General features: G+C 39.1%; 4 protein-coding genes across 6 annotated transcripts in view; 2 read left to right on the forward strand and 2 right to left on the reverse strand.

Annotated features, from left to right (window-relative positions):
- Positions 1-388: 388 nt before the first annotated feature.
- HSPE1 (heat shock protein family E (Hsp10) member 1) lies at positions 389-5530 on the reverse strand. 2 transcript variants are annotated; one of them, XM_014052756.2, is made up of 4 exons: positions 5372-5529; positions 2803-2967; positions 1637-1726; positions 389-594 (listed from the first exon to the last, which is right to left on the reverse strand). In XM_014052756.2, exons 1-4 carry the CDS (start codon positions 5372-5374, stop codon positions 544-546), a joined length of 309 nt encoding a protein of 102 aa, XP_013908231.1. In that variant the 5' UTR covers positions 5375-5529; the 3' UTR covers positions 389-543. The 2 variants fall into 2 exon arrangements, with proteins under 2 accessions (XP_013908231.1, XP_087563611.1); XM_087707485.1 differs by lacking the exon at positions 389-594 and adding an exon at positions 1114-1265 and having other exon boundaries at positions 5372-5530.
- Positions 5531-5959: 429 nt separating this feature from the next.
- Positions 5960-20150, forward strand: HSPD1 (heat shock protein family D (Hsp60) member 1). Its single transcript, XM_087707505.1, has 12 exons — positions 5960-6100; positions 8226-8401; positions 9744-9996; positions 10988-11070; positions 11291-11386; positions 11744-11837; positions 12901-13069; positions 15056-15155; positions 16985-17230; positions 18768-18942; positions 19278-19456; positions 19545-20150. The coding sequence occupies exons 2-12, from the start codon at positions 8228-8230 to the stop codon at positions 19692-19694; spliced, it is 1719 nt and encodes a 572-aa protein (XP_087563631.1). The 5' UTR covers positions 5960-6100; positions 8226-8227; the 3' UTR covers positions 19695-20150.
- Positions 20008-33927, reverse strand: COQ10B (coenzyme Q10B). Its single transcript, XM_087707517.1, has 5 exons — positions 33769-33927; positions 29124-29273; positions 27249-27441; positions 23445-23546; positions 20008-21697 (listed from the first exon to the last, which is right to left on the reverse strand). Exons 1-5 carry the CDS (start codon positions 33843-33845, stop codon positions 21530-21532), a joined length of 690 nt encoding a protein of 229 aa, XP_087563643.1. The 5' UTR covers positions 33846-33927; the 3' UTR covers positions 20008-21529.
- An 11848-nt stretch (positions 33928-45775) lies between these two features.
- SF3B1 (splicing factor 3b subunit 1) overlaps positions 45776-71377 on the forward strand; it is a 26238-nt gene continuing 636 nt past the window's right edge. Inside the window, exons 1-24 of one of the 2 annotated variants that reach the window (XM_087707529.1) lie at positions 45776-45895; positions 49839-50005; positions 50195-50296; positions 52986-53100; positions 54888-54967; positions 56165-56332; positions 56648-56885; positions 57638-57850; positions 58291-58412; positions 59378-59575; positions 59665-59766; positions 61276-61455; positions 62193-62279; positions 62539-62809; positions 63863-64008; positions 64094-64240; positions 64850-64975; positions 65416-65637; positions 66233-66415; positions 66510-66621; positions 66713-66833; positions 67708-67839; positions 69020-69292; positions 70275-70491. In XM_087707529.1, the coding sequence (XP_087563655.1) occupies positions 45868-45895; positions 49839-50005; positions 50195-50296; positions 52986-53100; positions 54888-54967; positions 56165-56332; positions 56648-56885; positions 57638-57850; positions 58291-58412; positions 59378-59575; positions 59665-59766; positions 61276-61455; positions 62193-62279; positions 62539-62809; positions 63863-64008; positions 64094-64240; positions 64850-64975; positions 65416-65637; positions 66233-66415; positions 66510-66621; positions 66713-66833; positions 67708-67839; positions 69020-69292; positions 70275-70491 (3750 nt within the window). In that variant the 5' untranslated portion in view covers positions 45776-45867. The other variant, XM_087707537.1, reaches the window with a different exon arrangement.

The raw sequence follows: 71377 nt of genomic DNA on the forward strand, positions 1-71377 counted from the left end.
AGAATAGCTGTGCTTCAAGTTCCCTCAAACATTGTCATCTTATGGGATCAAGGAAGGATGCCTTCCCTGTTGTTATCATTGTACTTGTGGATAGGACACACATACCCCAGTAATATGAATGCCCATTCTTCTGGTGTTCCAGAAGATCCTTAAGATCTGGCTTCCTCCCAGGCCCTACATGGAGCTGGGTATTTGTGAAGCTCCTATGGTATCATGTTTTATTATGATAGCTTTTAATCAGGGCCAACATTTTGTTTCAAGCTTTTAACTGTATAAGGTGTTTCTGTATAAGGTGCCCTGAGCTTTTGGGAATAGGTCATAATAAATTTAATAAATAAATGTAACAAGTGCTAAAGCAACACCATAATAAACATATTAGCAAGAAATATTTTCTCTATACAGATAAGTTTTATTTCAAGGTCACAATACTGTTTGAGAAATGTTGCATTTATTAAGAAAATAATTATTTACATGATGGAACAAAAGCATGTGAGCACTTTTTGTGGAATGACAACTTCATGATACTGCCATAGTATGAACTTCTCAGTCAATATATTTTCCAAGAATATCACCATCTCTAAATATGAAATAGTCCTGCAAATAGAGAATATAAATTAGCATTTACAAAAAACAAAAGGTTACTAGTTCAGAAGTCAAGGCAATTAAGTTGTTCCAGCAGAGATGGATTTACGAGCACTTAGTGAGATTAGTGCTCTGCAAACAGTGAGGCAAGGACATGTCCTTTACATTGTTATTTCTTTGAAAACTGGGGAGAGAAGTGATAATTGAAACTAATTTCCCTTAAAATGGCCTTCATCTGGAGTGAAATATTCCAATTTAAAGTCCTAGCTGCACTTTTACTGCATACAAAATACTTTAAATACTAAAGTAAACACAAATCTAGATTATACATGTCTCTTACTTTGTTTAGTGCTTTTTTCAGTTTTGCTTTCCTCTGCCTTTTGCAAAAAAGGTTCCTTCTATGAAGAATGGGGGTGAAAGTGGGGTGGTGCAAAAAGAGTTGCAGGGACTAGGTGGAGGGAGCAGGCCCAAAAATTGTGAGGACAAGGGAAGTAAAGCAAGGAGTGTTTAGGGCTGCATTAGGTCTCCCTCACCTTTAGTTCTGTGTTCCACTTTTATGCTGTTTAATGACCAAACAGGGAGACCAGGGGTGTGGAAGTCTTTAAGCAAGGCCATCTCACTTAGTGGCCATCACATGAAATTGGGCAGGTTCCATTATGATCTCCATTATGGAGACATGTTTTCTAAATCCAAAAATACTAGATTACAAGATGCATTCATGACCAGATCTACAAATAATAAATTTTACTTAAATACAGGATTGAGAAATGCATTCAAATTATGTTTACTCTAGACTTCATGTCTGAACAAAGCAGAAACTAAAAGTGCAATATTTTAATAAGGAAAAAGAACAAGCTTTTTAGAAATATGAATATTTTCAGCTAAGGACTAGTCAGATAAAAATAGGCACAACGTTGAACACAAAAGCTTGGAATGTCAGGTATTTGAAGACTTGCCATGCTAGCTCTAAAGAAGTGATGTCTATGCAAACGTAATTACTTTTTAAAAATGAACCTGTGGAACTGAAAGAATGAACATTTAATGTAAAACTAACCTTATCATCCAGTATAATTTTTGTACCCCCGTACTCAGGTAGTAGAACCTTCTCACCAACTTTTACACTAACTGGTTGAGGGTTTCCATCCTAAAGGGAAGAATGTGAATTGTAAACATTACAGTACACTAAGAACTATTTTGTGGTGAGAATACATTTTAAATTCAAAGTTGCAAAATCAAATGAAAAACAGTTCCGAGACATGGTTTCGTTTCTCATCTTGAGAGAGAAGTATATAAGTACTATAAACCAAACCTACCTCAGTGAATTTCATTTTGTATTATCAAACATTGGCAGTTTTAGATGTTGTAATTGCATCGAAGTAAACTTTTTTGCATTTGAATATTTCCCCCACAAGGCTTGCTGATATGTATTGAAGGGCAATTAATCAATGATGTTTCTATTAGGGATATGTGGAATGTCTATCTATGGAGCTTAAGTGTTCCAGGATAAGAAGGGGCAGGAAAAAAAGTGTTGTGAGGGGTTAGAGATGGTGAAAAAGGCATGAGCCCAAATGAATATGTCATATCTGAATTCAAGTTGATGACTAAGGAAAGGGTAAGAAAAGCAACAAGGAAAATGGGTGAATAGGCTGAGCACAGGACAGTGAAGCAGAAAAGGGGTGATATGCATTTGCTTCATATCACTTGCTCCTTAAAAATCAAAGTCCAGTCAAACCTCTGAAATGATGTGTATAATCCAAGTACATTCACCTTGCCAAATTCTTAGCTTGTATTCAATGAGCGCAAGAAACCAAGGATATAATTGAAAAAAATCCAGAGAAAAAGCTATTTAAATGACCTGTATGTCTTTTTAACCACCCCGTTTCATGATAAAGTGAGTTGTAATATTTACTAGATTTCTTAAAAAGGAACATATGTACTTGGAGCCCAGAGCACACTGAATCTGGCTAAACAATTAGAGAATGGTGATTTTTCAAATCACCATATTCTGTGGAATGAAGGGCCTTACAGATAAATTAGACAATCCATGTTCCTTTGGATCATCACCAAACAATTTTTTTTAGTTAAAAAAAGATATAGAATGACCAGCGGTGGATAAAACAGCAGCAGAAAAGCGATTCCTGACTAACTACAGGTATCCCCATTGAAGTCCTCTGAAAAGTTATGGAAAAAAGTAATTATAATTACTAAATTCCTATTTACCTTGCTTTTTGAACCCGATCCAACTGCCACAACAGTGGCTTGTAGCACCTTTCCTTGAGATTTTTCTGGAATCATGATTCCTCCTTTAGTTACTGTCTCAGCTGCACATCTTTCGACCAGTACTCGGTCAAAAAGAGGGAGAAATTTTTTAAATGCCTGTGCTGCCTGTTAAAAACAAAACCAGAAATCATCATGAAGCCATAGCAAAAATAATTTGTCACCTATAAGATTAATTTACAGCTTCTACAGCTTGTATGGAATATGAAATACATTAAGAGCTCTGGAAAAAAAAACATGCTGAAATTATAGTTAAACCAATCTGGCTTCCCCATTGACTATGCATATCAGAAGGTCGCAAAAGATCGCCAGATAAACTGGGACACTGTAACCATCATGAATATGAGCCAGTGGCTAAGCGGCTGAATTTTGATCATGTGACCATGAAGATGCTGCAATAGTCATTAAGTGTGAAGAAATGGTCATGTCATTTTTCAGTGCTTCGTAACTTTGTGTCACTAAGCAAATGAGTATCACTATGTATCTTATTCTCTCCCCCAACTTTTCTTTGTCTGATCTATACAATTCTCCAATCTTCTGTAGAGGGGAGGGAAGAACAGAGAAATTGATCTTTGGCCACTCCAATGACAAATGGAAAGAAATGTGAGTTAATAATAAAACATCTGAAGAAAATAATTAACTGCAAGAAAATTTAAGTTAACATTCAACAGTTTAAGCATAGTGAACTTTGGATGGGCATTTGGAAAGCTTGGCTACCATACCACCGGTATTTTAGTGTGATTTTTAAAAATTCTTTAGGTATTTTATTCAACTCAGTTAAATGCACCAAATGAGTTGGCTGCAGATTCATACTACCAGCTGTAAATTATCATGCAATAAATATATATATAGTTAAATATAAACCGATGTTATGCAATTTACTTGCACAAATAGTAAATGATTTCAAAAAGTAACCACTTGTTTTAGTTAAGTAAAAACAAAAGGAATCAAAAGGAAGCTAGTCAATTCATGTAGGATGTTTCTTTCAATACATTCTATCTGATTCTAGAGCTACCCAGATTATGGCATGGATGATGGCAGAAATTACTAGAAGATTCTTCCAGTGTACTCTAGAATCCTTTAGAGGCCACTGTTGCACCAGCAGAAGAAATCTGAGCACACACACACACACACCCATATAGAAAAATATGCATGGCATGCAAGTAACTGAAAACTGATATAATGCTTGTAATATATCTTTTTTCTATGGGTTTTTCAGCAAAGTCTGCAAAACAGACATTCACAAACAACAAACACTTCCAAATACATCCATGGGTGCCTTCAAGAGGGCTCAAAACAATTTATCAATCCTGTTTTGAAATAAGATTTATTTTCCACCAAAAGAGGTGAGAAAGGAAATTAAACATGAACAGGACGGCAGGAAGGGATTTTTCCCCCCACTAAAACATTTCCAGCCCAAAGATAATTAAATTCTATTTCCCATGGAAACCAATTTTAAGCAGCACTTTACACGTGTCTTTTAAAAAAAATAAAGTCTCTTTCCTCTGTTCCCCCCCCCCCATTCTCTCTGTGACCTTTATGTCTTTAAATGGGCGTTAACTATTACAGCTTCCCTTCACAAAGCATGGGAGCTGGCTCTACACATCAGATAAATTTCACACAGCAACCATCCTACATATAATATAATATAATATATATATATATAATATATATATATATATATATATATATATATATATATATATATATATATATATATATATATATATATATATATATATATATATATATATATATATATATATAATAATAATAATATAATATCGGTGGGATATTCATTTCAACAAGAACTGGCTGCAGATGCGCTATATGCAAACATGCGTATTTCAAAATCCAGCGTGAACAGAACAAAGCTTTTAGGATGATGCCTCGGTTTTAGCAAAAATATTAAATGAAAAGGAGGAAAAAATCCCAACTAGACTTATTCTTGAATGAATAATCCCATCGCAGAGGGCGTAGTAATGTTCTCAGGCGCAAAATAAATTTTGGCCAAATAACTTTTTAGAAGTTAAGTAACATCTCACTTCTGCCTGGTAACCCAGAGTTGATTTATGGCGAATGTTATTTATAGCGAATATTATTTATAGAGGGGTCTTAGTCATGTGCAACGCCACTCTCAAACAATAGAGGAGGAAGACAAAGACACGTGCAAAACCTTTCCTCCACATAATCTCCCAAATATTTCCGTATCTAAGTCTTTCCCGTTTCTGCATTATCGCTTGTTTTAACGCAAACCAAGAGTTCATCCAGCATCTCTTATAGGATCCAGCCAAAGGATCCCGAAGAACCAGAGGGCAGGAATAACCTTCCGGTGTCCTCTACCCTTAGGTTAGAAGTCTACAAGTGGGCAGAAGACAGGGTGGAGCTCATGGAGACCCCGCATCGTGCAAGGCCAGAAAAGGGTCTCAAGGTTCGTTCCCTTCCACTTCCCTCGCTTCTTTCCTCCACGGGTGGCGAGAGGTCGCGCGGCAGAAGCCCGTCAATCACTCACCATGCCGGCTGCTTCCAACGCTTCCCTTCCTGGGTTCCTGCCGCTGCCCTGGCGCGCGCTCCCCCTGCTCCTCGGCGGCGCAACCCCCACGTGAAAGGGTCAGGGAACGCGCATGCGCCTGCCACACCCACTCACGGGTGGGGGGAAACTGCTTCCCGTGCCATCACCAGGCGGGAGAAACGCTCGGCTTTCCCTTTCAAACGCCGCCTTTTTACATTTCTCCTCGTTCCCCCCCACAACGCGGTGTCAATCCCTTCACTGTTTCACTCCCGCGTTTGCCTCTCCCTGAATTCGGGTGTTTTTAACCACCCGAACGAGGCGAGGCATGCCCGGAAGTGATGTAACCCTGAGCACGACCTTTGGTGAGCATGGGCATTCCAGAAAATTCTGGAAGTACGGAGCCCGGGAACCTGTATAACCAATCAGTCACGAAGCCTTGGGAGGACTGGGCCAATCAGCGCAGGGAGGCTCCTGGAAGCTCCGCCCCCTTCCCTCGCGAATGAAGGCCGAGAGGGCGTGGCGCAATGGAGTGGGCGGGCCCGGCAGAGTTGCCGCTATCCTCGTTCCCGGGCGAACCTCCCGCGCCAGCCTTTCACGTGGGGGGAAAGGAGGTGGGGCAGTGCAAGGGAGGTGAGAGCGCCGCGCTTGCTTCCAGCCCCCGCGAGTGCTCGAGAGGAGCCACCTTCATTCGTGCTGCGGTATCTCGCCTGTTGCCTGCGCCCACCACAGGTAAAGCGGGGGACCCGAGCCAGGAGGAGGATGGAGGAGGACCGGGGAGGGCTGCGGGGAAACCCAATGGGAGAATCCGTGCAACTTTCACGTGTCCCTCTCCCGTTCGGACGGAATGACCCAGCGCCCTGCTTGCTTGCCTGCCAGTCATCCTCCTGCCCCTTTCGCCCACCCACCCCCTCCAACTTTGGTGCGCTTCCAAAAAATGGGATTTGTAGTCCGAGGCATCCAAAGGGCTTGCAAAAGGCCAAAGGCTGCGGAACAGCAGGACTGGCGGGGCGGCTTAGATTGCGGGTCAGGCTGATCAGGAGCGGGCGGGGGGGGGGGATCGTGAGTCTTGGTGCGTAGTCCCGCCGAATTCTCGGTTGCATTTCGATCAGCCTTGGCCCTTCCCCGACCGGCCCGCTGTCCGCAGGCGGCGTTTATAGACTCCCCTGGGGTTAGGTAACGGCTTCCAGCGGATCTACGCGGTGGTGGCAAGTCCTTTGCTGCTGGAGGGCGTCAGGTTAGTGGATCTAGGGCAGTGTTTCCCAACCTTGGCCACTTGAAGATGTCCGGACTTCAACTCCCAGAATTCCCCAGCCAGCGAATGCTGGCTGGGGAATTCTGGGAGTTGAAGTCTGGACATCTTCAAGTGGCCAAGGTTGGGAAACACTGATCTAGGGGACTTAAGGCAGCCCAGCCAAACCTTAAAGACGGTGGATCTCAAGGTAGCGGCCTGCAATTGCTATGCTTCACACACACACACAACACGCACCCGTGAAGATAAGGGAGGGGGAGGGGAGTCTTCTGAATGCACCCACGAGTTTCTTCGGTACTTCAAAAGGTTTGGTGAGCTGCAAGTTTTACGGACTGTAGTACCGCTGTCCGAAGGCTAGGGGGCGCTGCTGCTCTTTTGACCTTGTCCTCCGACCTGGTAAATGAATGAAGCACGTGTGAGATACGCTTGATTTGTTAGTAGACTTTACTCTCTCCTTTCCCTCGCCGTCTTTTCTTTTATTTCTCCCCCCCCCTTTGCGTTTTTTTCTAATGATAGTGGCCGAGAAGCTGCCTTTCATGCTTTGATGTTCTTTTAAATTGATACCAGTCCATAGATACCACCTTAAGCCTGTTTCCCAGTGCATTTTGCTCCAAGATGAAATGGGAGGGGAGGAACAAGCGATATCTTTATCATTCATTCCTGTATTTCTTTTTAAAAAATGATTTCTGATAGGATGCGACTATTGTATATTATTACGGTTTAAAGCAGATTATCAACGATTTTGCATTAGATTTGGCATTTTGAGGAATGTTAACGAGCACTCTTACAAAATGGTTGCTGGTGTTTCAAACACAAAATATTCATATAATGGAAAGTAATAAATAAATAAACCATGAACTGCTTCAGCCCACTTGCTTTATGTAGATGAGCCACAGTATCGCTAGTACTGATTGTGCTGGTCCAAAATGACTTTTATTAAGTAGTACTAAATAGATTTGTTGGAATTAACACCTGAATCCATATTCCTATCTCCCTGGTTGACAATAAAATACATTTTCAAAAATCCTTTAATAGCCACTTTGTTCTAGTGACTAAGGCATCAGGCTAGAAACTAGGAGAATGAATTTGGCTTTAGACATGAAATCAGGCTTACTTTGGGCCAGTCACTTCTCTCAACCCAGCCCACCTCACAAGGTTGTTGTGGGGGAAATAGGATGAAGAAATGTTCACCTATTTATATTTTAAAAATTAAGTTGGGATATCAATATATAATCCTTTAAAAAGTCGTAAGACAATATGTGATATCTTTTCATGGTAGTGACCTGTGAGTTGAATTCAAGGGCATTGAATTTGGCATAAGTAGTCCTACTGTAGTGATTGATCTTGCTAGTTATATATGTTCTATAATTTATTTGCCATTTTAAAAAGGCAATCCTATTTTGATGAGTCACTGCTCATAGACTTACCGTATTGTGCAACTCTTCTAAACCATGTTGGGAATGAATTTGGAATTTCTGGCCCAGCATATCCGTTGTGTATCAGTTTAGGAAAGAATATTTTGGCATATAGTAGGCATGATTATGATCTGTTTTCATTCTTGATTATGTTGACATTGACTTGCATTCTTCAATGTATTTTTTATAGAAATGCTGCGTTTACCATCAGTGCTACGTCAACTAAGGCCGGTATCCAGAGCTCTGGCCCCACACCTTACAAGAGCCTATGCAAAAGATGTGAAATTTGGAGCAGAAGCCAGAGCTCTTATGCTGCAGGGAGTAGATCTTCTAGCTGATGCTGTAGCTGTCACTATGGGACCAAAGGTATTGGAACAAATAAGTCCAGCACTCTTCAGATGTTTAGTGGTGAAGTGTCTTGATTTGATGAAGAGCAAAATCCAAAATAGTTTTGTGACTTAATTTATCTGAAGTGACAGTATAATTTCAGCAGGAAAATAAAATACATTATGTGGAAATCACTGGACTTAAATACATTTCATTTTTATTGTACCAGTTACATTTTAATTAACACTTTTCTATACAATGTTTTGAAATGTATTTCCCTGTGGCATGTTAGAATATGCTGTCAAGCAAGATTATGCAACATTCCGTATAAATTTAGCATTCTTGATATCAAATTAATTAAATGAATTTTTTTTAAAAACCTTGTGAAATTCTCCCCCTGAATTGCTCTAGTATAAAGTGAAGTATCCATCCTCTTCTACCAAATGTGATGTTCCCATGGGTCATCCATGAGGCCAATGTGGAGAAAAGACACGGACACGGTCTTTCTCGGGATGGAGCGACCCAGATTGGGGGTCTGAGAGCCCCTTTTATTGAGATAGGACAAAGGCAGGAGGAGCAATCAGCATGTGATTAAAAACAACCTGTAAAAGTACAATTTCTAATCTACTGCTCAGGGAAGTTCTGTCTATATATGGTCAAATCCTGGGCGTCATTGGTAGGGCACATCTCAGGATGTTATGTTATGAACTATCAGGATGTTATGGAGTTTGTTTCCTGTGGTTCAGCGTGGCTGCGCATGCCCTGTTATCCACTGGGCCATGGGTGACCAAGGAACTATATTACAACAGATTATAATATCAACAGCAGGCCCAACTATACAGTTGTATGGTCAGTAATAAGTAGCCCTCAACGTAATGACCACAATGGAGCCTGGAATTCTATGTGACCGGACTCAATTTTGTCACTATTTCTACATAAAATTGTCAAGTGAATCATTTTGAATAAAAATACTCCTTTAAACAAATACAAACTTACTCCTTAGTATGACTGTATTGTTGCATATTTCCTTGGACATGGCTTCTTTTGTGTGTGAGTTGATTTTTGTACACTGTATTTGCAGATGCATAACTTTGTGCATAACTTTTTCCCGTTTGAACTTCAAATCGGTATATGATTCACCTTTAGCCCTGCTAGCATGTTTCCAGCTCTTGTTTACTTGGGAGTTCCAAATATTTTGTTTCATATTCTACAGTAAGACATAATTAATTATGATGCCTTTCTGGTATGTCTTAATAACATTTAAACTAGTATATTAATTGTTGTAAAAAATATTGTCGAATCATTATCAAGAGATCTGAATGGAACCTAAATTTTATATAAGCTCTGCAGGCCAGTGATTTAACTTCCTATGTTATTTCAGGGAAGAACAGTAATTATCGAACAGAGTTGGGGAAGCCCAAAGGTGACAAAAGATGGTGTGACGGTAGCCAAGGCCATTGATTTGAAGGACAAGTACAAAAACATTGGAGCAAGACTAGTTCAAGATGTTGCCAACAACACCAATGAAGAGGCAGGAGATGGTACAACTACTGCGACCGTATTGGCACGTTCAATTGCCAAGGAAGGATTTGAAAAGATCAGTAAAGGAGCAAATCCAGTGGAAATTAGAAGAGGTAATACGAACCTTCTTTCCGATACGAGTTTGGTAAAAGAAGGTGTAGTCAGACTTGATTCAAAACTGATTTTTCAAAGTGCTTCCAAATAGGCCACTTTTGTTAGTGCTTCCATAATTATCAAGGAAAAGTGAAACACATAGATATCTGTGCATGATGTTACTTGCTATATATATGTGCATGGTGTTACTGATATATAGAATACTTGATAAAGTATTCTATGTATCAGTGATGGCTAACCTTTTTGTCATCGTGTGCCAAAATCTTCCGAGAGTCCTGTTTTTCATGTTTAGCTTTACTGAAGCCTCCAGGAGGATGAAAACAGCCTCCCTCGGGCTCTGGAGGCCCTCCCTGAAGCCTCTTTGCACCAAAAACAGAGCGTGGAGTGTGTGCACTGCCTCCGAAGCATGTGTGCACATTTCCTGCATGTGCGGCAGAGACCTGAAAATCAGTTGGCTGGCGGGAGACGCATGCACTTTGCACCTGAGCTGGGCAACGGCTCATGTGCCTGCAGAAGGGCTCTGCGTACCACCTGTGGCACACGGACCATAGGCTCACCATCACGGCTGTATATTTTCATAATTGTGTGGATTGTAATCTAACTGTAGCTAGATCATTTGGAGTCATACAAACCCAAATATTTACATACCGGTTATAAAGAGTATGAGGCTCTGATTTAAATTTCTTGACTCTTGATACAGCACTGTTTCTAAACTCTTCCTCCCATACAGCTGTCTTAAATGACTATGTCCATTTTCCCTTCACTATTACAGTGCTGGATAATGTTGAATGGGTAACAGATTTGAATATGGTCGTCATAGTAATAGACTGGTGTCTATTTATTTGAGACAAAATTGTGTATATGTAACAGGGAGAGAGATTTTACCATAATAACTTTGATATGGGGAGAATGTGAGGACAATATCTCTTAAATATCTATTTACTGTTAGGTCTGTTGATTATTTAAATGAATACCTTTTTGTTTTTTCAGGTGTGATGCTTGCTGTGGAGGCTGTGATTAATGAATTGAAGAAATTGTCCAAGCCAGTCACAACGCCAGAAGAAATTGCTCAGGTAATGTCATCTCAGCCTCAAGCAACTGATTCTGTTTTCCAACGTGCTTTGAAAAATGGCTATATTATTTGGGCTACACTGTTTAATATGCCTAATAAAATCTCCTAATTTGGAAACATACTCTTTAAATGTGTGGTGTGGTGTCATGTTACCAACTTTTTAAAATGAGAATTTTGTATTTAATTTCCTAGAGAATGTAATATATAATTTATCTATGCAGGTTGCCACAATATCAGCAAATGGGGATAAAGAAATTGGTAACATAATCTCCGATGCCATGAAGAAGGTTGGACGGAAAGGGGTTATTACAGTGAAGGTAAGGGTTGCACAAATAAAACCCTGTGCTCCTTATATTACGTTTGTTTTACGATAGCATTTTAAGATTTACTGAGAGCATCTAATGAAAAGCGAAGTATGATGTTTATGATGCCTTCATAGTATTTGTTAATAGAAGATTTAAATTGGGGAATAAGATGCATATGTTATGTACCAAAATTAAACTGGGTTTGGTAATTTCAATTATTACAAATTGAGCATTTTCCTCTTACTCCTAGTCTTCCGGGATTGGGCGGCCTATAAATCTAATAAATTAAATTAAATTACTCAGTGAATAGGAAAGTGTGGTTGACTTCCAACAAGACTAGTTAATTTTCCAAATCTTTCAAAAAAATAGGATGGAAAAACTTTGAACGATGAGTTGGAAATCATTGAAGGTATGAAGTTTGATAGAGGCTACATCTCTCCCTACTTCATTAATACAGCCAAAGGTAAGATGCCATTAATTGAACCACATGTCTTGTTCTTATCCATCAGTCTTTTTGTTTTCATGATAGGAATAAACTAATTCATGACCTCCCCTGGTCCTATTCATTTATTTTTGTATTCAAGCATGTTTTGCTACAAAATGTAGCAATATCTTGACCTCAGTTGGGCAAGATATTGTTAATATTGGGCGTGGGGATCCTAAGGAAGTATGGAATCTGTTAAATGATTACATTGTATATTGTTAAAGTGTACTCTTTTTGTCATACTCTGAATGTAACTTTTCAGTTTTTTAGTATTTTAATTATGCATTTCACTTTTAGTATTAAGTTTTTATCAGCCTTAAACTGTTAATCTAACTATAGATTTCCCACATACAATAAACAAAACAATATGAAATGAAGGAACTAAAATGTTCTGGGATTTAGAATTCAAACCGACAAGTACATGCCATGCAACCTTCCAGACTTAACAATTCTGTCAATAAGACAGATTTAAAAAGTCAGAATACTGGACATGGCAATACCTGGAGATAGCAAAAGAGAGAAAAAAAACTGGAGAAAATGCAAAAGAGAAAGACTTGCAAATAAAAAGAGAATGACTGCGGCAAAAGAAAGGAAAGGCAGTACCAATAGTGATAGGTGCTTTCTTCAATCTATATCTGGAGCACCACTTGAACTCCTTGGCATTGAGAAAATCATCCATTGGTTACAAAAGGCGGCTTTTTGGAACAGTTTACATTTGCAGGTTAAGCCTTTATTATTATTAAAACAATATCTGCCTATGCCAGGTCATTAGAAAGGACTCCATACATGGACAAAAATGCTGAATGCAGTCTAGACATCTAGCTGACTATACATGCAACAATAACAACTATTGTGGTAATTGTGAACCCGGCATTTCTACAGGGTGCCATAATGGAAATTTTCTTTCAGGTAAAAATCAAGATAGCTTTGTGGATCCATCTTTGCATGGAATTTGAATGTGCATGTTTCACAATTGCCACTGGAGGGCCTCTTGCAGACTCCAGATGTGTTGCCACTGCTCTGTTATTATGTTCCTCTGCAGGACAGAAATGTGAATTCCAAGATGCTTATCTCTTAATCAGTGAAAAGAAGATTTCCACCGTTCAATCCATAGTACCAGCTCTTGAAATTGCAAATAATCACCGTAAGCCTTTAGTCATTATTGCTGAAGATCTAGATGGAGAAGCCCTCAGCACACTTGTACTAAACAGGTAGGTTTGATGTATGTATGTATGTATTTAATGCACTTTTTCCAAAATATTTTCAATAAAAGAAATTGCATTCATACAATCAGCTTTAACAAAGGAAGTTGTCTCCCTTGAAGAATAATTTGTGATATGTTTGTGTTAGTGGAAGCATTTGGGAGCAGATTTTGAAAAGGGGGTGGGGGACAGCAAAGTGCTAAAAGTTCATGCATGATATTTACTTTATCCTGCAGTAATAGAACAGAACCCAAGGATAATCATTATTGTCTGACAAGCAGGGAAACCCTGCTCTTGATATTAGTGGTAGGAATTCTGAAACAATTATGTGCTATTTTAACAAGACAGTTAAATAACTTGTGCTCTACATGGGGCAGCCCTTGAAGAGTATTCGGCGACTTCAGCTTGTCCAGAATGCAGCCGCGCGAGCGATCATGGGTGCACCTCGGTTCACCCACGTAACACCTATCCTCCGCGAGCTGCACTGACTGCCTATTGGTCTCCGGATACGCTTCAAGGCGCTAGTCGTCACTTATAAAGCCCTTCATGGTATTAGACCTGGGTACTTGAGAGACCGCCTGCTGCCAATTACCTCCACCAGACCGATTAGATCCCACAGATTAGGCCTCCTCCGAATTCCATCCGCCGGCCAGTGTCGACTGGCGACTACCCGGAGGAGAGCCTTCTCTGTGGCTGCTCCGACCCTCTGGATGAACTCCCCGTGGAGATTCGAACCCTCACCACCCTCCAGGCCTTCCGCAAAGCCCTTAAAACCTGGCTGTTCCAACAGGCCTGGGGCTAAAGAATCGTTGCCCCTATCTCGAATGGTATGATTGTTGCGCTTTTAAATTATGTATTGTTTTGTGTTGTTGTCAAATTGTCTGTATCCCCCTTCCCTTGTTTGAGTTGTGAGCCGCCCTGAGTCCCCTTGGGGAAAAGGGCGGCATACAAATGAAATAAACAAACAAACATAGCAGCTGTAAAGATAACTGTATAGTAGTTATGATTTTGGTATTACCATGCAAAAAAATGAAAGATTAGCTATTTGCAGTTGAGACTGATGCTGCAAACTTATGGTAATCTGTAGTTAAACAAAATTGGTATTCCTTTAAAGCACAAGTTTTTAACCTGGATCCGCAAATGTGGATGGGAAAAATTACAACTTTATCTTCACCAATTTCTACCTTAAATTTAGTTATTCATTAAACAATTTTGGCCCAACTCACCTCACAGGATTGCTGTGGGGGAAATAAGCAGCAGGAGGAGGAAGATGTGTTGGATTTGTTTGCTGCTTTGAGTTATTTATAAAAGTAATAAAACTGGATACAAATAAACAAATGATTTCTTTATCCTACGTAATTTATGGCTTTCAAATTCCTAAGATGTTTGTTAACTTCAATAAATCTCACAATTATATCCTTAAAAAGAATAATTTTATGATTGATTTCAATCAAAGCACATTTGATTACTTGGTTATATTCCTGTTGTTTTTTTAATATTTTAATAAAGATATTTCAGAATAATTGGTAATATTTATTGTATGGATTTTATTTTAAATACATTTTGAGAAAGGGTCTATAGCAGTGTTTCTCAACCTTGGCAACTTTCAGTCCTTTGGACTTCAACTCCCAGAATCCCTCAGCCAGCATAGCTGGCTTGGGGAATTCTGAGAGTTGAAGTCCACAGGACTGAAAGTCGCCAAGGTTGAGAAACACTGGTCTATAGGTTTTCCCAGACTTTTGTCCATAGGACAAGAAGGTTAAGAACTGGTCTAAAAAGTTTCTCGGGAAGGGAAACTGGATCTTTACTGGAAATCAGGAATGCAGTTTATATCACAGGTTATTTGGGTCTGTAAACAATGTCCAATCGGTTCAGTTAAATTGTCATATTAAAATAAGTTCTAATTAAAATTGTATGTTGAGGTATCTTGGACTAAGAAGTATTAAAAAGATTTCAGATTTAAAGTGCACAGCGCTTATTGATTTTCTTTCTCAGATTGAAGGTTGGCCTGCAGGTTGTTGCAGTAAAAGCACCTGGGTTTGGTGACAATAGAAAAAATCAACTTAAGGATATGGCAATTGCTACTGGTGGCGCTGTAAGTAAAACCTAAAAAGAAATGAAAAGCAGAAAATTGGCAGCATTAATGCAAAATTGACACATCTGTATTTGTACCATATCTAGAGATGTAGGATTCTAACCTACTTTTATTATATACTTGACTTATTGCAATATTTGCTCCTTATTTATATCAAAGGAGAATTTGGGAAGGTGTTTTATGCCAAAGCAGACTAGAGGTGAATATACTACAGGGAGTCTTCAACTTAAGACCATTCACTTAATGACTTTTCAAATGGTAATGAAAAGAGTAACTGATGACCATTCTTCACATTACAATTGTGCCCATGGTCACGTGATCAAAATTCAGATGCTTGTCCTTGGCACATTGGCATGTATTTAAGACAGTAACTGTGTCGGGGGTCATGTGATTCATTTTTGCGGTCCTCTGACAAAGTCAGTGGGGAAGCCAGATTCACTTGATATGTTACTAACGTAACAACTGTGGCAAGAAAGGTCGCAAAATGGGGCAAAACACACTTAACTGTCTTGCTTAGCAATGGAAATTTTGAACTTCCTCGTAGACAAAAGTGTTAGGTCTACAAGGTCATGTACGTTGAGATTTAAACCGCGGGTGCTCAGTTCATGCAATGGTATAAATGGGCCCCATCATTTTAAGGTCAGCTATCTCGTGACCCGTCAAAACCGCGCTCGACGAAAGCGCGCATTTGACGTCATCACAGCGCGACGAAAAAAATTAAAAATTGAAATAAAAATAAAATTAAAGCACGCCGATTCAGATAAAGGTAAGGGTTAGGGTTAGGTTAAGGGTTAAGGTTAGGTTTAGAGCGTTAGGGTTACGTTTAGCGTTAGGTTAAGGGTTAGTGTTAGGTTTAGCATTAGGTTAAGGGTTAGGGTTAGGTTTGGGGGGGTTAGGGTAAGGTTTTCGCTTTATTTTTACATTTATCGATCACAGCGCGATGTTTTCGTCGCGCTGTGATGATGTCACATACGCGCTTTCATCGAGCGCGATTTTGTCGTCCGCAGTTTTGTGGTGGAACCAGCTATCTAGCTTATAGAAAACCCATGTTTGGGGGGGGGGTGGTTAAAAGCATTAGGGTAGAAACCAGAAGATTTTAGTTCTAGTTCTCTCTTACGCAAGCCAACTTTGGGCCAGTCACTCGCTCACAGTCCCAAGAAGAGAGCAAGGGTGAACTATTCCTAAAAAAAATCTTGCTAGAAAACTGCAGGGACTTGTCCAGGCAGTAGCCAGGAGTCAACACTGACTTGAAAGCACTCAGAAACAATCAAAACCAACTATCTACTTTGCAAGTAAAGGGCTTTTCTTGTTGTGAAGTAGGAGCCAGTGTATGCTCTGCTGCAACTCTGCGTGACCCGACAAATGCGTGCATGACAAAACCGCGGCGCTAAAACCGCGATGTCATCAGCGCACCAACAGAAGCGCGATTTAAGTTAAGGGTTAGGGTTAGAGCGCGCTTCTGTCGGCGCGCTTTAGAACTCGTGGTTTTGTCACCGCGGTTTAGTCAGGCGCGCTTTTGTCATTCGCCCTTTTGTGGGTGAACCGCAACTCTGAACTGATAACACTGAAGCCTGTGTGGGTTCTTCAACGTGCAAGCATGAAACTAATAATTTTGTCTGAGCTATATAGGTTGAAAAAATGTACCCTGTTGAAGTGCCTGGGCTGTAAATGATTATATGACATGTAGTTAAATGTCTTTAATTTGGGAGAAACTTTTAGATAGGAGTACTGAAGAAATCTTAATGAAGCAAATAAAGAGGGATTGTTTAGTAGTGATTATTAAACAGTTATACAATTGCAACTACAAAAACCTTTGTAACCTATTTCAGGTGTTTGGCGAGGAAGGTTTAAGTATAAATCTGGAAGATGTTCAGCCTCACGACTTTGGTAAAGTTGGAGAAGTCATTGTAACCAAAGATGACTGCTTATTGCTTAAAGGCAAAGGTGACAAGACTCAGATTGAAAAACGGATTCAAGAAATAATTGAACAACTGGAAACCACAACAAGTGAATATGAAAAAGAGAAGCTGAACGAGCGCCTGGCTAAGCTTTCTGATGGAGTAGCTGTATTAAAAGTAGGTGTGCTGTGACCTTTTCCGTCTGGGTAAAAATCAAGTTAATGTAATTTCATCTTTTTATGGTGATTTGGCCTACTTTGTTTTAACTTGGCACATGCAAATTTAATAAATCAATAGGAGGAGTATAAATGGCTTCAGCATGCTTGGGATTTGATTAACACTACAGCCTAGTGTAAGATCCACGAGAGATTAACTATCTAGCTCAGTGGTCTCCAACCTTGGCAACTTTAAGACCTGTGGACTTCAACTCCCAGAGTTCCTCAGCCTCAACTCTGGAAGTTGGAGTCCTCAGGTCTTAAAGTTGCCAAGGTTGGAGACCACTGATCAATCATATCCAGAAGACCCTGGGTTGGGCATAGTTGATTTAAAAATTTGTTCAAAGTGACTTGTGAAAACGTAACAACATGCAGGAAGACTTCACTCATCTCAAATGTAGTTCATGACAGCAATGATTCCTTGAACTCAATATTCATTTGTGGCCTAAGGCATCTCTTAAAACTGAAGAAGGTGGAGTTTCTTAAGTGGTAACGGTAGTAAAATACTTAACCGTACCACAGAACTGATAACTAGTGTGATTAGGTGTTGTTTTTATGTCAAAGGGAGCTGTAACATTTCTTGAACAGCAGCATTCCAATCATAGAAGTTGCCTTTCCCAGAGTCGTTCAGATTTCTGGATTTTGCAGATAACTTCTAAGTACAAGTAGCCCTCAACTTCAGAGCAGTCATTTAGCAAACCTGTTACAACCAACCCAAAATAGTGGACTTATTACCCAGATTCGAAGTTCCACCCGTCAGGCCTTATTCGTGGTCATGTGATCAGACTTTGGGCATTCAGTAACATGGCTACATTTATGGCCATTTGCAGCATAGCAATCGCATTTTGATTTATATGCTGCTTCACAGTGCTACAGCCCTAAGCGGTTTAGTGTCAGCATATTGCCCTCAGCAATCTAGGTCCTCATTTCACCAACCTCGGAAGGATGCTCGATTAACCTTGAGCCAGCCAGAATCAAACTGCCAAACCAGAAATCAGCAGAAGTAGCTTGCAGGACTGTGTTCTAGCCACTGTGCCACCACAGAGGTTGCCTTACTGACTTATAGTTTTGCTGAATAGCAATAGTAATAACAGTTAGACTTATATACCACTTCATAGGGCTTTCAGCCCTCTCTAAGCGGTTTACAGAGTCAGCATATTGCCCCCAACAACAATCCGGGTCCTCATTTTACCCACCTCGGAAGGATGGAAGGCTGAGTCAACCCTGAGCCGGTGAGATTTGAACTGCAGAACTGCAGTCAGCTGAAGTAGCCTGCAGTGCTGCATTTAACCACTGCGCCACCTCATTTTCTGCGCAAACCCACACCATAACAAACTCTTGGTTAGCTTAATGACCACCACAAAAAAAGGAAAATTGTATTAGTCAGATGACTGGCCACTTCGACTGTTTTAACAAAATGACCATGATGGGGGGGCTCCAGTACAGTTGCATGTCAACAACTACCTGTTAAGGACTTAATAATTAGGGATTTTTCTTAGGTTGGAGGAACAAGTGATATTGAAGTTAACGAGAAGAAAGACAGAGTCACTGATGCCCTGAATGCCACTCGTGCTGCTGTAGAAGAAGGCATAGTCCTAGGTGGTGGCTGTGCGTTGCTCCGTTGTATTCCAGCATTGGATGCTTTGACTCCAGTCAATGAAGATCAGAAAACTGGTAAGTTAATACCAGTTACTAGCACTTACTTGGACACTTAAGATTTTAAGTAACTTCCAAATTTCCTATAGTGCGCTCTCTTCTCCCCCGTGTAGCTGTCTTTTCTCACCTTCAGAAATTTACTTCAACTATCGCAGAACTTGTTGAGAGCTGGAAAACAGATGAAAGGATCTTACAAAATTAACTTCCAGGTACAGACTGGAAATTTTATACTCGGAAGTCTTCATTTGGAAAGATAGGCAATGTATCTGAATAACGGTCAATGTTGGTTCCATCATCAGCAGTGAAATTAGTGTAGTTCCGTTTTTATAATAACCAGAACTCATTCATTTTAGGCATAGAGATTATAAGAAGAACACTGAAAATTCCAGCTATGACTATTGCCAAGAATGCAGGAGTTGAAGGATCACTGATTGTTGAGAAAATCATGCAAAGCTCGTCTGAGATCGGTTATGATGCAATGCTTGGTGACTTCGTGAACATGGTAGAAAAAGGCATTATTGACCCAACAAAGGTAAATACCAAATTTTCCCAATGATTCTGGGATGGTGCTCTTAGATAGTGTTTCCATCTTTTACAGCATGCTCTTAATCCATTCATAGGTTGTGAGAACAGCGCTGATGGATGCTGCAGGAGTAGCTTCCCTTTTATCTACCGCTGAAGCCGTTGTAACTGAAATCCCCAAAGAAGAGAAGGATGCTGCTGCTGCTATGGGAGGAATGGGGGGAGGAATGGGAGGCGGTATGTTCTAACGCCTAGGCTACATGGATGTGTATCATGAACTACAATGCATGACTTGATAGTTTAAGAGAACCTTGGGTCAGAGTCAGAAAAGATGGATAGTGACTGCAGAAAAGGGTCTGTGTTTTAAAAAAAAAGAAAAGAAAATCACTGTAACATTCAGTTACTGCATTTCAGTTGTATGATTGTTTACAGTCATTGTCCATGCCTACAGATAATTTATTTTGTACTTTGAATAAAGACATTTGTACATTCCTGATATTGGGCGCAGATCCATGTACCAATCTTGTGCTCTGAACTTAAAACCAGTTGAAGCACTTGCAATTCTGCTAAATAAGACTTTATTGGTGCCTGCTGTCACTAAAAAATGCAGAAGTCATTGTGTGCAAGACTGAATAAAATTGTGTACAAAGTAGACAAATATACAATTATGTGACAAACTTTATGTAATAAAACAATTGCTCTAAGGTATGGTATGTATTAACTTATTCACAACATAATCTGTTCATCCCAAGTTTCCAAGACAATATTTTTTGGATTTCATAGCCAACTACAATAACTAATTATTAAAGTCTTATTTTTCAAGGAAAGGTTATTTTTCAAAAGTTAAAACTTTCATATAAAATAGTTGTCAAGTTATTTTTCTTCAACTACATGAAAACAGAAAGCAGAGTGATTGAGCTGCCTTTCTAGTACAAAACAGTTTTGATAACATTGTGACTGAAATTAGAACTGCACTGAAGCCATTTAGAATCCAGCTGTACTTCAATTTGATCTACAAACTTTTCTTGCCTGAGTAACCATTTTTCATGATTAAGGCTCCAGAGAGTTTAATTTGATGATGGGGCTTATGACCATTGCGAAACAGTTTGTAGTAAGGAATACAGCTGACCATAGATTACAGTACTCTCACATTTATGAAAATAAAAAATGAGAGGAGTGTATAGTATCAAAAATAGTCATAGGGCAAATAGTATGTTTATGAATCAAGCTAGAACCATCAAACTATTACAAGTGGTGAGTACAGCAATATATAACAAATACACTGTTTTAACTTAAACTATAGTTAATGCCAAAGTTACAGAAGCCAACTCTGGCAAACAGTGGTATTCTTTTTCCTGTTTATTCCTAATTTGTTTTCCAACTATGGAGGAAGGTGGGGAATGTGCTTTGTTAGCACTGTCAGTTCTGCTGGTAGGAGAGAGCCATAAACCCCCCCAGGCATTATGGTTTGTCATTAACTGGAACGTTTTTTAAAGCTAGAATTCATGATTATTCATAGAAGACCCCCTAGTATAGGTAGTTACCTGTTGGAACCTTGCAACAGTTTACTACAGTACCATATTAAATAATGTACTGATGAATCTGAGCCCTTTCTGTAGGATTCATACAACTTACTAAAATACTGCATATTAAGTTTGTTTACTAAAGTTTATGCACTACAAAAACTCTTGTTTATAGAAATGCACACTGCTTGTTAAAAGCTAGTTTTGAATACTAAAAATAACTTAAATATGCATTTAAAATAATAACTTAACCTTGATTTCAATAGTAAATATTAAACATTTTGTCAAAATAAGGCTATAGATCTGGTAACAGTGCTGAGTTTTATACACGCTGAAAAGATGAGGGGAGGCCATTGTAAATGTAGCTGCCACTCAGTGAACTTACCAGCACCTTAGAATTGCACTTGACTGAAGCGTCTATGTACACCTGCATCTTGCATGCATGTTTTATACAGTAGTATTATACATAATTGGCAAAAAATGCCCCATGTAATTGGAAGCCCGCATGAGAAAAACATCTCTCATGTGAAGATGGTGTCCCAAGAAATGTCAAAACTACTTTATGTATGATGCACTTCATGGAGCATTAACTCTCGAGGTATTGTAGTTTCTGGACCATAGAGCTTGCCTGCTCTTCTTTCAAATGCAGCTACCATCTGTTTAACGACTTCATCAAAGAACAATGTGGCAAGTTGAGAATGCAGAAGGGAGCGAAACTCAAAAGAAATCTGTAAAGGAAAACAAATTATCAGTCCCCCTCAATGATTAAGATGAGTAGGCAGTTGTTCTTATGTTAATCTACCCATATTGGGAAATAGTGGCTAGTTATAAGTTCATAAGAAAATTTGGGCACTCATTTTCTGCAATTTCAATCTAATATTTGTAGATTACAATTTTCTAGCCATGAATCATTTTATCTTCATTAACCTTAATTGCCATTCAGATTGGGTGGTACTGCTCAACAATATATAGACAAAATCAGTACCACGGGACTTTCAACAGTGACATTAATTTACTTCCCAGTTATAGTAGTCTGCACACAATACAATGCTTTCTTAATTACTTTGTCTTTTGTATCCCTTCTCCCACATAATCATTCTAGTTTTGCTATGTTCTATGTATTTCCAATTCAAAATGCTTCGTGCTCCTTTGGGTACGGTGGGGGCATTCCAAAGCTCCTGTCTGTAACTGAAAGCAGCTGTGCTTTCTAGGGTTACACAGCTGTCTTGCAGTCCAGTCCTAAATACCATTTAATCTAAGGAAGTGCCAACAGGTATCATGTGCATGCCTATATATGGTCACACATATATGGACCCTTTTTACTTTAGAATCGAAAGTGCCACATAGTTAAAAATACCTAACCAAGAAACGTATCTCCATATAAGAAGGCTAATTAATTATATTTAAATAAATACGTATACTGGTCCGCTGATGCGTTTTACTAGTCTTCTACATTCTAAAGAATAACCTTTGTCAATAATAGGCAATCATTTGGCCAGTTCTGACAATTTCCTGTTCAATACAACAGCATTAAGGGTAGCTAAGTTAGTCCTTGTTTAATGACAAACTCATTCAGCGACTATATGAATTTACAATGGCATTGAATGAGTCCAATATTGCCATTTGCAAGCTTCCAACAAGCAAAATCAGTGGGGAAGCTGGCAGGTTGCAAATGAGAACTATGTGACATCACACTTAATGATAGTGCAGGATTTGCTTAATGATGGCAATTAAGTGCCATCACTAAGTGGTATAGCCACATTATTTTGCATATACTTAGCGATGGTCATGGTCTCAATTATCCGTAACTGAGAACTACCTATATTGAGGGAAAAACCTTGAAAATACCTAAAGCTAAACTATTTGAATAAAATGCTATAAAAATATTGAAATGATAATGAAATTACAAGTGCTAGTGGAATAATTTATTCCATGCACATTACACATTGCTTGGAAATGAGCATTCTTCGTTGCTTAAAAACAAATTAATTAAAGTTGGATTGCTGCAACTAAAAATTATGGTTCACAAAAGTAATTTTGCGATCATAATTAAAAGCGAACTATACAAAGCCAGTCTGGCAGAGTGGTTAAGGCAGTGTTTTTCAACCTTGGCAACTTGAAGATGTCTGGACTTCAACTCCCAGAATTCCCCAGCCAGCATTCGCTGGCTGGGGAATTCTGGGAGTTGAAGTCCAGACATCTTCAAGTTGCCAAGGTTGAAAAACACTGGGTTAAGGTACTAAGCCAGAAACTGGGAGCTCATGAGTTCTAGTCTAGTCTTGCCTTAGGTACATATCCAGCTGGATGACTTTGGTCTCGTCACTTTCTTTCTATCCAAGGAAGCCACTTCTGTACCATGCACAATAAAATACATATTTAAAATACTTATATAGGACAATACAGCAATCAGGTATAGTTTCAAAAATACATTTTTCTCTGATCTCAATAGCTTAGAAGAGTTATTTTGCTACTTACTGAAAAATCCAAGGTACATGTCCTTTGATAGCCAGGAATTCCTGGACTGAAGCGCCACACAGTTTCCAGATGATTAAATAGTTTCCCATCTGTACAGGATGCCTATGAAAAATTTAAATTAAGTAAATGTATATTGCAAACAAAACTTTGAACCCCATACTTTTAAAATGTCTCAACTTTGATACTTTGTATATTATATGATCATCACCACAATAACCTCAAGGATTTTTTTTTTCCCCAGCATGGAGCAAAATTGAAAGGAACATTACATTAATATTTTAAAAACTCCAAAATGAATGAGTTTTCTCTTAGAATAATCTAGCTTCCTTTGAACATACTGTTTCTCAACAGTATTTTTTCACTTCTGCAAATGTGTTTTCTCGGGTAAAAGAGACTAACCCAACAACTGGCAAAATAATCAACTTGAAGATGGGTAATTTCTTTGAAAATATAATCTAGGTCCATTCAATTTCCTTGTTTATTTTAATTTCTTCTCTCTGGGACTTTTTTAAAAAAAATCTTCTGAAGGACAGGTTTTGAAAAATCTATTTCATGTTGGCCCAACTATAGCAATTACTTTATGGGGAAAACCTAATCTTAACAGGGCCTCAAAATAAGTTGAAGTATGCATTACAGAAACAGCCTGGAGGTAAATAGAAAATATTCAACAAGTACAGAAGGGTACTAAAAAGCTGGTGGAAGAATTTTCCAGCTTCAGTCCCTTGGCACCAGTACTTAAGATAGGAGTGATATGATCCAAAAGCAGTGCCAATTTCAGCAGACAATAGAAATTCAAACAGAACTAGTTTAACCTGGTATAATGCAGCAATGTATCTGTCATTATACCAGCTTATACAAGAAGAATATGACACTGGGAAGGGAGAGGCTTTAAGAAGATTGACAAGTTAGGAAACAAGATAAAAGTTTACTTTCTTATAAGCCACTTTTAGATAGCTTCAGAGTTGTAGAATTGAAGAATCATTCAGATCTTTATAGCTTTTTTAAAAAAATAATTATTATTATTTATACTTTATAGGAACTGTATTGGCTTGGCAGAATTAAAGCGAGGTACTCCTGGTAATATTTAATGTATAGTTTTAAGAGGAACTGTTGCATAATCTCAACAATGATAGTCTAAGGCAGTGATGGCTAACCTTTTCGCCACTAAGTGCTGAAACTGGAGCGTGTGGGTGTACGTCAGAGTGCTGGAACCCAGAAGAGAGCAGCTGGCTGTGCGCATGTGCATGGCGGCCAACTGCTCTTCCGGGTTCCCGTGCGTGCGTGCATGCATACTGACCAGTTGGTCTTCGCGCAAAGACCAGATGGCCAGCGCGCACCAGAACACAGAAAAGCAGTTGGCGATGGTGCATGTGCCCACAGAGAGGTTTGCCATCACCTCACACATAAGGTATGTGAGTGAAAAATTACGTGTAAACTATTTGCATAAATTTGGTAGGTATGTTATGGCATGATCTCGGCACGACAAAAGCTATTCTGGAGCATTGGTTAGAATGCAGCATTCTAGGCAGGTCTAGGACACAGCCAATTTTCCATGGCCAACTCGCTATGGGGTAAGAGTTACATAAATATCAGACATGATGGAACAGAATCATTAAAGAAGGGATGCAAAAGGAGGGACAAAATGAAATGAATATCAAAAATGAAAATGTTTTGATTATTTTAAATAATTAAATTGAATTATTGTCCCATGATGAGTTGGCCATGGCAAGTTGTCCCATTTTGTTGCAGGCTAACTGCCCACAGTTTGCAGTTCGATCCTCACAGGCTAGAGCTTGACTCAGCCTTCTGTTCTTCCGAGGTTGATAAAATGATGACCCAGATTGTTGGGAGCAATCTGTTGACACTGTAAACGGCCCAGAGTGCGCTATAAAGCACCACGGAATGGTATATATTGCTATTGCTATTCTGGATCTAACTGCTGAAGTTGAGAGACCAAGGAATAAGAACTATGACTAGACTATTGCAAGAACCTTGCAGTAGTTCTACTGTTGCAATTCATTCAAGCATTTGGATTTTCTGCTTTAATTTCAAGCAATATAGGGGAGTTTAAAAGGACATTTCCACCCAGCCTCGTATAAGAAAAATAAAGTCTACTTGCAAATTCAGGAGATTTAAAACTTTAGGTTTTCTTGGATGGATTTGATTTTTAGGTAGGTTTCAGGCATGGCTATAAAACAGAAGCTTTCAATGCTATTGACTACAGCAGTGTTTTTCAACCTTGGCAACTTGAAGATGTCCGGACTTCAACTCCCAGAATTCCCCAGCCAGCGAATGCTGGCTGGGGAATTCTGGGAGTTGAAGTCCGGACATCTTCAAGTTGCCAAGGTTGAAAAACACTGGACTACAGCATCCTCGTAGACAGGTTATTTGAGGTGGGATATAGTAGCACTGTACTATGGGGGTCTACTCCTACTTGAATGTCCAACTAGCACTGGGGAATTACCATTCTGCATTATCACACTTGGGCTATATAGTCCCTCAAGGCTCCATTTTAGCTGCTAATCTTTAACATATATACGAAACCATTAGAATAGGTCATCCATTGAGATTGAGATGCCATCAATACATGGAGATACCCAACTCTGCCTCTCCTTTTCCTCTAGGAAAGTTAATTGTTTGGACAGGGTAAAGGAGTGGATGAGAGTCAATAAACTGAGACTCAATCCAGGCAAGATTTGTTGATGGTGATTCTATCCAAGTGGGTGGTGCCCTGATTGGCCTGGAGAGATCCACATTCACCCTAAAGGAGCATATTTGCAGTTTGGAGGTGATTCTTGATCTATTATTGTCAGAAGCCCCAGGGGCCTCGCTTGAACAGAGTGCCTTTCAACAGCTTTGGCTGAATGATCAACTGACCTTTTCCAAACAGCCTTGCAATGCTCTGGTAACTTTTTTGTTGGATTATTGCAAAGCACTGTATGTGCAGCTACTTTTGAAAACAGTCTGGAAACTTCACTTGGTTCAACATTAGGGTGGCTAGACTATTCACTGCGACTGGCTGATATGAATATATTACGCCAATATTTCATCGTCTACACTGACTTATCAGTATATTTCTAGATCGAATGCAAAATACCTTTAAAGACTTCAAGGCTTTGGATCTGATTATCTGAAGGAGCACTTTCTCTAGTATGTACCTATATTGGGCCTTAAGATTTTCTGAGGCCCTCCAGACCCCCCCCCCCCCCAAAAAAAGAGGAAAGATGGGTTTTTACCAGGGAGGGCAATTTCTGAGTCTGTTTCCCCAGGTAGACTCAACTGGCATTCGTGTTGTTCCAGTGCTAAGTGAGGACCATTTTATTTTCACAGGCTTTTAAAACATTTTAATTATATTTTAACATGTATTAATTCACCTTGTTTTACAAGGTTATGACCCCCTTACTGCTACTAGGAGTATACAGTGCATTTATGTAGTATTTGATTTGATTGGATATGTAGTAACTCAAATTGTATACTTTCTCTTTTTTGGGTGTAAAACACTCGGAGAGTTTTGACTATTGAGCATTTTAAAAATTTAAATAAATAAACTACTTATACACTGAATAGGTATACTGTTTACTGTTTAGAACAGACTTGCTTTTAGAGCTTTCCCTCCACATCCTTTTCCAGTTTAGTGCTAGTTACCTACATCCAAATATCTTCCCAAGCAATAAGCTATATCCAGATTTACAAGGAGAAGAGTAATCAGAGGGAGAGCCAGCCCAAGATTTCTCGGTATTATGGCTAGACAAGATCCCCTATTGGGAACACTTGGAGTTACATATAACAACAAATAAGCATTACCTTAACCAAGTGAGGTCTGACTAGTGTAATAACTGATGTGTATCTTTCCAACACAGGAGGAAATCCTACTTCTAATTTAGCTTTGCAGTATCCTGTACGTTTGGATAATACGTCTGATTTTTTGCACCAAGGAACAAAGTTCTTGTATTCGCTTACAACAGCTACCACGTCATACATTTCTTGCATAGAATACCTAGTAAATAATGCAAAATGGAAAATACAATTATTAGAGATATGTAGTTAAAATATATTTTATTTCTCTCCTCCCCTTTACTGTTCCAATCATTCTTCAAACAAATATGGAATTTCAGCTAGCTTCCTCACACAAGGTTGTACTTCAAGGACACAATCCTGCCTGTCACTCCAGTATTTAATTGCTCTGAAACTGTTCATACTTTTCCTCTGCACAAGACTTAGTCCCAATGGATTTAGCAGAAGCCAATGTAATCTTGTGTATACAATTCTGGCCTTTAAAAGAATCCTTATTTTAATCATACCTCCTCTCAGCCTTGACTATTTCCTTATAACACAAGGATATTAAGGATTATTTAGGGTATTTTAATTCTAAAAGTTAAATATATTGGATGAGAAGTAAATAGAAGCTGGTAGTCAAAACTTTTGCAAACTGTTTGACTTCCTTGAAAAGGGTAAAAACTTTTAATAAAAAGATACAATAGTTAAATAGTACATCTTCTTTGATTAAAGAGAATAGCAATCAACTGGGGCCATAATTTAACTCATTATTGTACATGGTCTTTGTTTTTATTCCCCAAAGTGATTAAAGAACTGCAAACCAATCTTCAGAGCTCATTAAAAATGAATTTGAGAGTAGATAGTAAATAAGCATTAACTTTTAAAACTATAGTTTCATAAGCCAGTATGAGACTCTCAGGCAACATATTGAAAGGAGTTGTGGACAGCACCCTGACCTGTTACCAGAAGAGTACATCAATAGTAGAGATAATCTGTGAGCTAATAGCTTGTCCATCATATTTTGTAACTTGTTCGTAAAGCAGGTTGGTCATGTGACTGCACTGAGTTTATGAACTTTTTGGGAGTGGACATTAAGTGCACCAATGTTTTAACTCCGCTTTTTGGCAAAACCTTTTAAAACACAGTTATGTGACCATGGGACACTTAAAATAGTTGTAAATCTAGCACAGTTTCCAAATGCCTGAAGTGTGATCATATCACTGTGGGGCAGAACTGTCAGAACTTCTAATCAGGTTCTAAATACCTCCCAGGTAGGCCAATTGGAACTATTAAGTTCCTGTCCTGTTATCCCTAATGCAATAGAGCTATACATACATTCACATAAATCTCTGGAGAAAGCATAGCACGTTCTCCAACATCATATGATGGAGCTGATTCAATAATGTTGACAAACCTACCCAAGATATATTGCTAACTGATTGTATGGGATAATACACTACACTATATATACTGCCATACTATATCATTATCTCAAGAAAAGAGCAATATATCCCATTCATAAATAACTAACGATGATATCAAACTAGAATTACGTTGTAAGCAAAGAACTATAAATCCTGTATTTGCTTCTGCAAATGTAGAGCTGCCCTAAAAATTATATCCTGTGAACTTTAATCTTGTTTATATATAGTAGGACCATAAACTGCTCAGAGTGGATTAACAACAGCATATAATGGGGAAAAAATTAAATAAAATTTAAGGAATGCTTAAATGATTTCAAATTAAAGTGTGAAATTCAAAAATGAAATAGATAAGCATACATTTTAGCTATATAAACAATGTGAGCAAAGGCAATTGAAAATGAGAAGGATTGTTTTCATCAATGCAATCCATTAGTATCTACTTCTGTGTAATGGTACAATGTATTTTTCTTATACAAACCCTATAATTCTTCTTTCTGAATATTCTTTCCTTTTGTTCACGAATGGTGCAGTGAAGTTGAAGTAAGTTCTTCTTGGAAAGGCACAATTTTTTGCTGGTATCTGTGGCAGTGGTGTTTTGCTCACCAATATTTCCCAAGAAGTCAAATGCCTGGAATGATTTAAATATTTTTTATCAGAACAGGCATCTGGTTAACACAGTATAGATGAGCCAACAAGATGGGAAAACAAATGAAGAGTAACACAAGGACAATCAGACTCAGGATTAGGTTAACTTTTTATGCCTTGGACAAGCTAAATATATCTCAGTCATGAGAGAACCTGGCAACAGTACAATATAAAGGCTGTCCCTCTTAAAAGTTGGCTCTGAATCAATCTGAGGCCACACACTACTTGGTTCATATATTTGAAAAGCAAGTTTCCTGTCAGGATGGCAAGAATCAAATACATTCAGCCTTTCTTCTATAGTTATAAAACATAACTTAAGCAGAAAGCTGAAAGCATTTTTCATTATGTTTCTCTTTTGGAGTGTCTTAGGTTTTCAGTGAGAATATAAGGTATGCAGATACAAACTGTTAGAATGATGACTACCTGTGATATTTTTTAAGGCTTTCTTCCTTTCAAATAGTCTCTTGCACTTATCAGCATATTCGACAAGGCATGGGTCTTCTATTATAAATATTTGGTTCAGTTAACATTTTCTTCCATAGCCATATACTACATTGTAAGAAATGCTGCTTGCTTAGATTTAGCTAACTTTATATTCAGAGGTGAAGGCATGAACAATTTCTTGCTAATGGTAATCTTATAATAAAATGCTATATCCACCCAAAAGTTCAGCTCCTGCAATGGCACTACTACCATAGTTACTGTATGTCTTTAAAACAGGAGTAGAACACATTTTTCAGCTTGGGTCCTATTTCTAAACATAAATAACACTGACCAGAACATCTGATAAATTTGTCAGGCCAGTTTTTAAAGGAGGCAAATTTAAAAGGGGTTTCATTTTTGCAGTTATTGAAGTTGTGAAACTCTTATTAACTAAATCAAAGGCTAAAGTTTTATTTTCAATCACAAAAGTCTTGATCAATCTGAACTGTAACATTAGAATCAAGAAGTCATAACAGAAGTTAAAAATGGACTTGACCTTCCTCAATTAGCGATGTAGGAGATTAAAGGATGTATTTCTTGATCAAATGTAAGCATACCACAAATAAGCATGCCAAAGAATAAAATGTATTTTTCTGCTTCCGAGATTATGAATTATAATTTATAAATAAAAAGGAGGAAATTTTTGCAGTAGAAAGAGGGATATATTTAGTAGGAAATGTTCACCCTATCCTTCATTGTATCTCAAGTGTCAGTTTTGGAAAAATAATGTCATCATATGATGATTATATGACGTTATGTTTGTATCATGTTAGCTGTAAATATACAGATACATTAAAAGTAGCAAGAACCATTTACATTTAACTGAAGATATGTGATTCTAATGATTGAAAATGTAGGTGACTGTCTAGTTTAAGAAGGTGTGTGGGATGTTTAGGAAGAAATAATATCTCTGGTGGAGGGGCATTAAGTGCCCTTTTTAGGGCTGCTTGTTCACTTTTGATACCCGTCTGGGTATCAAAGCAATAAACAAGTGATTGCATGCAGCTCACTGCTGTTATCCAAACATAAAATACTAGTTAAACCTATAAATCACATTTGTAGATATAAATATGACTAGGATAGAAGTTTTTAAATACTGCAATGTAAAAGAAAATGTGAGTTTTATACTTTATTCATCTTTAATTCAAGCATGTAGTATCCCAATTCTGATTGTAGTAGATTGTTTTAAACTTTGTCTTTCATATGTATATAAAATATATTAAGTTATGAATTACCGGAAACACAGGAAAAGTGAAGGTCATTACTGTCTTCATGTGTGCCAATGCACAAAGCAGTAGTAGATAGAAGAAGAACAATACAGAATTACTGAGACTTAAGTTGCTCAGTAAAAATCAGAAAGTAGGGTATATTCTAGGATCAGATATAAAATAACATTCTCAAAATATCAATTATTGTATTTTGCCATTCTAAAACATAAACCATGAATATCTGAAATATCACAGTCTTTTAATTTTGCAAACAATGCAAAAAATAAAATTTTGTTCTTCAAGACAATCACTGTGTTTTCCAAACTTTGTGCTGAGATGAGAAATACCTAATGGAGAGATTAATACAACATTTTATGTACAGATAAGACCTTGAGAAAATTGGAACATCCATGCCTTCATCAATCAAAACACAAGTGATATGAGTAAGGAAACATCTTTACTTTGATAAAGACTTGCAAATTAGCAAACTTTTCCCATTTTACCAGAATAATCTGATATGGAAAGAATTGCAGCTTTACTTTGCTAAGGTATTTTTTATGTGTGATTTTTTTTCAAGGTTCTAGATAGGTTTTAGGACTTATTCCCCAAAGTATTATGATTAATAAATAAATAATAAATAAATAATAAATAATAAATTAACAAGTATAAGGAAAGCAAGTGAGAAAGCGTGATTAAAACTAATATTTTTCTTCAATTGTTAAAATGATTAATCATTGCCAGGCTCAAAAGAATACTCCAGATTAAATTTGCATACTGAATTACAGATTGTCAGATATTTCAATGGAGAGCATTACACAATGTTTTCCCTACCAACTGGTCTACCTAATAATACATACAACTGACAGAGAGCAAAGTGAGACTTAGCATATATGAAATAATTTATAGAAGGGTTTATAAGTATAACATCAGGAGCAACCACCATATATTGAATGTGTCCAATAGCCCTTTTAGAGTAATATCATATGTAAGAAAAGGCATACAATACTTGTTTCTCCAATAAGAAAAGCCCTATTCCCTATGCTATTCATTTAGAAGTGCATGGAAAGTCTAAAGATTATGCCAACACTTTCTCAATGGCTTACAGTTCCTAATTACATGTTAAATGGAAACAGCAAAACAAAACAAAAAGTTACACATAAGAGAGAAACTTAAGAGATGTAACTTTTGACACTGTATTCCTAGTAATAAATATCACAAAAATTCAATTTGATGTCATTCTCTTGATGGTTGACTAGCTAACACACAGTTAAGTACCTGCTCTTAACCAAGGCACTTATAATACCTACTTCTTTACTTCCTTTACTTCTTTCAAATATAACACTGTTCAATATGAATTATTTCCTTTGACAGAAAGTATGCATTTTCTAATATATTCTTTATCATTTTCAAGCCTGGGATTTGAAGGGTGGATAAAGTTTTTAAAATATGTCTGAAGTTTCAGAAAAAATATGAAGGCATTAAATGGCTCCAAAGAGCAAGAGCTGAAGGACAATATTATGTATTTATTCTGCTTTAGAATACTGTTGATAGCACGCCACAATACACAAGTGTAAGTCAACAGATAGCCAGGTACTTCATAGGTAATTGGATTGAAAGAAGTAAAAAGAAAAGAACTTTACAAAAAAAAAAGACAGACACATAATTTGGACCAGATCAAACTTAGAAGACTTAGGGAAGAGGGAATTGGCTCTTTATCAATGAAAAAAAAGACAGACACATAATTTGGACCAGATCAAACTTAGAAGACTTAGGGAAGAGGGAATTGGCTCTTTATCAATGAAAAAAAAGACACATAATTTGGACCAGATCAAACTTAGAAGACTTAGGGAAGAGGGAATTGGCTCTTTATCAATGAAAAAAAAGATAGACACATAATTTGGACCAGATCAAACTTAGAAGACTTAGGGAAGAGGGAATTGGCTCTTTATCAATGAAAAAAAAAGATAGACACATAATTTGGACCAGATCAAACTTAGAAGACTTAGGGAAGAGGGAATTGGCTCTTTATCAATGAAATGGCGAACTAAACGTAGCATGCAAATAATACATTAAAATATATAATGTACTTCCTTTACAACATTTGTGAGACACATGCATACTAATAAGAGCACAATGAACTAAGAAATGGATGATTACCCCATAAGACCATTGACGCGTTCTACAATTAATTGAGAAATCAAATCTCACAGGGATAGAGGAGATATCCAATCTGTTCTATTACAAAAGTGTTTATTAATGTTAGTACATTTTAACAGTAATCTGTCATGGCAAACAACAGGAGCCTTTTGTCACTTCTATTCCACCCACCACCCATTACAATCAAGGTGACTATTAAGTTGATAAAATTAGGTAGAGGGGTGAAGGTGGCACTTAATGATTGGGGGACACAAAAGCCAGCCGGGCATCAAGCTCATCGGGAGCTCCCCAATCGCGGGTCCTGGGGCTTTTCCCAGCCGGTGGACGAAGCCCCAGGAAGGCAACCGCGCCTCGGTGTGACTATGGAAGCGGGCAGGAAACTCCCGAACAGTGACGGGCGGGGAAGGGAAAAAAAAAGCGAAGGCGACGGGAACCACCCTCGGCGCTCGTGACCAGGGAAAGGAGCGTCGGAAACCTCCGACGACGGCGGAGTCGGTTGGCGGCAGACCCGTTTAGCCGCCCGCTCAAATCTACCGGACGCCTAGCAAACTTTCCTGCCCGAGCAGAGAAAAGTGACGGCTTTGGGGTGGGGGGGTCTCCAGACAACCTGAGCTCCCCTTCTCGCCGTACCTGAGGGCTACTCTACGCGAAGGCACTGCCAACCTCTCCACCAGAGCCCTGCCGAGAGCCCGACTGCTCCGCGCCATTATTCGACTTCCCGCGGCGCCTCCAGACTCCCTCAGTGCCCCATCCTATTCTGGCTCCCTCTCCCTCAGCCGCCGCCGCCGCCGCCGCCTCAACGGCCTCCCAGTACCTGTCCACACCTCCCTCCCGGAGGCAGAGCCAATCGCGTACGAGAGGCGCCCGACGCCAGCCTATCAGCGCGGAGCTCTAGCCCGAGCGTCATCCTTCGGCTTTCTCCGCCTCCTTAGACACGCCCCTGGGCTACTCCTTCGCCTCTTCCTTTCGCCCCCCAGCACGTGATTTACCGGACTCGCGCCAGGAGATAGAGTTCAGGGCGTCGGGGCCGCGCCCGATCACAAGACTTGCTACCGGGGTTATACGAGGCCCTCCGGTTCGCGAATGCTAGGACTGGCCCGCGATTGGCTCCACCGGATGCCACTCGCTCGCCCTTCGAAGCGACGTAGCTTGAAAAGCTAATAATATTAGCAAGGCATGCCGAGAATGTCCTTGTTGTTCTTCCTCCCGTTTAAAATCCTTTCTTGGCAGCAGAAGCACTCTTAAGGAAAAAAAGCTGCCGGGTTTGACCGTGGCTTCTGCTTTCTTTTTTCCACTGAGGAGAGCTAAAGACAAGGTTTCTTTCTGTAGGACAGTGTTTCTCAACCTTGGCAACTTGAAGAGGTCCGGACTTCAACTCCCAGAATTCCCCAGCCAGCATTCGCTGGCTGGGGAATTCTGGGAGTTGAAGTCCAGACCTCTTCAAGTTGCCAAGGTTGAGAAACACTGCTGTAGGAAGTTATCACCCATCCCTCTCCCAGAAAAATGAAACATCCTAGGAAATATTGAAAAGGCAGAATACTTCTCTGGATGTGAAAAGGAAGAAACATGTTTTTAAAAAGACAGAATAGCTGCCTGCAGCTTCCTGCCCATCCCCACTTTGTCAAGAAGGCCAAGCTAGTCCACTTTAAATAATAAAGGCATCTCCACTTCAGCTCCAAGCGGATGGGATTAAAGCATGATAATATTGGCCTCAACTCCCCACATGGCATCTGAGAACTCAACCAAACCTGGATTCAAAACACAGCCTAGGGAGTTGCCCCTGCATGGCCCCATGGGAGTCTGACAACCAATCAGAATACATTTCTTACACAGGAACAGGAAACAGAGGTGGGACTGAACAGGTTATAAAAAACGTAGCAAGCCCCTCCCTCAGCCCTTCTCTTCTTCTCCACCAACATTGAAGCATGTGATCACATTTTCTGTTCAGGGCTCAAGCCATGTGGTCCTGTCCACCAATAAACCATCTTTCCAAGCAGCCTCCATGTCTCCAGTGTCTTTTTCCCCACTTGGAGCCGAACCCAGAAGGACATTTCTTTCATCAGTCCCCCCCCTCCCAACTATTGACAACACAAACTAGTGGGTCTGGGTTAATCAGAAGTTCAGAGTTCGACTATGAAGGGCTTGGTACCCACTTAGCTTGTTTCTTTGCAGATGTTTCATTATCCAACTAGCATCTTCAGCTGGTCAGGAAATGGGGGGGGGGGGACAACAACACGAAGCACCTCGGACTCCACAATTTTGTCCTTTGACATTAGCGAGAATAAGTCCATTTCTGGAAAATAAGCCTACTACCCAGAGGTAGGTTCCTACCAGTTTGCACCTATTCGGTAGAACCGGTTTGTCAAATCTACCAAACCGGTTAGAAGAGGTTCCACCGGAAAGCAGGCCACACCTACAGAAGAGGTTCCAAAAATTTTTGAAACCCACCACTGCCACTACCAAATATAGTTATATTGTATACAATTCTTCCCTTTTCAGTAACAAGTGAGAAATTGCTCAAGTGTGAAGAAGACTTGGCTGCAAATGAGAGTTGCAAAATGTGTTATTTACACTTCACCAACTGTACATCCGTTAAGAGGAATATGAAATTCATTTGAAGTCGAGTTTCACCAAAACAATAAAGTGTATATATATTTTTTTAGAATAGAATGAGATGGAAGGGACCTTGGAGGTCTTCTAGTCCAGCCCCCTGCTGAAGCAGGAGAACCTATACCATTTCGGATAAATGACTGTCTAAACCAGTGATGGCGAACCTATGACACGCGTGTCAGTGCTGACACGCGTAGCCATTTGGGGTGACACGCACAGGATTTCATGCGATTCATCCTCGGCTCCTGCACGGCCGCCGAGGATGAAAGAATCTGTGCTGGAGGAACGGGGGGGGGCGGGACGTGTGATCTCCCACGCCCACACTCATTTACTGTATCGCCGCCGCCCCTTTCTGAGCGCAGGGGCTGCTGGTAAGGCGTGCGTGCCGTGCGCACACACGTCATCAGCGCGGCATGGGAGGACCCGCAGGAGAGGAGTGCGGGAACAGTGCGCGCCTCTCTCCAGTCAGGCCGGCACAGAGAGTCTACTCCTGGGACTGTCGGTTACGACCGCACCACAGCAGGGAACAGCGGAGTGCCAACGGGAACTGTGAGCGCCATTAGTAGCAACTATAAATTGCGCAAAATTATGTTTTTGTTGAAGTGACACACAACGCGAGTTATGCTCGATTTTTTGCCGATTTTTGACACACCACGCCAAAAAGGTTGCCCATCACTGGTCTAAACCAAGGGTGTCAAAATGGTGGCCTGCAGGCCAAATGCATCACATGGAGGCCACGCCCATCCCAGCTTCATGAAGGGTAAAACCATTTTGATACATCGCATGACGGCAACGTGGCGCTGCGAGTTTGACCCCCGTGGTCTAGACTCTTCTTAAAAACACCCAGTGATGGAGAGTGCCCACGATTTCTGGAGGCAAGCTGTTCCACTGGTTAACTGTCCTCACTGTTTAGGAAGTTTCTCCTTAATTCCACGTTGCTTCTCTCTGTCGTAGAAGACTTCAACTACTGGAAACGATAAGAATTGATAAGGGCCAAGCCTTGTGCCCATGAAGTAAGTTGTACTAGTGGTGTCATTCCTATTGAATTGAATTGAATTTATTGCACTTATACGCCACCCTTTTCCCCGGAGGGGATTCAGGGCGGCTCACAATCCAAGTCAGGGAAGGGGATACAGATAAGGGATAAAAAAGACAAACAAAACAATACACAATTTAAAAGCACACAACAACCATACCATTCGAGGAGGGGGGCAAAAGCTCTTTAGCCCCAGGCCTGTCGGAACAGCCAGGTTTTAAGGGCTTTGCGGAAGGCCTGGAGGGTGGTGAGGGTTCGAATCTCCACGGGGAGCTGGTTCCAGAGGGTCGGAGCAGCCACAGAGAAGGCTCTCCCCCGGGTAGTCGCCAGCCGGCATTGGCCGGCGGATGGAATTCGGAGGAGGCCTAATCTGTGGGATCTAATCGGTCTATTGGAGGTAATTGGCAGCAGCCGGTCTCTCAAGTAAAGAGGTCCAATACCATGAAGGGCTTTATAAGTGACGACTAGCGCCTTGAAGCGTATCCGAAGACCAATAGGCAGCCAGTGCAGCTCACGGAGGATAGGTGTTACGTGGGTGAACCGAGGTGCACCCACGATCGCTCGCGCGGCTGCATTCTGGACAAGCTGAAGTCTCCGAATGCTCTTCAAGGGCTGCCCCATGTAAAGCACGTTGCAGTAGTCCAGTCTAGAGGTCACAAGGGCACAAGTGACTGTTGTGAGGGCCTCCCGGTTCAGGTAGGGACGCAATTGGTGCACCAGAAGAGGGGCATCAGCCTGTTAACAGAAAAGTCTTCATGTTTCCTGTATGTGTCTGTTACTTATTCGTGGTCTGGAGTTTTGCAGCCAGGATGTGGTGGTGTATTCTCCACCCCACTCTCGCTCACATCATTTCCACATGATTGTGGGCAACCTAGAAGTTCAAAAAGAATCAGGAGAGAGAACTAAGAAAAAAAATGCACTTGCGTGCAGTTGATAACCCCTTGTCTGTAACTTTCCAAACCAGGCATCATTCTATTCTACATCATGCCATTGAAATCTCTGAACTCTTTTCAAAAGAAAATCTGTGACTAAGTGCTTGCAACTATCCCTAAATCAAGGATACCTAAATCAAATAAGAAGACATTTGTTAATCACACAAGCTTGTTAATACTGAAAAACATTTTTGCTTAAGCAGGCTCATCTGTTCTATATTTAGCAATAATTTTTACTGTGTTTAGCAACAAGCATTATTGTAATTTGACTCTTATTTCACAAAATGGGGAATTTATACAAGCATAAACTAGGCTTCCATATGTGGGCTACAAACATCCAGATGACTACTACATGGCAACAGAGAGAGTTTCCCGCCATAGAATGGTTATCTGGATTTTTACAACCCAGATATAATAGGCCTAAAGGGAAAGCATACACACCTGGGATTTTTCCATTGAAGAATCAATCTTTAGCACAGACAGAAATCTGTTAGAACAGGGGTTCAACCCTCAAGCCGCAGCCCACTACTGCGCTGTGGCCTGTTCCGAATCAACCTGCGTGAGAACTGGGCCAGCATGCACAGCTCCATTTGCGTGAGCGGCAGCCCAACACACACGCACATGCGCGCTGGCTCCACTTGTATGAGTGAAGTTGCACACACATCAGCCCGCCGCTCATGTGGCCTGTTTCCCCCCCCCCCCCCCCGCTCAATCCAGGCCACCAAGCCGCAAAGGTTGGGGACTTCTGTGTTAGAAGATCTAAATTGTTTTTTAGTTTAGCAAGCCAGAATGTAACTAGTCTCATAATAATATAATATCATCTATCTATCCTCCCTTTTTACGAGCCTCTAATCCCTTAATTGGTGGTAGAGTTGGGGCAATTGGATGGAGCTGAGCGTTTATTGGCCGGATGCAGAGGTGGGTTCCTACCAGTTCGCACCTATTCGGTAGAACCGGTTCGTCAAATCTACCAAACCGGTTAGAAGAGGTTCCACCAGTGGACCCGGAAAGCAGGCCACACCTACAGAACAGGCTCCAAATTTTTTTGAAACCCACCACTGGTCCTTGGATATGATTATTCTACACTATCATGCTCCTATTTATAAAACTCAGTGCCTCTGTGAAAGGTAAGGATGACTACTGCGTTTGTGGTGCAATCAGAACATTGCGTGTGTTGAAGTTGTTTTAACGCAAACCAAAGATGCCTTTTAAAAACCAAGTTGACATCATATTCTTATGCATGCCAGTGCTGTGTGTGAGGTAATTTAAAGTGGTTCTGAGAAGTGTCGTCGGCATCTTCATATCCGGTCACAGGGCGGCAAGCCACTCCCATCCAGTCACATGGGCAGCAAGCCACTCCCACAAAGGAGGCCACACCCACAGAGTAGGTTTGAACAATTTTTGAAACCCACCACTGGCCGGATGTCCTTCCTGAAGCGACGCGGGGTTTGCAGCAAATATATTTCTTTGCAGCTTAGGAGAAAAATATCTGCACCACCTTAACCTTCCGAGTGGGAAGCGAGCATCTTCACCACTAGGCCACCACGCCACCCACCCATCCATCCATCCATCCATCCAGTTTGGTCTCCTGCCCTTGAGCTTGTGCTGCATCCAGCATTACACACTCTTTCTGAACCTTGCCACAACTCCATGCACTCTCTCCAACTCACATGACACTTCTTACACACCCCTTGCACCCTGCATGATTAGGTTTAGGTTTCGTTTTATTTATATGCCGCCCTATCCCCAGCGGGACTCAGGGCAGCACACAAACCCAAGGGGGGAAAGGGAAACACAAAAACTACAAATACAAGCATTTAAAAATGACCAACAGACACACAAATCAAGAGGGGAAGGGAACTCATCAACCCCAGGCCTGCCGACACAGCCAGGTTTTAACGGCTTTTCGGAAGGCCTGGAGAGAGGTGAGGGTCCGAATCCCTGCGGGGAGTTGGTTCCAGAGGGCTGGAGCTGCCACAGAGAAGGCCCTCCCCCGGGTAGTAGCCAGGTGGCATTGGCTAGTAGACGGAACCCGGAGGAGGCCGACCCTGTGTGATCTAATGGGTCTTTGGGAGGTAATCGGCAGCAGGCAGTCTCTCAAGTACCCAGGTCCAATACCATGAAGGGCTTTATAAGTGACAACTAGCACCTTGAAGCGTATCGGGAGACCAATCGGTAACCAGTGCAGTTCGCGGAGGATAGGTGTAACGGGGGTGTACCAAGATGCACCCACAATCTCTCACGCGGCTGCATTCTGGACGAGCTGAAGTCTCCGAAAGCCCTTCAAGGGCTGCCCCATGTAGAGCGCATTGCAGTAGTGATCCATGCAGTGCCCTTGCATCCCCAACCCACACGGCACCTCATCCCCCCCATACCTTAGTGATCTGCACTGCACTTCCATGCACCTTCCTTGATCCATTCAGCACCTCTCACGCATACCATGTGCCCTTCCCTGAGCTGCAGCACACTTACAGGAATATTTGAATTTTAAACACCGTGATTTAAAATGTAACTGAGTTGGATATAAATTTAAACTCCATTATCCAAATTCTGAGAAGTATAAATGAAATCCACATAATCTTATGCAGCATGCTTGTAAGTTTCCATGATTCCCATTGCTTAAGGTTGACTCAGTGAAAAAAAATGCCAAAATGGCCATGAGTGAAATTCCATTTATTGAAATTAGTCTGCTCCAAGCAACATTTTCAGCCTACAATCTACTGAAATTATGAAGTTAATGTTTGGAATCAAGATAAAAAGCAGCATTTCTCATCTATTTTTATTATGACCAACTAATGCTATGGCTTCTTAAACTATGATCCAAAATAATCCAAAGAATGTATGCTAAAGTCTGTTTGAATGAGTCCAGAATTTCTATGCACTTTATTACCTGTCAATTGCACTTATTAAAAAGTATCAAAAATCAAACTACTAGGTAATGGCTCAAGCTGTTAATTATTGAACAATGTAAGAAGAAAAATGCCCTCATTAAAATGTAATTAAAATAAAAGGTAAGTTCATACTCTTCTGTCACAAACAGCAAATTTGTTTTCTAAAGGTAGTCATTTTCTCTTTCATACCTATTTTTGTGTTGTAATTTATCATCCAATCTAAGATACATCTGCTCTTAAGACACACACCCCAATTCAAAAAGCATTAAGTTCCAACTAAGCATGCTCATTAAATCAATAACATTTTTCTACATATAAAAAATTAAATGTGATATATTAGGGTTGTGCATACTTTCAATAGAAGTGCTTTGGACCTGGTACAATTATGGTTTTCAGTTAAGCGGCCTGAATTTTTTATGAGTGTAACATAAGCTTGAAAAAAAGCATAGATTCTTTAAACAAACAGTAGAAAAAGTTATAGCACATTCTCACATATCAAGCTTGCTAAAATATTGAATACATGTTGCGACAATTTGTTATATGTTTTACTTTTCAGGATTAAAAATAAAATATAAAAAGTGCATTATATACGAAGCAACACTAAAATGTTCCCTGGGGTTAACACAAATTTTATGTGTTAAACTCAGCATCTACTATGACTTCAAATCTTTGGTACAAGGATAACACAAGATATATATATGTATATATGTATATATGTATATATGTATGTATGTATGTAAGTATGTATGTATGTATGTATATGTATATGTATATGTATGTGTATATGTATGTGTATATATATATATATATATATATACATACATACATACATACATACATACATACATACACACACATACATACATACATACATACATACATACATATATATATATATATATATATATATTTAAAGTCACAACCCCTGGTATGCCCAAATATGGGAGGAAGGTCACACTTCCACTCTCTGTCTTCGGCTCGTCACAAGAGACCATCCAGACAGAAACCCAATATTTTTTACTGTTGCCTTTTTGTTACATTTGTTATATTTATGCTGATAAATAAATAAAGGGAGACTAGTATAGATCTATTTCAAGCTATTTAGCTCTCATCAGCTAGCCATACCCTATGTTGGGAATCGAACCTGTGCTCTATTGCCTCTCAGGCAGATGTGTTAACCATTGAGCTACAAGGCTCGACTCCTTATCAGCCAGCCAGGGTGAGAGGTATATATTTAAAGTCACAACCCCTGGTATGCCCAAATATGGGAGGAAGATCACTACTTCCATTCTCTGTCCTTCGGCTCGTCACAAGAGACCATCCAGGCAGAAACCCAATATTTTTACTGTTGCCTTTTTGTTACATTTGTTATATTTATGCTGATAAATAAATAAATAAAGGGAGACTAGTATAGATCTATTTCAAGCTATTTAGCTCTCATCAGCTAGCCATACCCTTACTGGGATTTGAACCTGGGCTATATTACATACTAGGCAGACTTCTTAGCCATTAGGCCACAGGCTCTTATCCGTTATCAGCGAAGCCAGGGTGAAATGTATCTATTAGATTTAAAAAGTATATATATATACTTTTACATATAATGGAACTGAACCCAGAATGACATTTCTTCCAACACCACAAAAAAGAGTACACTATTATCTTAGAAGGATGATTACTTCAGTATTCAGACTTTTTGGAGACCCTCCATTGTTGGTGATTGAACTCAGCCCTTGATCTGGTGGTGCCTGATCTGAGATACATTGACCAAGTGACAATTTGCTAGATCCTCTTTGCACAACAATGGAGTCCATCCAGGAGTGGGTTCCTGCCAGTTCTAACCTCTTCTATAGAAGAGGTTCCACAAATCTACAGTGCCGTTTAAAACCGGTTCCAGCTCCCTCCCCCCACCCATCCGCACATCATCAAGATGAAGAGCGAGAGGAGGAATTCTGGGAGTTGAAGTCCACAAGTCTTAAAGCTGTCAGGTTTGAACACTCCTGGGGTTTTTTTTCTCTAAAGGGTTAGGGGTTCAAGGGTCTTGTAACTTGACAGCTTTAAGACTTGCACACTTCAATGCGAGAGTTCCTGAGCCAATATGACTGGAGGAGGAATTCTGGGAGTTGAAGTCCACAAGTCTTAAAGCTGTCAAGTTTGAACACCCCTGGGGGTTTTTTTTCTAAAGGGTTAGGGGTGCGAGGGTCTTGTAACTTGACAGCTTTAAGACTTGTGTGCTTCAAATGCCAGAGTTTCTGAGCCAACATTTTGGTTGCTAAGCAAGAGCGTTGTTAAGTGAGTTTCACCACATTTTACAAGTTGGCCCACGCCCACCCAGTCACATGACTGCCAAGCCATTCCCACTCAGTTACATGGTTGGCAAACCACTCCCACCCCAGTCACATGGCCAGTAAGCCACTCCCACCCAGTCACATGGCTGGCAGCCACTCCCACAAAGCAGGTCACATCTACAGAAGAGGTTCTAAAAAAATTTGAAACCCACCACTGAGTCCATCACTCAATTCCATTTTTTTAAATGTTCTGTCCCTGCCAAATATTTGCACCACTGTATCTACTTGGAAGTTCAATTCCTGTGGGAAGTGAAACCTAAATTGGCAAGTGGTGAAATGCCTAGACAAGAGCTACTTTATCCAGTTCTGTAGCATGTAATCTTTGCTTCAGATTAATAAAGGCTGTTAATACTCCTTCCTTGTCAGATCTTCCACCATGGAAAACAGTAGGGTGTTGTGCTTAAAGGGTTGCAGTGACTCAATGGCTAAGACACTGAGCCTGTTGATCAGAAGGTCGGCAGTTCAGCGGTTCGAATCCCTAGCGCCACGTAATGGAGTGAGCTCCCGCTACTTATCCCAGTTTTTGCCAACCTAGCAGTTTGAAAGCATGTAAAAATGCAAGTAGAAAAATGGGAACCACCTTTGGTGGGAAGGTAGCAGTGTTCCGTGTGCCTTTGGCATTTAGTCATGCCAGCCACATGACCACGGAGACGTCTTCGGACAGCACTGGCTCTTCGGCTTTGAAACGGAGATGAGCATCGCCCCCTACAGTCGGGAATGACATATGCACATATGTGTTAGGGGAACCTTTACCTATGCTTAAAGTGTTGAATAAGGAGCAGGGACACCCAGGATTTACTCCAGCTTGGATGACTTTGGGCCAATCCTTTGTCAGCCCAACCTCAGGATTTTTGTTGTGGGGGAAAAATAGAAGAAGCGACTTCTACTTTTAGTTATTAAACAAAAAGAAAACTTTTTGTCCAGCTAAGAGATGGACCAAGAAAAAGTAGTTTAGCACTAAACTACTCCTAGATCTCTGGACCATTTAATATGTGAAAATGATCAACAAAGAAGATAGAAAGTTTTTCAGATGCAGTTTATTTATTTTATTTATTTATAAAATTTATATGCCGTCCAATCCCGAAGGACTCCGGGTGGCTTACAAAAAAAGAGAGAGAGAAAAAAAACGGTTTAAAATTGCAACACTACATACATTCATTCTAATCGGGGCTGGACCTCAACAGTGAGGTCAACAGCCCCAGGTCTGCCAGAACAGCCAAGTTTTTACGGCTTTCCTGAAGGCCATGAGAGTGGGTATGGTCCGGATCTCTGGGGGTAGCTGATTCCAAAGTGTCGGAGCAGCCACAGAGAAGGCTCTCTTCCGGGGGCCCGCCAGCTGACACTGGCTGATGGCATCTGAAGGAGGCCCAATCTGTGGGATCTTACTGGCCGCTGGGAGGTATGTGGCAGTAGGCGGTCTCGAAGGTACGCTGGCCGTAAGCCATGTAGGGCTTTAAAGGTAATAACCAACACTTTGAATTGCATCCGGAGACCAATTGGTAGCCAGTGCAGTTCGCGGAGGACAGGTGTAACGTGGGTGTACCTCAGTGCACCCAATATCGCTCACGCGGCTGCATTCTGGACTAACTGCAGTCTCCAAATGCTTTTCAAGGGTGGCGCCATGCAGAGCGCGTTTGGCTGCAGAGACATTTGTAGGAAACTGAAAAGATGATATGATTGGTTGGTTCTTTTTTAAACAGCTGTAAATATAAGGAACAGGAATGGGGAAAATAGTAATAGCTGGAAGCATCCAAATATCTTTAGATGATGGAGCAAAAACTAGAAGCTAATATATATAATGCACGCACACATTATGACAACTGAAAAGAGGTCACTGCTGTTGAAAGAACATAGAGTATGTATATTTCCAATTTTCTTTCTAATCTTGTTCAAGTGTCTCAATAATATTTAACAGTAGTATTTAACAATAAATAATATTGTTACTATTTATTGAACTATTGTATTTACTATGTTAAATACAATAGTATTTAACAGTCACGTATGTTTTTTTTTTAAAGAAAAAAACATATTGCACTTTTATTCATGAAGGGATCCAGATCCATAAGCAGACAGAAATGAAGTCCATCATTCAGGCCTCCCTATTAAGGCACGGTGCAGCTGTTATTCTGAATTTTACACTCAGAGCAATCCTCAAAAGCTCCTCTCGAGTTTGAGCAAGTGACACCGCATTTAAAATTATTATCTCCTATTCCAACTCTCACCCACCAAAGTCAGGATCAAGAGCATCAAATATCTGGACTGGAGCGGGAAATAAAAGTTTGAAAGTCTCATTGAAAAATAAACACAAACTTGCTCCTTTTGCCACCTATAGAGATCTCTGTTGCTTTTAACCTACAGCAGGGGTCTCCAAACTTGGGAACTTTTAAGACTTGTGGACTTAATTGTGGGAGTTGAAATCCACAACTGTTGAAAGTTCCCAAGTTTGGAGACCCCTGACCTATAGGGCAGGGGTCTCCAACCTTGGCAACTTTAAGACCTGTGGACTTCAACTCCCAGAGTTCCTCAGCCAGCAAAGGTGGTCTCCAACCTTGGCAACTTTAAGACCTGTGGACTTCAACTCCCAGAGTTCCTCAGCCAGCAAAGTTTCCAAGGTTGGAGACCACTGCTATAGAGTATTTACTTTCTCGGGACACACTCGCAACGAGTGGCCTTCCGAAGGAAGTGGGTAGAAGGGGGATATAAAGGGCAGAATTCCAAGGGAAGGGACCTATCAATGCATTCGAGCGACTCTGCAAGTTTCACGATCTACCGTTTAACCGGCCTCCCTTTCCTCCGCGCCTGCGCGGGAGCGTCCCTCGCAAGCCCCACCCACTAGCGGAAGTTGACGTCGTCGCGAGAAGGCGCTCGGCGCCCCCTTCCATCTCGCTTCCCGTTTTTTCTTCGAGCTCCACAAAATGGCGAAGATCGCCAAGACCCACGAAGGTAAGAAACGGCCGCGGCCTTTCACGTTTGGGCCGCGGCCTTCTGGCCCGCCTCTCCTCGCCTTCCCTTTCAAACGGTCGCCAAGGCGTCGAGGAGAAAGCTCAGGGTGTGAGGAGAGAGACTCCGGGGGCGGGTGAAGCGCCTGGGTCTACGTCGGGCCTCGGGGCCTGCGCGTTAATGGCGTCGCGGAGCGATTTTTCTCCCGCTTGCCCCGCTCCTCTTCCCTCCGGCCTCCGTGTCGTCGGTGAGCTCAGTCGTGAGAAAGGCCCAGAGGGCGGCTGGAGAAGTTGGGTGTGAGCTGGGCGTTAGGATGGGCCCGTCAGATAACCGCCATCTGTTTCTTCCCCACTCCGATGTAAGCGCGCATTCTTCCGTTGCCCGCTCACGGGATTAAAATGGAGGAATGTTTTTGTTCGTTAAACGACGAAGACATTTATTTGACAATACTGGTTGTTTATGAAACTTGCGCGACCGGAGGAAAAAAAACGGGCGAGAATAAGTAGATTCGGATCGACGTGTGTTGGGACATGAGGCCCGTTTTCTCTCTCAATATTGGGCGTCCGACGAAAGGTAGCCTGCTTTTGGGGTGGGTTTCGTTGTTTAACGTAGGACGGTTAAAAGGTGCAAAAGGGGTTTACCGAAGGAAACCTGCAAGAAACAAGACATGAGGAAGAGACCTCAGAGTAGAGGAGGAGGAGGGGTGTGGTTACGGTTTTGAACTAGGATGAAGCCACGTTTAGATTGACTAATAAACAGCACTCTTGCGGTAAAGTTTAGGATTACTACTAGGAGTAGGATTAACTCTTAGGAAATGTATTAAGCACATTTAATAAATTAATGAAGGTTTTTAAAGAAGAGGCTGGACAGTCAGCTGTCTGAAACGGCTTGACCCTATTCTAGTTCAGGGGGGTTGAACTAGAAGACTTCCAAGGTCCATTCCAGTTCTATTCTGATTGATTATGATTTACCCTTAATAAATTTATTAAGCATACTCTTAATCTACCTCACTGGGTTGTTGTTATTGTTGCATTCTTGAAGATTAAAAACCTAGATCTAGCACGTTTAAGTCATATGTACTTTGACCCTTCTGCCTTTCGGAAGCAATTATAAGCAGTTAGAAGGCAAAAATGTTATTTGTTTCTGTTATTGAACCTAGATTACCAGTTTGTAATCTTCAGTATGTGGCATACCATATTGTAGAATGTAATTTGCGAGTATTTGACATATGGTATTTACTCCACCTCTTCAATGGCTTCTGTTAAGAGAGGAACACCCTGCAGTGCTTTTTGCATTTTTCCTGCCTGGGTTATTTATTAACTTTTTATTTCAGATTGGCTTGTTCTTTTCAATAGGAAGTTCAAAATGTATCAATGCAGTTGAGTGTCTTAGGGTTTGTTTTTTTTAAAGATAATGAGAAAATGGATTTTTCACTTTAAACTGCACACATCATAAATGATTGATGAACATTGAACAGTATTAAACAGTATTAAAGATTTTAGAAATTATATAATTGGAAACAATTATAAAGATAATTGGAAAAATTAAATGAAAATTCAGTGTTCCCATTACGTACAAAAGGCGCTATTATTTATGTATGGGGGAAATGATCCAAAATAATTATTTAATAATTATCTACTAATTATAGCAGTCAGTGAATGTGCCACATAATATATGTTTTAAAATTAATACCATATATATAAAACTGATCAGAAGATATTTCATCAATTTTTCTACAAAATTTAATTAAAAAAATTAAACTGGCATGTATTTTGCATGGCATAGAATCTTCTGTAAAAGCTAGGAATGGAAAGGGAGCCAAATTTGGTGTAATTGTATTCTTTAATAAGAGATTTGAGAATTTTCCTAATAGTCTGGTGAGTCTGGAAAAATGATTGTTTGGATATAGGCTGAAAATATTCAGGGAAAGATTAAAAATTATATGACTTACCACTAATAAAGCAAAAAAGATTAGGTTTTAATAAGAAGTTGGTCTATTCATATTGAGAGTTGGATAAAAATAACAGTTCATTGAAATGGCTGGATACCATAGCTAGATATTCATGTATTACTTGCTAGATACTATGTATTAGTTATTTAAAAGAGACAGTGTATTTGCATGTCACATTAAGAAATAACTTTTAAGAGTTCCTGCCTAACTGGAATTGATCAGAATGGCAGGGTATTTTGCTCAGGTGCTTCCATTTGACTGTTGCTGTAAGCAGGCTAGATTGAAAACAACTAACCAAAGTGCATTGTGATGTCTGAATTCAGACTTCTGATTTGTTCCAGTCTTATAAATCAGAATTGAAAGTCATGAACAAAGATTCTAGAATGAATTCTAAGAATTAAAGTGATGCAAGCACAGCCTTTATTTAAGAGTGGTTCTTAAGGTTCTTAATGTGTTTTTCTCACTTCAATGCACATGAGTAAAAGTCCTGGCATATAATATCTTCTCTGATAAGTTAGAAGAACTTGAAGCTTTGTAAAATTATCTGTAACTTTTTTGATAATATGACCCATTATTTTTATTCTAAAAAGTAATGGGTAGCATTTTTACAAAATTGCAATATTGGTTAAGCCAGTTGTTTGGTGTGGACAGAGTTACTTACATTTGCCAATGTTCAAGACCCCAAGCCCCAAGCAAGGGGGTGAGCTCCTGTTACTTGACCCAGCTCCTGCCAACCTAGCAGTTTGAAAGTATCTAGATGCAAGTAGATACATAGGTATTACTTCAGTAGGAAGATAACAGTGTTTCGGGCATCTTAGCATATAATCATGTTGGCCACATAACTATGATTGTGTCTTCAGACAATACTGGCTCCCTCATTAGGAAACAGAATTGAGCATCATGCCTTAGAGTCAGACATGACTGGACAAGGAAATCTTTACCTTTTTTACCTTGCCCTACTGTATTTGGTGAATGGTAGTTGGAGACTGCCCTTAAATAAGAGTTGGACATATGTGCTCTTTTTCATTTATGCACAAGAACAAATTAAAGTTTTTCTCTCTTGAAAAATGTATTTTTGCATTATGGATGAATATGGAGCTGGAATATATTGCAATATGGTTTAAGCAAAATATGATTTGACATAGTATTGAATACATTTGGTTAAAACAAAATGCATTCCCCACATAATGTGAAACTTAAGTCTCTAAAAATGCTTTAATACTTGCTTTTCCTATGCATGGAGGAGAGGGGAGCCAACAATATAAACCTTGGTTTATTAATTGTAAGCATTTAACATACAGAGTAATAGAAGGTGGATAGTCTCTGCTCTCCAACTCAAAAACTTAAAAATAGGGTGGAAAAATTAGGAAACTTTGGGACCAGTTCCTAATATGTTGGTACTTCCAATCTCTAACAGTTCTAAAAATGCTGCTGTGGGACACGCAAAACCAATTGTCCTGCAGCACCATAGCAGAAAAATTGATTCTGCTAGATTACTTTGAGGAAGAACACACACACCCCTTTTTTAATATGATGAATGAATATAGGAGGTTTTTCCTGGCTGTTTTTGTGTTTTCAGACAGTTGTGACACTCAGGTTAGAGTGTAGTTACACTGTCATTAATTATGTCTGTCAAAAATTCACTCTTGTCAAAAATTTATTATGGTTTATGGAGTCACACAAATCAAATTTGACTGGGAATAAAGTTAAACTTCTCAAAATCTGGCAGAAATTGTGCATTTGATGCTTTTTAAAGCATATTCATATCGTTGTTAACACCAAGATCTGTGTACTAGAACATTCATCAAATTATATATTTAAATTGCTCTTACAGAGAAATAATATGTAAGCTCTCAAAAAATCAATTTTGCCAAGATTCATAAATTAAGAGTGGCGAGAAGACACAAGTTATAGAAAAGGTCAATGTAATGCCTTCAATATGTTTATTAAATTGTTTTGAAATGTGTATAATATTGGCTTGTAACTTTTTCACAGACATTGAAGCTCAAATTCGAGAAATTCAAGGCAAAAAAGCTGCACTTGATGAAGCTCAAGGAGTTGGCCTTGATTCTACAGGGTATTATGATCAAGAGATCTATGGTGGAAGTGATAGCAGGTTTGCTGGATATGTAACTTCAATTGCAGCAACTGAACTTGAAGATGTAAGTGTAACTTATTTTAATTAGCAACAGCACAACTGCATTGTTTAAAGAGTTTGTGGATTCAGTTGTTTAACAGTTATGCTTAAAAAGTTCCATTTACATTTTAAAAGAAATCTTAAATTATTTTAGTACAAAAATATATTCAATAAAAATAGTGTTGATCTCTCCTAATCATCTTGATTTATGTAGGATGATGACGACTATTCTTCTACAAGTTTACTTGGCCAGAAGAAGCCTGGGTATCATGCACCAGTGGCATTACTTAATGACATACCACAGTCAACTGAACAGGTGAATTTAAACTATTAATACAATAATACACAGAGGTATTTTATATTTATATATATGTGTGTGTGTGTGTGTCTATGATATTGTGTATATATATTGTGCCAAGGAGAAGAAAGAACACAGCAAGAGTCAACTGGGGTCAGTGGAATACAGTGGTCTCTTTACCAGCTATCCTGTGCAGGGAGCAATGTTCCCTCACGGCTGCACGGCCGCACACATGACAAGATGCTGCCCAGCAATTTCCAACTGCCACGCAGTGATTTTTTTGTTTTAAACATGCCCCCCTTAACAAAACCCCAGCTAACGGGATCGAGGCTTTGATGAGGTTGAGCTCCCCTTTGGAGATTGACGTGGAGAAATGAACCACCATCCCCTTCAATTAGCACGCTGAAAAGCAAATTAAACTCACCCCTTGTTCCCCTGCTCGCGCTATTTAAAGAAGGTGCTTCGGAAGAGAAGCTGAAAACACAGCCGAGATGGGGGGGAAAGGCAGCGCCTGGCAGCGGAGGCTTCAGAAAGGGCAGCGAAGCGGGTTAAAGGGACTGATTAAAATGGTTCCATTTTCAGATTCTGCCCTGCCCCCGCCTCCCATTGAAAAGCTTTTATCGGGCATTTCCATGCTGAAGCCGAGGGGGGGGAAAAAGTGAGAAAGTGCTCCTTTTCCTATTCCTTCTTTTAAAACCGCCTTTGCCTTTGGCCACCAGAGGGGAAGTCAGTTCCAAGCGCTCTGAAGGTGATTTCGGGACCAATATAATATGTTACTAAATGACTTGCAGCCTGAGCGGGCTGGGTTTGATTCGGATTTGCTCCACCCCTCGCAAACGCACAGGGTTACTCACTTCTTCCTCCCTGCTTGCCTAAAAGTGTCCAATCTGAAGGACTTTCCCGTTTTTGTAACCCGAATCGCGGTTCCCCCATCTTCTAGGAGACCTGAAGCCCTTCCCTCCTTTGATAAGATAGAAGCGCTGGATACAAAAGAAGGCTCTATTTGAAGTTGGCAGGATTCGAACCTCCATCTTTAATTAACTGCTCGTTCACCGCTCTCCCTCCCTCCCCCTTTGATTATTTTTAATTATGGTAGAATAATCCCCTCCTCCACCTTTAAAGGGATTTCTCTCTCTCCCCCCCCCCTCCTAAATTAACCTGGAGCCATGGAGAAATCAAACGAAAGATGGCAGAAAGTGGGTGGAGGATGAATTTTTTTAAAAAAGTCTGGCTTAGTTATTGTGTTTAAGCTGTGGTGATTAATAGTAAGAATTTGAACCCTGGAATTTCTAAGTACTGTCACCATTTCTTGTGTAAAATGTCCTGTAATGTGTACCACAGAGAGAAGATGTGGGGACTCAGGAATTGAGTACAGGTGTGATAACATACATAAACACACCTGAAGGCAGACTGAATGGGTAAATATTCCCTTCTCCGCAAGAACAGAACACATTAGCTCTATTATGTGTTTTACCCACAATGTGTAGATGTGAAGTATTTTAATATTGCAGACTTGCAGTATTATAAGTGATATTGATATTATATAACACTTTTAATTAAGCGGGTACCTTGAATAAATATAACTGAGTTTCAAATAACACTGATTTCGTTGTTGTCTTGGGTGACATCTGTGAAAAAAATTCAGGTGCTCAGGCATGAAAATGTGCCGCTCAAACACTATACTTCTCCACGCACACTGAAAAAAAGTTAGAGGGAACATTGGCAGGGAGTCCAAAAGGCCCAAGGTGGAAGGGGTGTAATAGTAGGGGAGGAATTGAAGTGGAGGCTATTTATGCAGGCCAAAACAAATGTGAGGTCTTTGCCTAAGGATTGTGTGGTCCTCGCTTAATGACCACAGCAGAAACTGCCTCTACTAGGGGGCATGATTACATGATTTATTTAACGTTTGCTTAGTAACAAATTCTTGTCCCAATTATAGTAATTAAGCAAGGGTTATCTCTAATTGAGATAATTTATACATAAACAAGATTCCTTATTTTAGTAGAATACATTTTGAATGGGATATTTTAAGGCGGACCTGGGCATTTTATGCACCCGGGCCATATCTAGCTCTTTGGGTATGTTGTCCAGCCCATGTGAGGTCAATTGGAAATTAGAAATCAAATATACATATATGCCAAGAATGCAATACAACTGCTTTACTTTTATTTTGAAGATGACTTTTTCAATTTACATATAAGTATGTGTGTCTGCCTATGCACATTTATAGCCCTGTTTTGGCCACCTGCAACATTCCCTGTTTCTCATGTGGCTCCTTGGGAAAATTAATTACCTATCCCTCTTAAAGGAGATTGATGGCACTTTAGTTTTGTAGAATGCATTATTTGAAAATAATTATGCTGAAATCTGAAGGATTAGCACATCTTAATTCATCTGGCTTCTATGATGTAGAAATGTGACTACAAATGTAAAGCCTTTTTAAACCCATATGTTGGCATTTTACCATAAAGAATTGTTTAAAGAGTAACAGTACTAATCACTACCCTTATAGACTGTTGAAGCAAATGCTCAGTACAGCTACATGAAGGTCTTTTTTTTTTACCATAATTGTCTTCAGTTTGTCTTTTCCCTGGTTCTCCAGAATGTCTTTCAACACTCCAGAACAGATTTTGAGTACGATAGAGATTGTTCCAGCCTTCACCTGCAAATTTTATTGGGACTTAAATCTTATTTATCTCACTTTTAGTATGATCCATTTGCTGAACATCGCCCACAAAAGATTGCCGACAGAGAAGATGAATACAAAAATCGGAGACGGATGATGATTATTTCCCCTGAACGCCTTGATCCTTTTGCAGATGGTAAATTATTTTCATTTTTCACTCAATTTTATCAGTTTTGTTTCCTTAAATTATCTTTAGCCCTTTGATTTCTGTTGGCATGCTTGAAAATTCAGGAGTTTTAGTTTATACACCTTGAAAGTTGTTTAAAATCATAGTTTGCCATTTTGTTCATCCTTTATAATACAGATTTTCTTTCCAGGTAGAAGGACAAGAAAATAATGAACCATTGCCATAGAAACACAAAGGGTTAAAGGTTTCTCTTTTCTTATTGCTTTGGTTATATATGCTGTACTTTGAGTGATTTTAATATTTAGTGCTCAAGAATCTTCCAACTTACTGGATGCTTTCAATCCAAAAGTAGAACATAAAGAATGACTGCTTTTAAAATTGTACCTAACAAACAGGAGCAGTTGATTCTCACATTTTGAATTTTCAAGAAGTTTTTGAGAGAAACAAAAGTAACATTTACAAACATTTGTTTCTTTTAGTAGTTCAGATCTATTCTGATAAATTTTATAAACCTAGCTTAGTGCAATGGGTATCTGTGGACCTGATGGAAGCTTTCCTTGGGTGCGTTAGTTTGACAAGGAACCTTAGAGCACCTGTTGATTAAAACTATAACTGGTTGCAGGTTTTTGTAAATTGGCATTTCAGCCTGCATGAATTAATAGGGATATGGATTTTACTTGCTTAACTGTCATTGATATAAACATGTATTGTCAGAATTCACAGGCCCATACTAACTGTCCTTAATTTCTTTCCTACAGCAGTACTGCTATATGCCAGTCCTGTCTGCATTCTTAAGGGTGCAGTTCAACACATCCTGTGTAGATAATGGTGAAAAAGTATCCCAAAGGAAAGTCCTATCAAAGCTGGTGTCAGAATGACACTGCCAATTGGGCATTGATGTTCAGCATAGCAAATGTATTAAGAATTTTATTTTGTCCTAAATACTTATGCTATACTACTGGTATAGCCAATCTGCACTTTAAAAATAGTGCATCCTAGATAGGATTGTTACTATATGGCTGGGCTTCTGTAAATATTTGAAGTTAGAATAAATTTCAAGGTTCAAATTAATATTTATGATGTGGGGAAAGACTTTTTGCCTGTGAGTATCCTTATGGTAAAAACAGTGTACTGCAATCAGTTCACAGTTATAATTATACCTTCAGAATAAGTGGGGGGAGAAATTGGGTGCTCTTAAAGTGAAGCCCTTTTAACATGCCTCCACAAAGTTAAGAATCTGGGGTTCATTGTCCAGATTCATCAAACATATACACTGATCTGTATGATAAAACAATTTTGAGTTATTTAGGTTTACAGTAGTACGTATAGTCAGATATCATAGGCTTTATCAGCTTGAACAAGGTAATGTGTTGATTATAAATATCTTTCCAAAGTGTTACTAATGGTAAAGAGATAATTTTCTAGGCTTCTATTCTGCTGCTTGAAGTCAGAACTGCTGATGGAGACAAAAGGCACGAAAGTGTACGTATTCCGGATTAGCAACCCAGGAACCCATCACTTCTGAAGACTCTTAACTGTTTTGTCATTTTATCATTCTTATCTCCTTTAAAATATTTGTTTTAAGCTGTTGTAGTTATGTTTGTGTTCAAACAGGTTAAATTGATCAGCAAAGTGAATAAAAGTAAGAATCATATAATTTCTTTAAATCAGTCAAAATATTAAAATTAATTGATTTTGAAATAAAGTAAAGTTAGAATAGAGCAGTTTTAAAAGCCAACTTTTCTGCCTTTCTTGCACTTATTATGCTTTTGCCCTGTTGCTGTTCTCTTCTGCAGGTGGGAAGACACCTGACCCTAAAATGAATGCCAGAACATATATGGATGTTATGCGTGAACAACATTTAACAAAAGAAGAGGTTAGTTGGTTAAGATTGTTACTCTTAACTTTCAGTTTTTATTTCTCTTAGGCAAGGCTTTTCTTAGTTCATGGCATGTTGAGGAGTTCCTGAAGAACCACTAGTAATTGATGTCTTCTTTTGCTGTATTTCTTCTTTGCTTAATGACCACTACTCAGTTCTTGCAATGCTTTAGAGACAGAATACTTGAGAATATTGTAGGAAAATGATACGCAACATACAGAGAGGTTTCCCTAACATTAAGACTTATCAAGATCTAAAACATGAAATATGGATAATATACAATTATATGAACATTTAAAAGCCTGGCAATATCCCTGTCTCAATAAACGGATTAAAAATTCTGGCTTGGTATTATACATGAAGTAGGCTGATTTATCTGCTGAATAGATAATGCTTTGCCAAGGCCCACTTTAAATCATACTACTGTTCATATCCTCTTAGTATATGTAAGAAATTGTCGTTTGATATATTGTAAATTCATGCACACACATGGACATACATAGTTAATTAACAAGTGCATAAAACATGTTTAAATCACATATGTAAGTATAATTTGAGCATAAATTATTCAGATAAATACTTGTTCAAATAAAAACAACAGTGATTTGCACTAGCCAGGAAATACTGTGGTAATTTTGAAAATTTAGACCAACATATTCTGTATTTTGCTTCATATATGCCACTCCCTTTATATACGTGGCTTAGGTTTATTTATTTGGCAATACAGGTAGTTGTCACTTAATAATGGTAATGGGACTGGAATTTCTGTTGCTAAGCAATGTACTTGTTTGACATGCTGCTTAGTGGCAGCAGATCTTATCCTTCCTGTTGCCATTTATTAAGCAAATCGCCATTTGTGACAGTTTCCCCATTGACTTTCTTTTTGGAAGCCAATGGTGAACGTCTCAAATGATGCTCACGTGACCATGGGGAGACTGACTAACATAAGTATGAGGACTGGTTGTAAATGCCACTTACTCAGCACTGTTATGAGTTTGAACAGCTGCTGAATGCTGGTTAAAGGAGGATCATCTGTAATTGATTAATGCCAATAATTAGAAATGCTAACCTGTAGAAACATTTACATCCCAAATTAAAATGTGGATCCATTTAGAAAATATGAATGTACCAATGACTTTGTGGAGTTATTTTTTAGTTCACCGTTTTTGAGACATAATCTTTTCTCTTTAACAGAGAGAAATTAGACAGCAACTAGCAGAAAAGGCTAAAGCTGGTGAACTTAAAGTCGTCAATGGTGCTGCATCCCAGCCACCATCAAAACGTAAACGGCGTTGGGACCAGACTGCTGACCAGACTCCTGGTGCCACACCTAAGAAATTGTCTAGCTGGGATCAAGCTGAGGTAACATCTTAATGCACGTTCTATTTTTTTATTCATTAACTTTGTTATTTGCCAAGTTGGAAATAAAATATAGGACAAGCTATAATAGTGCTCAACAGATACCTGTTTCAAGCACAGACAACATTCTTCTGGGACATTTCTAAATTAATCCATCAATGCAAATGAATCTGCAGATCTAAGCTTCAACATTTTAAAAAAGAATAATGTATCCTGTCATTTGAACCAGACATAAGACTGTTGAAAGATATGATAGGTGTTTTTGCAAAAAGTTATCTCGAAATACTTTTTCTTTAAACTATATTTTGTTTTGTTCAGACACCTGGACATACTCCGTCACTGCGGTGGGATGAAACACCTGGTCGTGCAAAGGGTAGTGAGACACCTGGAGCAACCCCTGGATCTAAAATATGGGATCCGACTCCTAGTCATACACCAGCAGGAGCTGCAACACCTGGGCGTGGTGATACACCTGGTCATGTAACACCCGGGCATGGAGGTGCAACTTCCAGTGCTCGGAAGAATCGATGGGATGAGACTCCCAAAACAGAAAGAGGTATTCTTTGTGAAACATACTAAAATATGTTTAGTCTAGTGTATCAATCAGTAAATTACTACCTTATGTTTAGCAGATTATCTTAATTTCAAATGAGACCAATGGTTTATTTAGTATGCTGTTGGAAAGCTTTTGAGTTCAGGAGTTTTTATTCTTTTAACTTGATTTTTGTCCCCTTAGTTCTCATAAGCTTTAGCTGTATCTTAATAACATATTGATACTTATGCTAAAAGTAGAATGTAGGTGACCTAATAAGCCACTTTTTAAAAAAAGAATTTTTTTTTGTATTTTGGGTATGTTGATGAAGGTTTTTTGCTCAGAGGAGCAAGACAATATTGCATATTAGTAAGCTCCCTGTATATCAGTCCCAGAAATTAAACTAATAACCCAATATAACTTTGCTTGGTTTAATTATTATAGATCAGTGGTAGTCAACCTGGTCCCTACAGCCCACTAGTGGGCGTTCCAGCTTTCATGGTGGGCGGTAGGGGTTTGCTGGAACTCTGCTTTATAAATTTTATAAAGTAAAGTTACTTCTCTACTTTATAAATCACCATTACTGTGGAACCGGTGGGCAGTTAGAAAATTTTACTACTAACAGAGATACAAAAGTGGGCGGTAGGTATAAAAAGGTTGACTACCCCTGTTATAGATAAACCTGAGATTAGGAGATTAGATAAAAGTACTGTGAAAGTTTTTACTTATATTTGTGAACTGAATTCAATTTGAAATGGTTGGATTTTGTTTTCCAGATACCCCAGGACATGGGAGTGGATGGGCAGAAACTCCTCGTACTGATCGAGGGGGTGATTCCATTGGTGAAACGCCAACTCCTGGAGCGAGTAAAAGAAAATCACGTTGGGATGAGACACCGGCAAGTCAGATGGGTGGCAGCACCCCTGTATTAACACCAGGCAAAACACCAATTGGTACACCAGCTATGAACATGGCAACACCTACACCAGGTAATTTCAGTTGCCTTAATAGCCAAAAATCTAGTTATGTCTGCTAGATTCAGTGGTATTGTATGAGAAGGGATCTTTGGCCAGTAGAATTTTCATTATTCTTAAGTTTAATTGAAGTGCACATGCACACATCTGCCCTGCTTGACACTTGCCTTGAATAGGAACATACTAGATCATTCTGGAAAAAGGAATGTAAGGAACAAATGAAATCCTATTCTATAATCATAATTGCTTAATGCTGAAGTTAGCCTGAATATCCATGATACTGTCATACTAATGCTTCATATTTGTGCTTTACTCAAACTTCATAGTTATCAGGTGAAGTTAAAGCGTTTTTAGAAACATACTACTTATCACAATATCTTGAAATGACCAAGAATTTTCTTTAAACTATGCATGTTGTCTCCATGTACTTCATATATTGAACAAATTCTTTATAGGGCACATAATGAGCATGACTCCTGAACAACTCCAAGCCTGGCGATGGGAAAGAGAAATTGATGAAAGAAATAGACCTCTTTCTGATGAAGAGTTGGATGCGATGTTTCCTGAGGGCTATCGGGTAAGGAATAAGCCATGTACAATTATAATAGCTGTGTGATAAATTCAGTGAATAAATAATCTACATATCACTAATGGGAATAAAATATTTTGATTCTATATGAACTATGAAAAAGAAATATCTTAAAAGGCCGAAGATTCTAAAATTTAGCATGATCTCGAAAATTAGACTGAACTTCAAAGATCAAAGAATGAACCAAAGTAGTTGAACAGCTAATTCATCCTCCACATGTTGATTTGATTTGATTTTAAGGTACTTTCAAAATGTCTTCATTTCTGATTAAACGGTAAGGGAGTTAATAGATTTTTGAGGAGGATCCTAACTTTCAGCTCTTTCCATGTTGTTCTTTCTTTGACCTCAACATCCTCTAATGCAGTTCCATCAGTAGGAACTAAAAATTATCCCTAACAATTCTTTGAAAGTAGGACGAGATACAAGCACATTTTACAAGATGGCAGAGCTGGGTGCCTGGCAAATTCATACTTTTCCAGCATTTAAATAGTGATATTCAAGAAGTCCATATCACTAATGCTTGTTTTCTGGGGAGAGGGCCTTAGAATTTACTGTGATGGCCTGGGTTACTTGGACTCTCTACCTCACATTCACCTTGGACAGAATTGTTTCCCAGAAGAGAGTTTGAGGACCAGCACTGTTCAGTCCGGAAGCAATGTATAATAGTGCTCAGGGTAAAATGACAAAAACTCCAAGTCATGACATTTGTTGCCTGTGTCTGGAATAGTAGAGCTATGGAAGGTCATTGAATGACTAGTTAGTTGCTTTCTGTTGGGCCAAGCTGTCTTACAGGCTTCTTCCCTTAAAATAAAGCAGTGTCTAAATTAACAAATAACAAATCTTAACAAATAAATTGAAACTATTCCTAGAAAAAACATAGCTCATTTCAATTTAAAGTACGAGATTCCTTTTTTTCTTCTGTGATGTGACTATGTGTTTATTTGCCCCTTCAGGTTCTCCCTCCCCCAGCAGGTTATGTTCCTATTCGTACTCCAGCTCGTAAACTTACAGCAACACCAACTCCCTTGGGTGGTATGACTGGATTCCACATGCAAACAGAAGACAGAACTATGAAGAGTGTCAATGACCAGCCTTCAGGAAATCTTCCTTTCCTAAAACCAGATGACATACAGTATTTTGATAAACTGCTGGTGAGTTCTTTGGTCTGAGAGTGTTGTGTTCTTTGGTGAAGAAATTCAAGTAAATCTATATTAATCTTGCATATATGTGACAATTACAGGTTGATGTTGATGAATCAACTCTTAGTCCAGAGGAACAGAAAGAAAGAAAAATAATGAAACTGCTTTTGAAGATAAAAAATGGTACCCCTCCAATGAGGAAGGTAAAATAGACTACTTCCGTATCAATGGCATTTTCCTTTTACTCCCACTTTTGGTTCATTTTGTCTTATCTTTGTTCCTAGATTGCTTTCAGCTTTGAGATAGGTGTGTGTCTATCCGCACGCACGCACGCGCACACACACACACACACTTTATTAATAAACTGTTTGTCAGCGTTTCAAATATCAGTTGCTGGCTAGTGGGAGGTATGGCCCAAGCCCCTTTCTGCTGGCCGGGTTGATTTTCCCATGTTGGTGACCAAGCAGGTGCCCACTGACATCTCTTCCATCCTTGACCTGGGAAGAAAGCCCAATCTGGTGGTGCTTGATTCACAGGCTGCAGCCCAAACATCGATGGCTGATTAGGAAGATATGTTGGCCAAATCCCTTCCTGCTGGCTGGGTTGAATTCCCCATGTTAATAGGGAATCTGTCTTCGACTCAATTGCAGGGTAATGGGTCATTTCATTTATCACTGTATGGAAGGAGTCAAAATCTCCACTCCAGTTTTTTGCCGAGCCTTGGCTGGGTAAGAAGAGGGAGCATCCACTCACGTTTGGCTACACAAGTTGGTCTGGGAGGCTCCAATCATCTTGTCGGTTATTGGGTGATTGCTTTGGTCCCCTCAAGCCGTGTGTTGAAATAGCTTTTCCAACCCCCTCCGGCTGAGACCGCATCTTCCCAGATCCTATAAATGTCTTGCCTTCCTCCTCCTCAGATTCCTTTGCAAAAGTGGAAGGGTTGCAGAGAAGCAACTTGTCCTCTGCTTCCATTCTCAAAGGCTCTATTTTCATCTTCGCTGATATTTTACACTGACCGGGTCAGGTCAGTGTTGGGAGTCAGCACCCCTCACCAGCACCCCCGTGCTGGCGTTGCTGGTGATTTATTTTAAGAGCGATTCGGGTTAATGTCAGTGTTCCAAATATCATCCAAAATTAAATCAGAGTTGAAGGCAGAACTTTCCTCAAACTTCCAATTTATTAAGAGCGACATGTTGGCACATCTGTGGAAAACCCGAATCTGAAAGCTTCCTGGGTTTCCCACCCAGTTGAAGGTTCATGATCTTGCCCCCACACCCACAAATCCATCACATGGTCCAATCTTCCACTGCCACGCTGGTAGTTTCACCCATCCAGTTCTGGTCAGGCTCAGAGGTGTAGAGACAAAGGATGACCTTGGGCTTCTAGAAAGGATTTTTTTTATTTTGACAACAACACATTCTATCCTTACTATTCCTCTCCCAATTTCCTTCTAATGAAACAGACTAGTAGAAAAGAATATTAGTGTGGCAGGCCAAAGATCCTAAAAGCAACCGGCTGCAGGCCTGACACTGTTCTTCTGAAATATGCTTGTTTGCTTTACGTTTCATAATTAAAATGCTTCCTGTGTAGAAATGCACTGTGGTGTTAAATGTAACAGCAATGTACCTTTATAACTGATTATTTGACTTGGTAGATGTTTGGAGTGAACAGACTATATATAATACTATGCTTTTTTTCTTCTGCTTCCATAGGCTGCTTTGCGACAGATTACTGACAAAGCTCGAGAATTTGGAGCTGGCCCATTGTTCAATCAAATTTTGCCCCTTCTGATGTCTCCAACCCTTGAAGATCAAGAACGCCACTTGCTTGTGAAAGTTATTGACAGAATCTTATATAAGTTGGATGACTTAGTCCGGCCATATGTGCACAAGGTTTGTGTCTCTGAATGTAGTATTTCAGCGTGTTACATACTTGTAAACTCATAATTGTAACTATATTTTGTACGTAAATGTAGAATGACACTGGCTATAATTGCAGTGTAACACTCTTCTAGGATATAGGATTTCATGTGCAAGCTTCTAATCTTTGTGTAATTTTGATTCATGCACTTTTCTTTTCCCTTCACTTTCTTCCAAATGACAGGAGAATTAGTGTAAAAACAGAGCATTGTGATTAGAAACAAATTATAGGCTTTCTTTTTTTTTTAAGTCCATGGGGTTGGCCTTTTTTTAGCAATTGGTTAAATGTATCATTTTAATTTATTAAATATTGAGATAGTTGAAATGAACCTTAATTTCTTCCACTCCCCAGCCATATAAGCAACAGAGAGTGAGGAGGCAAGCCACAGGTTTTAAACAGTCCTTCAAAAGACTCTTTAGTATTACCTATGAATTGCTATCTTGTTAAATGATTAGTTCAGATGGTCTCTCTCTCTCTCTCTCTCTCTCTCTCTCTCTCTCTCTCTCTCTCTCTCTCTCTCTCTCTCTCTCTCTCTCTGTATAGTTTTCCAAAATTAACCTTTAAATCGAATTCTTAAGCTATCAATTTAGATTGTTAAGTGTTTATCTTACAAGAGACAGGTTTTGTTTGTGCTTGCAAAATTAATATTACATTATTTGTATCAAACATTAATTTCCATGAGTTTTGACTTTCATTAAATTTCTTTTAGATTCTTGTGGTCATTGAACCTTTGCTGATTGATGAAGATTATTATGCTAGAGTGGAAGGCAGAGAAATCATTTCCAACTTGGCTAAGGTAATATGTCTTTCTAATCTATTGGGTTGATACTAACAGATACTAGCTTACAGGTGGAGGAACAGATACGCCAAATGGTTGTCTACAATTTGAATTGATCTATTGATATGCACATAAAATTGACCTGTTAAGAACAAGAATGTTTCACTTTCAGCCATATTCTATCATTGAAAAGCAACCAATAATGGCAAATATGGGGCATCAGTGTTTTTGGTTTAAGGTTGGATTAACAGATTCTTATGTTTTTTGGTCCATTCAGGCAGCTGGGCTGGCAACAATGATCTCTACCATGCGACCTGATATTGATAACATGGATGAATATGTTCGTAACACAACAGCTCGAGCTTTTGCTGTTGTTGCTTCTGCCCTAGGAATTCCATCCTTGTTACCATTTTTAAAAGCTGTGTGCAAAAGCAAGAAGTCTTGGCAAGCCAGACACACTGGCATCAAGATTGTGCAGCAAATTGCTATTCTTATGGGTTGTGCAATTTTACCCCATCTCAGGAGTTTGGTGGAAATTATTGAGCATGGTAGGTGTGTTAAATGCTGTTGTTCTGTAACTATGAGATTGAATGATTTAGAATTGGATGTTAGTAATCTGTAACAACTAAATGAAGTGGATTAAAGCAGTCTTTTTCTCTATTCCTTTTGAAACGTAATAAGATTCTTTACATTTGAGAATAAAACAGTTGATCTTCATCCTTTAAATTCCTCAGTAAATTAGCCCTCATTATGACAAATCAATACTGACTTGATAGGATAGAAGCAGTATATATCAATTAGATGGATTTTGCTGAAGTATAGGATCTTATGTCAAAAATGAGGCTATCTCTGGTAAAACAAACTTCAGTATGTTGATATTTGTCTCATTACAATTCAGAAAAACTTCCTGCTTATTTCTTTGCCTTCATATCTTTGTTTTCTGGGCTCTATCTCATTCTAAAATCCATCAAAAGCCACTCTGCTGCTGGTCTTGTCTTTCCCAAAGTTTATATGACCTAGTACCCATTGCAGACTTTCCATCTGCCATCATGTTCATCCAAAGGTGCCATCACCGAGACTTCTAGGAGGACAGTTGCTGATTTTCCACCAAATGTTATCTCAAAAGTTAATCTAGATGGCTAACCCTGTAGAGCAGATCCTTGAATGTCTGAAAAAAACCCAGACTTTCCCTTTAGAGCCGAGGTGGCGCAGTGGTTAAAGTGCAGTACTGCAACCACTTCAGCTGACTGCTATCTGCAGTTCGGCAGTTCAAATCTCGCCGGCTCAAGGTTGACTCAGCCTTCCATCCTTCCAAGGTGGGTGAAATGAGGACCCAGCCTGTGGGGGCGATATGCTGACTCTGTAAACCGCTTAGAGAGGGCTGAAAGCCCTATGAAGCGGTATATAAGTCTAACTGCTATTACTATTTATCTGAAAGCAGAAGTTGTCTGAACCTTCCTTATTTAATAAAATAAATTAGATGTTATCTCCCCCCCCCCCCGCTCCTTAACAATGGCAGCATAGTTATTACACTCCCCCCCTCCCTACTATAATAGGTAAGAAATCTAAAATGGAGACTAAACTATGTATTTGTTTTGCAGGCTTGGTTGATGAGCAACAGAAAGTACGCACCATTAGTGCTTTAGCCATTGCTGCTTTAGCTGAAGCAGCGACCCCGTATGGTATTGAATCATTTGACTCTGTTCTAAAGCCCCTCTGGAAAGGCATACGTCAACACAGAGGAAAGGTATGTCCAATTTAACATCAGCCAGATAATATTAGTTAACAGGTGGTGTTATTTATAATAATGTTTGTTTTATATATATTTTTAGGGTCTGGCTGCTTTCTTGAAAGCCATAGGATATCTTATTCCACTTATGGATGCAGAGTATGCCAACTACTATACCAGAGAAGTAATGCTCATTCTTATCAGAGAGTTTCAGTCTCCTGATGAAGAAATGAAGAAGATTGTGTTGAAGGTACGTAGGTATAGTTGAACGTGGAAGAATTTGTTGGATTCTGCTTTGTTCTGCTGGTGGAAGCCTCAGCATCGAGAGGTAAAGAAAAATGGATATGACTCCGAGATGCATAAAAGTAGAGAGGTGTACATAAATGTAGAGACAGTGGTAAAACTAAAAAAATATTAAGAACTTCAGGTTCTTAACCTTAGCACCTACAATTCACTTTAGCTGAAGAATTAATCTTCACAATATTAAAAGTATGTTATGTTCCTTTCCATTATGTAAATAATCTTGAAAGAGATTCTGAAATAAAAGTATAGCAGCTTTTTAAGATTTGCTAATGAAGTAGTGGTTGAGCTGAATTTCGAACTAATTGGTTTCTGAGGAGATTCGAAAGATTGTTAATGTAAATATGAGAAGCCTGTAAGCGCTCTGGATATTGCTAAATTCCCAGCTCTGCATTAGCATAATCACTATACATATGCAAACACATTCAGTGTTGCCTATTCTCGCTGTAATGCTCTTCCAAATAATTGTATTTATTTGAGATGCACAAAGCACACTTGGTAGAATACCATCTTTTCTTTATGGAAAATTTTACATTAGCTTGTCTTTTTTTTTTTCCAGGTGGTAAAGCAGTGTTGTGGCACAGATGGTGTTGAAGCAAACTACATTAAAACTGAAATTTTGCCTCCATTTTTCAAGCATTTCTGGCAACATAGAATGGCATTGGATAGAAGAAATTATAGACAGGTATTACTATTATCGACACTAGTACAGTAAATTTTAACAGTAATTCTTACTAATTACTTTGAACAGAATATAAATAAAATGTTATTGTTGGACAACATTTAATTACAATTGCTAGGAAGTGGAATTGGGAACATCCGTAGAGGTCTCTAAGCAGAGATAATCGGCTTAGAAGAAAAAAGAAAAGGAATATATGTTGTGTGCCTGATACATATATACCTAAAGGGGAAGGAAATGGGGTGTTCCTTCGTGTTTTACTTTGCGATTGATTACCTGTTACGTGGCAGCTAATTTGTGATAGTATCTAGTGTACTTTTCAAAAATCCAGATGTATCCATTTTGCCTTTATCCTTAATACATTATTTTTGTTTGGAAATGTAATTGAGATGGTTCCAGATTTCTAAATTGATCATTGATTCCGCAAACTTTTGTGTTCGTTGTAGTTGGTTGACACAACCGTGGAGCTTGCAAACAAAGTTGGAGCTGCAGAAATTATTTCCAGGATTGTGGACGATCTGAAAGATGAAGCTGAGCAATACAGGAAAATGGTTATGGAAACCATTGAAAAGATCATGGGGAATCTGGGTGCAGCTGACATTGACCACAAGTTGGAAGAACAACTTATTGATGGCATTCTATATGCCTTCCAAGAACAGACCACAGAGGTATATGAATATACTCACAAAAGCTATTCTGGATTTTAAACTCAAGTTATGGCAAATATTGGGAAATGTTGGAAATACATATTTATGCCATCAAAAGTCACTTGATTGTTGCATATGGCAAATTAATATATGTTAGAGATACACAAATGAGATAACATTTCATCTCTCATTAGGGCTGTGCTTCGACTGAGATAAGCTATTCTCTGCTCCAGTAAATAATCAGCATCTTTTTCATGATGGGAAAGAGCTCTCCAGCTTTCTTCATCTAATACGTCCTGCTTTTGGGAGCACCTTAGTCCATTTTTCAGTAGAATAGAAATTAACATTAAAATACTTAAATTCTCTTCAGTGGGCATCATTGCTAAACATTCTCAAGATGGAATTGATCTATTTCAATGTAAAGGCTGGAGTTAAGTTATTAAAAGTTCTTGCATTATTTTGCTAACAGAGAACTACAGTTCTAGTGCTTGTAATATTTCTTGCTTGTCAAGTCACGTCAAAAGATAACAGCCTAGAATCTAATCTTGCTGTAATGTGACAATAAAAAACATAACAGTCAGTATTTTAACATTGGTCTAATTTTTTTTATTGATAGGACTCGGTGATGTTGAATGGCTTTGGTACAGTGGTAAATGCTCTTGGCAAGCGAGTGAAACCATACTTGCCCCAGATCTGTGGTACAGTGTTGTGGCGTTTGAACAACAAATCAGCCAAAGTGAGACAGCAAGCTGCCGACCTGATATCTCGTACTGCAGTTGTCATGAAAACCTGTCAAGAGGTATTCACTGTTTGCTATCTTCTTCCATAAACATCTGCTGTTGGTTTAAAGTTGTTGGATTCTAAGTATATTTTTCTTTGTCTTTTGGTCCTAGGAAAAATTGATGGGTCACTTGGGTGTGGTATTGTATGAGTATTTGGGTGAAGAATACCCTGAAGTACTGGGCAGTATCCTAGGAGCTCTTAAAGCCATTGTGAACGTCATTGGTAAGTATGTATGTTAGTTGTGGTTAGAGTGACATTTTTACTTTGAAAAACAGAACTGGAGATTAAATGTATTGTTTCCTATATTTAACAGGTATGCACAAAATGACTCCTCCAATTAAAGATCTGCTCCCAAGACTCACACCTATCTTGAAGAACAGGCATGAAAAAGTACAAGAGAATTGTATTGACTTGGTTGGACGTATTGCAGACAGGTAAATGCCTTTGTAACACAACATTATCAACAGTTAAATATGTCTTCTTAAAATGAATTTATACAAGTAATTCTCAACTTACAATATAGTACATTTTGTGACCATTCAAATTTACAATAGCACTGAAAAAAGTGACTTAAGACCATTTTTCACACTGTTGCAACATCCCCAATGGTGATATGATCAAAATTCAGATGCTTGACAACTGACTCATATTTATGACAGTTGCAGTGTCCTGGGGTCATGTTTGGGAAACCTTCTGATAAACAAAGTCAATGGGGAAGCCAGATCCCCTTCACCGTGTTACTAACTTAATGACTGCAGTGCTTCACTTAACTGTCGGTAAGAAAGATCACCAAATGGAGCAACACTCACTTTACAACTGTCTCACTTAGCAACAGAAATTTTGGGCTCAATTGTGGTTGTAGGCCGACTACCTGTACAGAATTTATGAAATTTGAATGTTCTGCTGAAGACCATGTGTCTACTATTAATGCCTCTGTCCTCATTAAATATGTTCCATCATTACTTTTCCCTCAAAATTTAGCAGTGCATTTCAAACATATAGAAAATTTCCAACATGCTGACTGCTGTATCTGTCCAAGAGAAATCTGGACAAGTTGTTCTCCTTCCCAGAAATCCTCTCTTATTCAGTGTCTTTTTCTGCATAGAGAAAAAGCACAGAAAGATTTTAGCATAAAGAGTGACTGTATCTATCAGGATAGATAATGCCATCTTGGGGAGGTGCTTTGGTTTAGAGGTTAAGAGTTTTGGGGAAAGAAGCCCTGATCTTCTCTACTATTTCACTTAATTTGGCAAATGTATTTAAATGTTCTTTATTACTATTATTAATACCATTTCTTCTTTCTTCCAGGGGGGCAGAATATGTTTCTGCAAGGGAATGGATGAGGATTTGCTTTGAATTGCTTGAATTGTTAAAAGCACATAAGAAAGCTATCAGAAGAGCTACTGTGAATACATTTGGTTATATTGCAAAAGCTATTGGGTAAGTATAAGCTTCCTGTACTGATTTGTTTAAATGGGGAATGAAAGGTTAATGCTGCAGTTAACTCTATTATGATTATCTATGTCCTGGTTGTTAGTGGCAAGACATTCTCACTTTAAACATTTTACCTAGCTTAGATTTTATGCATTTAACCGGAAATTAATTTCTTGAACAGAATCTAACATTTGAACCAGAAGAGGGCATTAGTTTCATTTAATGTAATATTGTGACAGAATTGGAAAGAAGAAGAAGAAAAAAGAAATTAAGTTAGCAGTAAAAAAAAAAAAATCTGATAATCTGGCTGCACATTATATGTAATAAAATTGTGGATTGATTAATTGTGAGCAATTAGAATTTTTACCAAGGAAAATACTATGCATCAGACATTATCACATGAGCTTCCCCATGATTATTGTAAGCTTGTGTAATAATTATGTATAAAGTTACTTAGTTTCATACGATTTTGTAAGCGTATTATAAAACTTCTGTCAACAAAAAATACAAGAAATCTTTTTTTTGAAAAAAGTTTTCTTTTTTCCTTTCAAATTCATTCTTAAATATACATTCTTATAATTGCTGTTTAACATTTGTCAATTCATAACATTTTTCCGCCTGTATATTTACATTTTCATACTTTCTTATTCCTCCTTCCCTTGATTTAATAATGTGTCGTCTGAGTTATTTGTTTTGTGCTTTTTTCCTTTCTCTTTCTATTTATCTTTTTTTCAAGCCAATCATAAAATCGCCCCCATGTCCTGTAGTACACTGATTCCTCTTTGTCCTTTATTCTCAACGTCAACCTATTCATTTCTTCACAATCTAATATCTTCTTTATTATCTCTCCTGATGGGATTTTGTCTGCTTTCCAATTTTGTGCAAATACAATTCTAGCTACAATCAGATCTGGGTTTTCTTTAGTATATTTCTCTGGTATAATACCCAATAAGAATATCTCTGGCTTAAATTCTATGGGCTGATGTATCATTTTTTCTAACCATGATTGTATTTTAACCCAATAGCTTTTTGTGTCTCTACATGTCCACGACATATGATAATGTGTTCCTGGTAATTGGTGACATTTCCAACAAGAAATCTTTTCTTGAGAAGAATTACTTGTGGCAGGCAGATAGATTTCTAACTGTAATTTTTCTATAACATTCTTATCTTTCCTTTATTTTAGGCCCCATGATGTGCTTGCAACCCTGCTAAATAATTTGAAAGTACAAGAAAGACAAAACAGAGTGTGTACAACAGTGGCAATTGCTATTGTGGCTGAAACGTGTTCCCCTTTTACAGTACTTCCTGCACTTATGAATGAATACAGAGTTCCAGAGTTGAATGTTCAGAATGGTGTATTAAAATCTCTTTCTTTCCTATTTGAATATATTGGAGAAATGGGAAAAGACTACATTTACGCTGTTACCCCCTTACTTGAAGATGCTTTAATGGACAGGTAATTTTTCACTCCACACTAAACTATTTTTTTTGTTTCCTTTACTCTTATTTGCCTGGTTATAGTAAACCTAACAAATATTAAGCCAATTATTTAGGTTCATGATTGTGTGGAAGGACCACAGAAACATGCTCATTGAGATGTAGAATTTTTGGGGTAGCTGAAAAATGTGGTTTTCAGTTTCTTGGACATAAGGAATACACATATAGGTAATAATCAATTTTGGACCTCCTTTATGTATTTAAATAAATGGATCATTAGTATATTTGAGTGTTATTTTACAGTATATAGCTTTTCTTGAAATACAGTAATTACCATGGTCTGGAGTTAAATTATCTTAAATGATAATTCTCCTATTATATTTCTTTACCCCAACAGTAGAAGGGAAATGAGAAGAGAAGGAACAGTTCCTTTCTTACCCCTTGTTTAATTATTTGAATAGGAATTCAGCTCCAGAGCATGAATAGGTGCTGGGATAGAGGTTGCCTCTATTGCTATGGTTCCTTATACTGGTTGTGTAAGTAAAGGAGAAGCAAGGGTAGCGATAGAATGCTTTTGCTTTTTGATATTCTTTTTATTCTCTACCCATCCATCTACTTATCCCTATCTTGCAACTTATCTGAGCTGGGGAGTCAGCCCATTGGGCTGCTGAAGTACTGCTGCTCCCTCTAATTTCTCTCTTTTTGACACACCTTATATTGATCTGTTTTAGGAATTTAGTTGACCTGGCAATGTTTCGTTTCTTCTTTTTGTGGTATTGAAGCAGTTTTAACTTAGTCAAAAGGGGGGAAGTTAACCCTGCTAGCTACCAACCCCAAGACTATTGAAGAGAAAAGGATGAACGGTCATGTTTGATATTAAAAGATTTTATTTTATCAAACTAGAATAACTCCTGGCTCAACGTAAGGTTGCTGGCGGAAAGAAAGAAAGAAAAAGGGAGGAAGTGATTGATAATTTTTTTTCTGTACAATTTCTTTTTCAGGGATCTGGTGCACAGGCAAACAGCTAGTGCAGTAGTGCAGCATATGTCGCTTGGAGTATATGGGTTTGGCTGTGAGGACTCTCTGAATCACTTGCTAAATTATGTGTGGCCCAACGTGTTTGAGACATCTCCTCATGTCATCCAAGCAGTTATGGGAGCATTGGAGGGCCTAAGGGTAGCTATTGGACCTTGCCGGATGTTGCAGTATTGTTTACAGGTAAGTTGGATAAAAATAGCAATAGCAATAGCAGTAGACTTATATACCGCTTCATAGGCCTTTCAGGCCTCTCTAAGCGGTTTACAGAGAGTCAGCATATTGCCCCCAACAATCTGGGTCCTCATTTTACCCACCTCGGAAGGATGGAAGGCTGAGTCAACCCTGAGCCGGTGAGATTTGAACCGCTGACCTGCTGATCTAGCAGTAGCCTGCAGTGCTGCATTTAACCACTGCGCCACCTTGGCTCTACCTAGATTTGCCTACCTAGATTTCTGAATAATTTTTAAAAAGAGTATTAAATCAGGAAAATTATTTAATTGAAGTGTATCCTGCCGCTGTCTTAAAGACTTCTTTATGTTGAACTATAGAAAAGAATTGTAGCAAGATTCCATGTATATATAGATAATGAAATCTTCCAAGATTATTTTTTTGCTAGTAGAAAGTTTTCTGAATGATTCATATGATAAGAAATAATATGTAAACTAAAATTATTTTAATAAAAGACGACATAAACCACAAAGTATAAAATCAAATAATAAGTAGAAAGGCAGTGGCTAGATGCAAGAACTTCTGCGTTATTGTAATGTGACTTTTGCCACACCCTTCTTGTGGTCTATTATGTAAGCCAGTGTTTTTCAACCTTGGCAACTTGAAGATGTCTGGACTTCAACTCCCAGAATTCTGGGAGTTGAAGTCCAGACATCTTCAAGTTGCCAAGGTTGAAAAACACTGATGTAAGCTACTTCTCAAAACTTTTGCCAAGTATTTCTAGGAAGGAGGAGCTAACTGAATAACATGATACGCAGGTTTCTGACATGTCATAAAATGCCATTTCTTGTAAAATGATCAGTAAATAAGATGATTCACTTAAGTGCAATTTAATTTC

The sequence above is a fragment of the Thamnophis sirtalis genome, unplaced genomic scaffold (genome assembly GCF_051295495.1).
Source record: "Thamnophis sirtalis isolate CommonGarterSnake01/CBP01778 unplaced genomic scaffold, rThaSir2_p1.2 scaffold_1, whole genome shotgun sequence".
Classification (NCBI taxonomy): domain Eukaryota; kingdom Metazoa; phylum Chordata; class Lepidosauria; order Squamata; family Natricidae; genus Thamnophis; species Thamnophis sirtalis.

Bases quoted from the DNA above. Each gene is read 5' to 3' on its own strand.
- HSPD1 (XM_087707505.1), top strand. From the start codon at position 8,228: ATGCTGCGTTTACCATCAGTGCTACGTCAACTAAGGCCGGTATCCAGA. The intron at 15,156-16,984 runs GTAAGTAAAACC...AACCTATTTCAG, and splicing joins CAATTGCTACTGGTGGCGCT to GTGTTTGGCGAGGAAGGTTT. The intron at 19,457-19,544 runs GTAAATACCAAA...ATCCATTCATAG, and splicing joins GCATTATTGACCCAACAAAG to GTTGTGAGAACAGCGCTGAT.
- COQ10B (XM_087707517.1), bottom strand. From the start codon at position 33,845: ATGGCGCGGAGCAGTCGGGCTCTCGGCAGGGCTCTGGTGGAGAGGTTG. The intron at 23,547-27,248 runs GTAATGCTTATT...AATTTTTCATAG, and splicing joins TCAGACCTCACTTGGTTAAG to GCATCCTGTACAGATGGGAA. The intron at 21,698-23,444 runs GTAAGTAGCAAA...TTTCCTTTACAG, and splicing joins CATGTACCTTGGATTTTTCA to ATTTCTTTTGAGTTTCGCTC.
- HSPE1 (XM_087707485.1), bottom strand. The intron at 1,727-2,802 runs GTAAATAGGAAT...TCTTCCCTTTAG, and splicing joins GATCGGGTTCAAAAAGCAAG to GATGGAAACCCTCAACCAGT. The intron at 1,266-1,636 runs GTTAGTTTTACA...TTTTGGATTTAG, and splicing joins AAATTATACTGGATGATAAG to AAAACATGTCTCCATAATGG.